General features: G+C 35.2%; 1 protein-coding gene across 3 annotated transcripts; it reads right to left on the minus strand.

Moving 5' to 3' along the window:
• Positions 1–2,982: 2,982 nt before the first annotated feature.
• On the minus strand, positions 2,983–52,658 carry LOC134695289 (uncharacterized). 3 transcript variants are annotated; one of them, XM_063556510.1, is made up of 7 exons: positions 52,267–52,656; positions 46,078–46,263; positions 33,869–34,111; positions 15,799–16,040; positions 14,748–15,336; positions 12,924–12,983; positions 2,983–10,924 (listed from the first exon to the last, which is right to left on the minus strand). In XM_063556510.1, the coding sequence occupies exons 3-7, from the start codon at positions 34,089–34,091 to the stop codon at positions 7,386–7,388; spliced, it is 4,653 nt and encodes a 1,550-aa protein (XP_063412580.1). In that variant the 5' UTR covers positions 34,092–34,111; positions 46,078–46,263; positions 52,267–52,656; the 3' UTR covers positions 2,983–7,385. The 3 variants fall into 3 exon arrangements, with proteins under 3 accessions (XP_063412580.1, XP_063412579.1, XP_063412581.1); XM_063556509.1 differs by having other exon boundaries at positions 52,231–52,655; XM_063556511.1 differs by lacking the exon at positions 46,078–46,263 and having other exon boundaries at positions 52,231–52,658.
• Positions 52,659–64,583: the final 11,925 nt, after the last annotated feature.

The raw sequence follows: 64,583 nt of genomic DNA on the forward strand, positions 1-64,583 counted from the left end.
CGCAGAGATTTAACATCTGATCTTCAGAAAATTGGGAAAACATGGGGTGAAGCAAAGAAACTAGCAAAGGACAGGAAAAGATGGAAAGCTACAGTGGTCGCCCTATGTCCCCCATGGGACGAAGTGGATTAAGTCAAGTAAGTAAGTCATGATGGTGCAGTACATCAGTTACAAATTCAAACTTATAATAGCTTAAGTTTTTCAATCACGCATACATGTATATGTAGTTGCCTACTTAATTATGTATGATGATAACATTTATTATTTCATTACAACATGAAGTTCTATGAATCATTTGTACTTACAAAATTACACATACTGATTATCCCATATTATTGAGCCAAAATGCTTCTGGTCTTGCAAGTTTGCGGCAAACAATTCAGTTTCATAAGGGTCACCAGATCTGTCAATATTTTCTCTAATAATTTGCTGGGGATCGGTCGTTCTTCTGTATTTAATTTCATGTTTTCTTGCAGAATATTTAATTGTCTTTCATATTTGCTTGCATTGGTAAATGTCGGGTCAGGGAACAAAAGGGTTGTCTCGAGTAGTTCACAGCAATAGTTGTTAAACATTCAAATACATTGATTGTCCAAAAAAAAAGGGGGGGGGGGGTCCAATTATAGTATTATCAATTCTGCAATCAAGTTATGGTATCATGAGTAAGAAAGTTCAACGCAGCGCTTTACTCTTTTTAAGTTTTCAAAGCACGTGATAATAATCATACTAAACTAAAAGAGGCAGACACTTTGATTTATAACACATTATAAAAAAAAATAACATATACGCCAATGTCCTCATTAAGGTAGCACAATACAAAGATTTTTCATCCCTAATCAGACATCTTTAAACTGATGTAATTCCACTCATCTTTCGTTAAATTTTATAAATGAGGTACCAAAAGAAAGAAGAAGGATTAAACTTTCAAATTGTGATAATTTCATTATGACATAATAATTACATATTAATTAATTGTTATGTAATTAGTTGCCATATTGTGATGTCCATACTTGAATGAATTTAGCTTCTTTATTATTCATAGCATTCCAAAATACTTTATAGATTTTTGCACAACACAGTTATAAAGAAGTTTAAAATATAAAGAAGGATAAAATGAATTACATTATGTCTGATTTTGAGTGAAACAATCTTTGTATTGTGCTACCTTAAATTCAAGTATCTAAGATACAATAATTTAAAATATGCGAGCCCGACACTCTCTCCGCATCGTTGATGAAACGAAGAATCCTTAAATTGAAAAACATAATGTGTGTATTAATGTTCTACCTAAATCCATATTCTGAGTCAAAGTAGCTGTGGAATGTCTGAAAAATTATATGTTGTTGTTCCTCTGCAAAGCCTCAAACAATATCATATGTGTAGGTAATTCCTATTATTACGAGTTTGTTATCAAACAATTAGGCATAAATGAAAACTCTGGTAATTCTACGTAAAAAAACCGTAAACTTCGAAACAGATGGGATAGTGTCATACATTGTACCACAAGTCCTCTATAGTGCCTTATTGAATATTTCAATAAACAACACATCTGAAGCATCGGAACTAAACACATTTTTCTAAAAAACAGTTGTTGGCATGACACGGGTTATGTTCTTCTGATATATGTTATGATGGTATGATACTAAACTCCTAACGGGAAGGATTGTGCCTGATATTCATAATTTTATGATGAAGACATAATCTTTCAATCAGTTTAATTGAAGTTTGGAGCTGGCATGTCAGTTAACTGCTAGTAGTCTGTTGTTATTTATGTATAATTTTCATTTTGTTCATTTTCTTTGGTTATATCTTCTGACATCAGACTCCTCTTGAACTGAATTTTAATGTGCGTTTTGTTATGCGTTTACCTTTCAACATTGGCTAGAGGTATAGAGGGAGGGTTGAGATCTCATGACCATGTTTAACCCCGCCGCATTTTAGCGCCTGTCCCAAGTTAGGAGCCTCCGCACTCTTGCCTTTGTTAGTCTTGTATTATTTTTAATTTTAGTTTCTTGTGTACAATTTGGAGTTTAGTATGACGTTCATTATCACTGAACTAGTATATAATTATTTGTTAAGAGGCCAGCTGAAGGACGCTTCCGGGTGCTTGAATTTCTAGCTGCATTGAGGACCTGTTGGTGACCAACTGCTGTTGTCTGTTCTATGGTCGGGTTGTTGTCTCTTTGACACATTCCCCATTTCAAATCTCAATATTATAACCTTGTTTTTATTGGATACCTAAACTCTACAGGACTTCGTAAAGAATTAGTGGACAGATTGAAATCTTAGTATTTTTCTGAAATACATTTAATCAAGACCATCGATTTTCTCTTCTTTACACCACCGTATCACAAGCAAAATAAACATTCATCGTCTTAAAATCACCTTCCATGCCTTTATCCATAAAAATAGAACCATACGATTCACATTTACATTTTTGAGATATAATAATATTGTTTTGGTTAAGATCCAATTTAATATACATATCAAGTATAAACTTTGAAATCATAATGGTTTCTCAAGATATAGAGCGGACACGATCTGTCCCATAGATCATGGAGTTGTTAACTGAAGCCTGCATACCCTGAACTTTGACCTAGGAAATTTTACAAACATGATGACACACCCTCTGACGTTGGTTAATATGCATGTCAAGTATACAGTATGATATTATATTGGTCCTCTTGATATAGAACGGAATCAATTTGTTGCTGACTGATCATTATTGGCCTTTCACATGGCCCATAATGATGTAGAATACTTCAGAAGCCTGTATTGGGCATTTTACTAATGTTTCTTTCTAGATGATGGTGATTTCTACTAGTCTATCCATATGATGGTCGAATATTTATGGAAACTGCAAAGAGTCATTTTAAAACGTGTCTTGGGAAATAGTCGGGTTGCTGTCTTATTGATGTAATCTACCTTCAGTTTTTCATATAAACTTTTCATTATATACTAATAATAACAATACAAAGAAAGTTCAAGTGTACTTAAATGTATTTATTCAATTTTCTATTTCATAATCTGTGTTAGTATGAATTTCAAAAAATGACGGATCTACACATATAAATCAGGGGGATGTTATTTATTAAACACGAATATAAGTACTGATATAATTTGGTTTTCAACCATGGGCATATCCACAACTTTTACGACTAATTTTATCATCAGTATGTGATATAATTCATAATAAACAATAATTGGATTCCAAAAAGAAACAGATATATAAGAAACTTTAAATTTACCAATAAATGAGATTAAAAAAGAACAGTTACATAATTTATTTAAAATTTAACAACCCACATGTAATTGTGTGTATTTAAAAATATTAGAAAAGAGGGGCGAAAGATACAAGAGGGACAGTCAAACTCAAAGATCGAAAATAAACTGACCAAAAACATGAAAAAAACAACATTGTGAATCAAACAGAGATAGAATACTTGGCTGATGTATGGATTAGCAGACCAGGAAAACAATCTCTGTCTTTCTCTTAGTTGAGGTGTAGATTGTACGTGACATTTAAACATAGTGGTTTTTTTCTAGCAGTAAATGCAAGACATGTTTTAGTGAACTGACTAAACAAACAGCTATGGTACATACTTATATTTTAAGAAAAATAACAAAAAAGAAAAAGTAATATACATTTATATAAAATCTTTGTCGGAGAATACAGTTGTATTTAACTAACCATATTTTACAGATGTAATAGAACATTGTATGGATATAAAACAACTATCAATGCAAATACAGAAAACACAACCAAAAACACAAACAATTAAAAACGTCCGCTAAAATGCCACGCACTGCTCTTAACAGGATTTCTACACGGCAGAAACTATACAAAGCATCTTAGTCGGTAATACAGAAGTCTTATAGTAATCGTCCATTAATATTTGACTTTATAATAAAAATACTCATTAAACTTTTATTTTAATTTCATCTTTTCCCCTGAGAAAACAGAACAACATGTTTAGTTTCTTAATCGAATACGATTTTTTTTCAAATTTAGCTTTTATAAATGTCGATCTTATGACTCATCGCTCTTGTTTTTTTATGAAACCCCAATTGTCGCTAGTGAAACTAAAAAAGTATGTTCGAAACGTGCATTAATTTGAAGGTAATCGTAAATAATTCTAAAGTTTTTATAATTTTTCTAGCAAAAGCGGAAATCTGAAAACAATAACATGTATAAAACATTAAAAGAAGTGGTTTGTTATTTGTGTTATTGAGGATATAAACAAAAACATATGAAAAAACAACAAACAAAATAAAAAAACTGAGCACTATGAATCAAAAAAATTATCAGAAAACTATTGATATCAATAATTTTAAAACAAAAAGTAAATTCCATAATATGGTCATCAATAAATTTAACACAATATATTAGTAAAAATTATTGAGGTTAACATTAACTAAATAAAGTTACAATCGTCATCCGCTGAGTGAATATATTATTACTTAATATTAACAACATAATTAATGTCCTAAGGTGTATTTGTTGTTTGGCAGGAAAGCTGTTTAACACCTCTTCATATGTCTGTGCCGTTCTCTGCTGTTAAACCATCATTTAGATGATTGTAGTTAACAAGTTATTATTTTCTCACCGTCATGGCAGATATGGAGGATTTCGTATGTTTAGGTGTTGCCAGTTGCATAATTCATCCCATAGCTTCCTGCACGTGTGGCATTATGACTATATTCAACAACATATCACGTTAATTTAAGTCAAATTGAAATGAATATTGATTCAAAGAAATATTGATTAAATACATGATACTTGTATTAATAGGAAGCAAACATTTATGAAGAGTACCATGGCTTATAAAACTGATTTTTACATACATACTAAACAAACAATTACATTAGTAGTTCTTTTTATAATGTGAATTATTTACTAGACAATACATGGTCAAACAAGGAAGTAAAATATACCGAGAATAAGACATGCAAGAGGTTCTTATTTTACGAATAAAGACAATTACCTTTGTTCATGTTATTTCTTATATACTTAAACATAAAGTTGAATTAAAACAAAATTTTATTGCGTAGAGCAAGTTGTAGAATTCAATTACAGTAGAACCTGTTCCTAAAAAAAACATAAACTGCTCAAAATATAATTATTTCAGACTATGTGTTATTTTACAGGATTTACGTCAAATGCACACAAAAAAAAAACGGCAATGTCGTAGTATTTCATACAATTTAATTAATGTGTATATTACAACGCACATATATCATTTATTACAATACATCTATATGAGTGTTTATAACAATACAAAGATATGAGTTTTTGTTACAAAATCAAATAAGCGTGCATATTAAAGATCATAATGTATTCCATAACAGTAAGCGTGCATTAAAAAACAACAGGATAAGATAGTATATCACAATAAACCTACAGAAGGTCGATTAGAAGAAAACAATATGCAAACAAAATAATTGTTATTAAAAGTAAAATAAGAAAAATTCACAACAGAAAGTCCCTTATCAAATGGCAAAATCAAAACATCTAATGCATTAAACGAATGGATAACAACTGTCATACACCTTACTTTGTACAGCCGTTTTCTTAAGTAGAAAATGGTGGATTGAACCTTGTTTAAAGCTAGCTAGCACACTTTCCATACATATACTGTAAATACTGACCAACAATATGCACTTCATTAATATACTGACAATTGCCATATAATCTTTACTATTAATGACAAGTTAAATGCAGAAAACTAACCAATAGACCACTTTCGAGTTTGTCCATCATTTGAAAAAAACGCGCGCATTTATGACGTCATTCACTAAATAGAGGGGATCGTCTGTATCTCTTCACTTTAAACGTTCAGGAAGCGTCTTAGTGATCATCACTGCGAAGGATAAAATAGTTATAATTTTTGTTCTGTATGTACTTTAATCACAATTCCTTAATCACAGCAGTGCTGATTGTCAATTTTGAGAATTCAATTTGCCAATAATTCTTGCAATACAATAGCATCAAAGCTTTCCAACAACTCTCTTAACATGGGAACAGAAGTAACGATGCCCTTAAATGCACAAATGATGTTCATTTAAACCATAGTTTTTGACGGAGATGCATGGAGCTCGATAGTTTTCTATTGCATATACCATATATACATTGACCTATGACATAAACTCCATAAATAAACCAAACAATCACATACCTTCCATTGCGATAATACAATTTCACACACTACATGGATATAATGACTAATTAAATACACTCCATGCATTAACAGGTTGAAAATATACATAATAAACATGCCATGACCAATGACGTAAACTTCATAATAAACCAAATAATAACATTGTATTTCATACATATACTTACCAAATACATACACTTCATACAAACACATACCAATTACATAGACTTATACATATACTGATCAATTACATAAACTGTCAAATAACATATGTTTCATACATGCACTGCCCAATAACATGCATTGAACACATGAACAGGCTAAAAAGAGGGTTTGGATGGGGTTCAATGATTAAAGAATAAGATTAGAGAATAACGGGCAAAAAAAAAATGAAGATTAGAGAAAAAAGGGGTAAATTGTTTGAAGATTAGAGAAAAAAGGGTAAAATTAAATGTTTACAAAATGACAGACCCCCCAATCTAGACCTTCTATATATATGCACTCCTTACATGCATCGCCACATTGCATACACTCAATACATATACTAACAAATTGCATACGCTCCATACATACACGGACAAGTTACACACACTCCATATATAAACTAACGTTCTGTGCATATATAAATCAAATAAATACACTAAAAAAATAAACATAAACTCTATACATATATTGACCAATTAAATACACGCCATGCAATAATGGCCTGAGTTAATTTCTTTGTGAATTGATTATATAATTATATAATAATGAATTAATTTACCTTTATCATGCACACTATTGTTGTGTATTGTTTGTGTATTATGTAAATATTGTATTCCTCTTATTGAAAGTATGTAGTGATCAATAAAATAAAGTTCAAAGTTCAAAATAAACTTTACAAGTTGTGTTGAAATAATAATGCTCTTTTATATATCACTTATTTGAGTCATGTTATTATATAATTTGCAAAATTAAAAAAAATCGATGTCATAAGAGAATGTAGAAATTATTTAATATTGTCAAGGCATTTATTGTACATATTGTAATCTCCGATACATCTTGTTAGTTATTTCTGTTATATATTCCTTTAAGTTACCTACATAGCTTATCAAAAATAATGTCTGGTTTAAGTAACACCTGGATTATATGTGCATACATTGACTTCCTTTATAGTGATACAATTATTATAATGTAACAATATGTCTTCGTTGTAAAATTCAAACTCAAAATCATAAAATGTTTACTTTAATTGAGATTCTTTAGTTGAAGAGTTTCCTCCAAAAGATTTAACAGTTCCTTACATTGTGATGCACGGGCACTATCAAGTGGTGTCTGACCATTCTTATTACGCAATGTGACATCTGCTTTCCATGTAAGTAATGCTTTTACAGTTTTAATGCATCTCTTTGAATAATTTGTAATAAAATATTCCAAATTGGGATCAAATGAACAAACCGCATGTAGAGGAGAATCTCCCTTTGTATTACACTGCGAGACATCAGCCTTTCTCTGCAATAACAGTTCTACTGTATCTTTATATCCTCCTTTACAGGCCACGAACAATGGAGATTGTCCATTCTCATTACACTTCGAGACATCAGCATTGTTCTGAAGTAACAGTTTTACTGTATCTCTGTATCCTACTTTACTGGCAACATACAATGGAGACTCTCCATTAATGGCACACTGATTGACATTTGCATTTCTCTGAAGTAACAGTTCTACTGTATCTTTACGTCCACCTGCACAGGCCTTACACAACGGAGATATTCCATCCTCATTACACTGATTGACATCAGCATTGTTCTGAAGTAAAAGTTCTACTGTATCTTTATGTCCTCCTGCACAGGCCTTATACAACGGAGATATTCCAACCTCATTACACTGATTGACATCAGCATTGTTCTGAAGTAACAGTTCTACTGTATCTTTATGTCCTCCTGCACAGGCCTTATACAATGGAGATATTCCAACCTTATTACACTGATTGACATCAGCATTGTTCTGAAGTAACAGTTCTACTGTATCTCTAAGTCCTCCTGCACAGGCCACATACAACGAAGATGTTCCATCCTTACCACATTGATTGACATCAGCATTGTTCTGAAGTAACAGTTCTACTGTATCTTTATGTCCTCCTGCACAGGCCTTATACAACGGAGATATTCCAACCTTATTACACTGATTGACATCAGCATTGTTCTGAAGTAACAGTTCTACTGTATCTTTATGTCTCATTGCACAGGCCACATACAATGGAGATATTCCATCCTCATCACACTGATTGACATCAGCATTGTTCTGAAGTAACAGTTCTACTGTATCTTTATGTCCTCCTGCACAGGCCTCATACAACAGAGCTATTCCAACCTTATTACACTGATTGACATCAGCATTGTTCTGAAGTAACAGTTCTACTATATCTTTATGTCCTCCTGTACAGGCCTTATACAACGGAGATATTCCATACTTATTACACTGATTGACATCAGCATTGTTCTGAAGTAACAGTTCTACTGTATCTTTATGTCCTCCTGTACAGGCCATATACAACGGAGGTGTTCCATCCTTACCACATTGATTGACATCAGCATTGTTCTGAAGTAACAGTTCTACTGTATCTTTATGTCCTCCTTCACAGGCCACATACAATGGCGACTCTCCATACCGATCACACTGATTGACATCAGCATTGTTCTGAAGTAACAGTTCTACTGTATCTTTATGTCCTCCTTCACAGGCCACATACAACGGAGATATTCCATCCTCATCACACTGATTGACATCAGCATTGTTCTGCAGTAACAGTTCTACTATATCTTTATGTCCTTCTTCACAGGCCTTATACAACGGAGATGTTCCATACATACCACACTGATTGACATCAGCATTGTTCTGAAGTAACAGTTCTACTGTATCTCTATGTCCCCATGCACAGGCCATATACAACGGAGGTGTTCCATCCTTACCACACTGATTGACATCAGCACTGTTCTGAAGTAACAGTTCTACTGTATCTTTATGTCTCATTGCACAGGCCATATACAACGGAGGTGTTCCATCCTTACCACACTGATTGACATCAGCATTGTTCTGAAGTAACAGTTCTACTGTATCTCTATGTCCACATGCACAGGCCATATACAACGGAGGTGTTCCATCCTTACCACACTGATTGACATCAGCACTGTTCTGAAGTAACAGTTCTACTGTATCTTTATATCCTCCTTTACAGGCTACATACAATGGTGAATTTTTATCATTGTTACATTGAGATACATCAGCATTATTCTCTAATAATAGTTTAGCTACAGCTGTATGTCCTCTTTCAGATGCCTTATGTAAAGGAGAATTGCCTCTTTTGTCTGTTTTATTCACATCACATTTAACATTAACAATCAGAAATTCAACAATATCAATGTATCCTGTAGTTGCTGATTCTAATAAAGGTGTTGTATAATTTGAATTACCATATTTGAATGTTTCGCAACCTTCTATATCAAGCTTTGTTAATACTGTGTTTGCATCATTTTTCCCCTTTAAAAAGCTTATAAACTTATGTCTAAATGTCTCATAAATCAACTGGTAATTATTGAATGTACTTATAATTACATGCTTTTTTAAGTCACATAACAGTCGTTCAAAATACTCTTCTTCTTGGTCTTTAAATAATACAATTAAATCACAATCTCCATGTACTTCCGTTATAGATTCAAAGATGAAATTATCCCGAATAAAAACAGAGGGAGCATATTTGATGAAACATTCTGTAAGGTGTTGTCCACAGATTACAGCTGCCATTTTATATATTTTGTCATGTATCATTCTATACTCTGTTCCTCTCAGTTTTAAGTAGGTGCCATTTAATGTTGAAAAGCCAGCTTTTAAAGAATTTCTATGCATCTCTTTGCTTAAGTCTATGTCAAATTCTTTAACAATGTACTCAAGTTTGTCCGTTTTCATGTTCTTCTGTTCTGAAACTGATCCTAATTTGAGCCAATCTGTATCAAATCCATCATGAAAAATGATACACAAAACAAGAGCACAGAATTGTTTTTTGTTTTCATGAATAATGTTGTTTATGTTCTGTTTAATACTGATTAAAGGAGCTGCAAACAGTTTCTTCACTTCCTCAGATGTTTTGTCTTTTGACAATTTACAAAGCAAGGGAAAGTAATCAACATTCTCCTTGACTTGTTTTATATTGTCAATTATGTCATCCGGAAGATACTTATGCAGCATATGCTTTCTTTCAGCTTCCAGCAGACATAACTCAGGTGATAATAAATTGCATTCTTTTTTTGTGAATAATGAAATACGTTGAAACTGAGCTTCTTTATATATATGCAGTCTACAAGACAGCAGTAGTTTTGGACTTGATACTTCTAAAACCGTTTCATCATTTTTACCTGCAACATCTTTGTCTGCAACTTTAATTATTTTCTCAATTTTTTCTGAATAATCTCTCCACGTCTGTAATGTTTGTGTGTTTATTGTTTCCTTCCCACAGATGTCATCTACAACAAACACTTGTTTTTTGTTTTCATTATGATAGTTCATAATGTCTGATGGTCCTGTTAACACTGGTATTATCTCATATCCAAAACTGTCACGTAAGTGTAAGGCAGCTTGATGTATGTTTGAAGATTTACCGCAGCCCGAGCTTCCTGTCACAACAATACAGTTATTTGAGGGTAGAGACTCAAGTATGAGACGTGTTGCTCTGGTTTCCAAAAAGGTAGTTTGGTCTTGCTCCCATTCTCCTATTTCTTGTTCATGGTGAGCTGCAAAGAAAAGAAATTGTACAAGCTGATGTCTGATTTGTAAATTTAATTTTGACCATGAACTGAAGATATAGGCCTGGATATTCATTTACAAATCTCCATGCCCCTTCCTCAGTCCTAATATTAAATTATCGTCCCTGATTTACCTGTTACTAAAACCAACCAGCTAGGTAACAGATCAATATAATCTATGCTATTTGTGTCAATGGATTGCTGACTAATTTGTGTATAAACAATATTTTTGGGGTTCTTACTTAAGGTGATTTGATAGAACCTTTTGCTTGATTGACTTTTGATAAACACCACATCACCAAATGATGCAATACCCTTTCAAGCTATAGATAACTTGTTATAAAATAGAAACTACTGCATGACCTTATCACATAAACATTGATAAAAGAACAATGAAAAAAAATAGAGCATGTAGAGTTCCAATGTTCTCCTTAAAAAATGGCTTGTTTCTGGCCCCTAATTACTAAACTGTACCATAACCTCCATAATCAATTCCAACCTTTTTCTTGTGGTATTAAACCTTCTGGTAAAATTTGAAAGAGACCCATTCACTTTAACAACAGTTATTGTCTGGAAACCAAATGTCTTCGGACGACGACAGCGACATCATAGCATTATACAACAGAATTTTTTTTTTGCAGATATATAAAAACAGATTCTGTGAAAATAAGTAAAGAATGTTCAACCCTGCAGCATTTTGCACCTGTCCCAAGTCAGGACCCTCTTGCCTCTGTTGGTCTTGTATAATTTGCAATTTTAGTTTCTTTTATATATTTAGGAGTGGAGTTTTAGTATGACGTCCATCATCACTGAACTTGTACATGTAGTATACTTTTTTGTTTAGGGGCCTTCTGAAGCACGCCTTCCGGATGCGGGATTTTCTTGCTGTATTGAAGACCCATTGGTGGCCTTTGGCTGTTTTCTGTTTCTTTGACACATTCCCCGTTTCCATTCTCAATTTTACTTAATATTGGTTTATTCGCAGCCTACAAACTGTATCGAAACACAATCTCAAAATGTCTTTAAAAATTGTTATGATATCTGAAATAGGAGTAACAAAACATTGTTCCGAATTGTTTGCTAATACATGGTAATGTCGTATGAACGTTGAGAACCCCTTTGTTTGTATGTCAATGAAAAACAAGTTGACTGAGGTATTATTTCCTCACACATCTGCTTCAAATCAAGGAATTTGCAACAAAAGCTGATCATCTTACATTTCCAAAGAAAAGAAGCTGGATTATGTATTTTTTTTTAGCTTTCTGAGTGCTGCAGTAGACTTCTAATACTTTAAATTTCCTGTGAACACTGTGTAGTGTAGTGGTAAGATGAACTAAATGACAGCAAAAAAGTACTTGTTTAAGCCTAGGAGGTTGACAAAAATAAAATCCTGTAATAACTTCAATTTAATTCAATTTAAAAAAAAGCAGCTAAATACATGCAAAAGTCAAGTTCAGGGGAGTTGGTCTTTAATTATCAAATATATATATCTAACACGTAAAGCTCTGATACCATGTCCAGATTTTGCTAATGTAAGGTTCTGTATCTGGTGTAGTAAAATTTGTATTTTATAAACTGTTTGGTTTTTTTTCGATTACAGAATTGTATATTATAGCATATACAGTAGGTTACTTCAAAAAAGTGAAACGGATACAGCAGAAAACCTTCATCAATAATATACAAGTTGCAAGAAAGATAAGGGCTATTGTTCTCATAAACTGTTTCGGTCTGTATACATGTTATACATCTTTGGCTTTGAGTGTTCCTTACACATGTTACAAGGGTAAATCCAGAAAGGAGCTACAAATGCATGAAATTATTAAAAGTGCTGTTTTCAATATGTTCTACCCCATTATCTATGTACCAGTTTATATCTATGTAGAGCACTAGCTATCTGTTATAAATTTTATACAAACATATATAACAACTGATGTGCTAGTGTGATTTTTGAGAATAGAGACTTAAAGTAAACTACAATTATGCATACCTTGAAAATGTGGTGGAATATGATCTTCAACTTGTTTTTTTATTTCTTCTTTCAAGGTATCTGAAAAATAATTCAGTTATTCAAGTTGACATAGATCACACTGTTTATGTTTATTCTATCTTTTCTGTCTTTAGTTCTAATTAAGCACTAGTTTTAAATAAGATTACCTCTGGGTGCGGGAATTTCTCGCTACATTGAAGACCTGTTGGTGACCTTCTGCTTTTGGTTTTTTTCTATGGTCAGGTTGTTGTCTCTTTGGCACATTCCCCATTTCCATTCTCAATTTTATTTGTTGTAGAGATAAGAAGTTCTGTCAATGTACTATATTGATCTCCCTCTTCTTCAGTGTTATCGTTATGTCTTTGTTTGTTTGTTATGTTTTATATCTAGTGTTTTATTTATATAAATTGTTTTGTCAAAGATGAGGTCATTAGTTTTTTCAGTTGAATTTTTCTTCCAACCTTTTTTAGCTGACTATAGGGTGTGGATTTCCTAATTGTGGAATGTCATACAGTGACCTAATTATATTTGCTAAATTATAATTATTTTGACTCAGTTGGTAGTTGTTGCCAATCATACCTCATCTTCTTATTGTATTCCTAAATTGAAAAACTGAAATTAATTGGTTTACAGTTAACGAATTTCATTTTCAACTTAAGATCAATAAAATCTTACAATAACAAATGTTTTACACAATATTTTTTTAACTGAATTATTACAACAAATGAGTAAGATCAATGAGGCTCTTTTATGTCCAATATTTCTTGACCAAAATTTCTATGAATCAAAGTTAAAAAAATGACCTCACAAAAACACACGTTTTGATTGTCAAGTTCAAGAATACACATTGACTATCAGAATAAATTAGAAATAACAAAATATGTCTTTATTATCAAGTTTCAATACAATCTTAATTCACAGAAATATTTCTTAAGTTGAATGTGTAACACTCTTCATTGTTTACTCTACAAGAACTTTGAGGACTCCTTCATTACAACCAACTGCCCCAACACAGTTTATGGATATAGACTTCTTAAATCGACACTTTATCCCGAATTGATTGACGATATAACGTGCCTGTGTCATAAGGTGGTACATAACTATACAGAGAGACAACTCTGTAAATCAGCTGAACGTTTCAATTACGAATTTTTGTTGAGGAAATATAATTAAAGCTTCAAAATTAGTGTTTGTCAAACTGCTACATATCCAATCATTTTTTTCTTATCTTTAATTTGCTGATGTTTCTTTTTTAGACATTTGGTATTATATTTACAAATATTATTCAAATGATAATATGGTCTTAAAATAAAACGTCACATGAAATTAATGTAAAATTTTGACACAAATTTGGCCTTTTAAAATTTTGTTCTTCTTCGATCTTACTCGAAATCAACTATTAGAAACACTTCAGTACTTGATGATTCATAAACAAAAAATATAACAGGATATGTGAAGACAAAAGCATTATGATTTCACATTGACTGTTGGTAAGTTTTAGAGTTTTAGCTCTGTTGTGTCTTATTCAAAAGTGTGCATGTATACGAATATATCTCGTTGAATTTATGAATAAACTCATCATAGATACCTGGATACCAGACGCGCGTTTCGTCTACAAAAGACTCATCAGTGACGCTCAACTATAAACAATATTAAAAAGACCAAATGAAGTACGAAGTTGAAGATCATTGAGGACTAAACATTCCTAAAACTTTTGTGAAATACAGCTAAGGTCATCTATTCCTGAGGTAAAAAAGCCTTAGTATTTAAAAAATTCAAAGTTTTGTTAACAGTTAATTTATAATTATGAACATATAAAGATACCTAATTTCCTTTTCAGGCTGTCAACGTCTCTCTGTATTTCCTGAAGAGTTCCAGAACTGTTCTCAAGTGCTGCTATTCTTTCTTCGTATTTGCTTATATCAACTTGAATAAGACTGCACAATGACTGCACATCCTTTACAAAGTCTTCTTTTTCTTTCTTACTTTCTATGGCAATGGTTTTGATTCGAGTGAATTGTAAATCTAGAGATTGTTGTAATTTCTGTAATTCCTCTAAATATTTTTCAATACTTTCAACTCTTTCATACATTTGTACTTCACTAGTATCCAGTCGTTCGGATAACCTATCTACGTTTTCTTTACATTTTTTAAATTCCATTTCAAAACTATCTTCTTTAATTTTCATTTTTTCATCAAGAGTTTCTGTTATCTGTTTTAGTTGCTTCTTTTCTTGTACATCTTTGTCAATATGTGAAGAAATGTGTTTCAACTCCTTTTCAAAATTAGAAACTTTCGTGACAAGTTGCATTTGTGTTGACAACATTTGTACCATCGAGTTATCCAGCATCTTCGTTTTTGCATCTTTCAAACTCGCAGCAGTAGAAAGTGAATTGTCAAGACCCGTAATGGCCTGAAAAAAAGAATGATTTACAACTAAATTGTATCATGATATACACATATATCGATATTGAGTTCAATGCTTCAAACATATAATAATAGGTCTAACAATTTTTATTCAAGGGCAATAATCCCTGTCAGTGTCATCAAATTGTTTTGATCCCATTACAAATTATGCGGATTCTAAATTGCTGATCGCTTTTGGTTCTTAAAATTTTTAACCTATCTAAAATATTTTTTAAGATTATCATGACTACAGGCAAACACATCGTCAGGAATATGACAGTTGAAAAGTTCTTAACTTATCAGAAGGATACAAATCACAAATACATCGATCAAAACACGACCTTTTGCAATACAGTTATCGACATATTATAAAGCCATGCATGTGCATATGTATATAAAATAACCCTGCTTCTCGAGTGCCAAAGATGCTCTTAGTTTTATTTGTTTTACAGTAGTCAGATATAAATACCTGTTCTAATTCACTCCATATTCTCATAAAGTCTGCATTAGGTAATGTACCATCCTTTGAATGTGAAACAAGAAAGTTTTTATAATATTTCAAGCGTGCAATGTTTGCTCCGTCGCTTTTGTCATAAGGAGGAGGTAAATTATCAAATCCAGTTGGAGGTTCTGTCACCAATGGAGGTATGTTACGTAGTAGACAAACGATTAATGTCAAGTCTAAATCTGCTGAAGTAACTGTTGTTGGTCCTGTAAAAGAAATGCATAACAGTTTAAAGCATCACTGAAGAGACATGTATTGTCGAAATGCGCATCTGGTGCAACAAAATTGGTACCGTTGATTTTATTTAAACAATAGCTATATTTGATTTATGCATGAGCAATATTCAGGAAGAAGCATCCTTTTCGATTCTACATGTGCCGAGGTAACTGTCAGTGAGACTGTAATACAAAAATATATGTAAATGACTATGGACAGATGTATGTTAGTGTTTTGTAACTGTTGTTTGTCTTTTCGATTTTTACATGGCGTTGCCAGTTTGTTTTGTGACATAATAGTTTCTTAAGTATCTTCGTCCCTTTTTACGATGCAATCACTTCATTGGATATCTCTTATTCATCCATCAACAGTAAGTACTGTAATTACATCTGTAGCCTTTTTTAAGGTCTTTTTTTTTATATTTGCAGTTGACTGATGATGAAAAATAAATCGTAACTTATTGGCTATTATGTATACATGAGTCCAAAGGGATTAGAACTAATGTACAATAAACGAACAATACATGTATGCAATGCAAATACATTTAAATACACATTTAATCATGTTTAATAAGTTGTTCTGTCTTTTAAGTCAAGTTTAAATGCTAAACCGTATGTTTTTTATAGTGCGAGAACAATTTTGTGCTGTACCTTTCAAGGTATTTGTTCTTTGAACGACTCGTCACTAAAATTAGTTACTTTTCTTGTCAACTAATAAATAACAAAACACGGAAATTAGATTGATGCGCCAAATGCATCCTTGGAAATCATCATTAGCTCCGTTTTTAACAATGACTTATGAAGTAGAAACAGAATGGTGTAAATTTCAATAATTCAACAAAGTCATAAAACGGATTAATCTGATCAATTTGCTCAATTTGTAATCGAACGCCATACTTAATTTACACTGAATAAGGAACATGTCATGGGGCGGTAACTTAATATCAAAAGGTAAAAATCAATATGCACTTTTATACCCAAAAATGCAACGGCCAAATAACAAATTATAAATAACAGACAATTACAAGATTTTTAACTGCTTTTTTCATGATGGTTAAGTAACAACAGTTAATATTTTGTCAGTAATCTGAAGTTGGACATTAACAGGAAATATATCATCCATCACTGAAGTTTTACGTTAATTTTTCTCAGAAACATTTGTTTAAACAGTTAATGATTTTTTTTGTAACAACATTTTAGAGAAATATTCAACTTTTTCACTTAACTTCTGAAATCTAAAAAAAATTGTAATGTAGAATTTGAATCAGACATTTCTAAAATAAAAATCATAGCCCTCTAAAACAAGATGATCAATTAGACATATCATATTCAAATACTTTATGTCGCTGCAAAAATCAAAGAAACAAACTTAGACCTTTGGTGTGTACGTTGAAACAACAACACCTAGAATAATGATTACATCAGTCCAGCATACTTAAAATCTCTATACCCTTTACATGCTTAAGTCTTGGTAAATTGCGTTTTATTGAACATTCAGCCTTTTGTTTATCTTGTAACTGGAAAATAGAAATGTTCATTCCCTGCTTGAAACCAAGTGATTGAAAACTTTTAGGAACTTGTCTGGTGGAGAAAACAAAATATGTCATTGTCTTTGATTATGAATTCGTTATCTTTTAGGAATTGGCATGATGTAGGCTACATAATAGACATTAATTGATTACTCGTTTTCTCCTAGAAACTAACCTGGCAGAGGATACAGAGTATCCCATTGTCTTCGATAGAGAACTCGTTTTCTCCTAGAAACTAACCTGGAGGAGGATACAGAGTATCCCATTGTACTCGATAAAGAACTCGTTTCTTCCTAGGAACTAACCTGGAGGAGGATACAGAGTATCCCATTGTCTTCGATAGAGAACATTCCTAGAAACTAACCTGGAGGAGGATACAGAGTATCCCATTGTCCTCGATAGAGAACTCGTTTTCTCCTAGAAACTAACCTGGAGGAGGATACAGAGTATCCCATTGTCCTCGATAGAGAACTCGTTTCTTCCTAGGAACTAACCTGGAGGAGGATACAGAGTATCCCATTGTACTTGATAAAGAACTCGTTTATTCCTAGAAACTAACTTGGAGGAGGATACAGAGTATCCCATTGTCCTCGATAAAGAACTTGTTTCTTCCTAGGAACTAACCTGGAGGAGGATACAGAGTATCCCATTGTCCTCGATAGAGAACTCTTTTCTTCCTAGGAACTAACCTGGAGGAGGATACAGAGTATCCCATTGTCCTCGATAGAGAACTCTTTTTCTCCTAAAAACTAACCTGGAGGAGGATACAGAGTATCCCATTGTACTTGATAAAGAACTCGTTTATTCCTAGAAACTAACCTGGAGGAGGATACAGAGTATCCCATTGTACTCGATAAAGAACTCGTTTCCTTCCTAGGAACTAACCTGGAGGAGGATACAGAGTATCCCATTGTCCTCGATAGAGAACTCGTTTCTTCCTAGGAACTAACCTGGTGGAGGATACAGAGTATCCCATTGTCCTCGATAGAGAACTCTTTTTCTCCTAAAAACTAACCTGGAGGAGGATACAGAGTATCACATTGTCCTCGATAGAGAACTCGTTTCTTCCTAGGAACTAACCTGGAGGAGGATACAGAGTATCCCATTGTACTCGATAAAGAACTCGTTTCTTCCTAGGAACTAACCTGGAGGAGGATACAGAGTATCCCATTGTCCTCGATAGAGAACTCGTTTCTTCCTAGGAACTAACCTGGAGGAGGATACAGAGTATCCCATTGTCCTCGATAGAGAACTCTTTTTCTCCTAAAAACTAACCTGGAGGAGGATACAGAGTATCACATTGTCCTCGATAGAGAACTCGTTTCTTCCTAGGAACTAACCTGGAGGAGGATACAGAGTATCCCATTGTCCTCGATAAAGAACTCGTTTCTTCCTAGGAGCTAACCTGGAGGAGGATACAGAGTATCCCATTGTCCTCTATAAAGAACTCTTTTTCTCCTAGAAACTAACCTGGTGGAGGATACAGAGTATCCCATTGTCCTCGATAGAGAACTCTTTTTCTCCTAGAAACTAACCTGGAGGAGGATACAGAGTATCCCATTGTCCTCGATAAAGAACTCGTTTCTTCCTAGGAACTAACCTGGAGGAGGATACAGAGTATCCCATTGTCCTCGATAGGAACTCGTTTCTTCCTAGGAACTAACCTGGAGGAGGATACAGAGTACCCCATTGTCCTCGATAGAGAACTCGTTTCTTCCTAGGAACTAACCTGGAGGAGGATACAGAGTATCCCATTGTCCTCGATAGAGAACTCTTTTTCTCCTAGAAACTAACCTGGAGGAGGATACAGAATATCCCATTGTCCTCGATAGAGAACTCGTTTCTTCCTTGGAACTAACCTGGAGGAGGATACAGAGTATCCCATTGTTCTTGATAAAGAACTCGTTTATTCCTAGAAACTAACCTGGAGGAGGATACAGAGTATCCCATTGTACTTGATAAAGAACTCGTTTATTCCTAGGAACTAACCTGGAGGAGGATACAGAGTATCCCATTGTCCTCGATAAAGAACTCGTTTCTTCCTAGGAACTAACCTGGAGGAGGATACAGAGTATCCCATTGTCCTTGATAGAGAACTCGTTTCTTCCTAGGAACTAACTTGGAGGAGGATACAGAGTATCCCATTGTCCTGGAAAGAAAACTCTTTTTCTCCTTGGAACTAACCTGGAGGAGGATACAGAGTATCCCATTGTCCTCGATAGAGAACTCGTGTCTTCCTAGGAACTAACCTGGAGGAGGATACAGAGTATCCCATTGTACTTGATAAAGAACTCGTTTCTTCCTAGGAACTAACCTTGAGGAGGATACAGAGTATCCCATTGTCTTCGATAGAGAACTCGTTTCTTCCTAGGAACTAACCTGGAGGAGGATACAGAGTATCCCATTGTCTTCAATAGAGAACTCGTTTCTTCCTTGAAAGTAACCTGGAGGAGGATACAGAGTATCCCATTGTCTTCGAAAGAGAACTCGTTTATTCCTAGAAACTAACCTGGAGGAGGATACAGAGTATCCCATTGTCTTCGATAGAGAACTCGTTTTCTCCTAGAAACTAACCTGGAGGAGGATACAGAGTATCCCATTGTCCTCGATAAAGAACTCGTTTCTTCCTAGGAACTAACCTGGAGGAGGATACAGAGTATCCCATTGTCCTCGATAAAGAACTAGTTTCTTCCTAGGAACTAACCTGGAGGAGGATACAGAGTATCCCATTGTCCTTGATAGAGAACTCTTTTACTCCTAGAAACTAACCTGGAGGAGGATACAGAGTATCCCATTGTCCTCGATAGAGAACTCGTTTCTTCCTAGGAACTAACCTGGAGGAGGATACAGAGTATCCCATTGTACTTGATAAAGAACTCGTTTATTCCTAGAAACTAACCTGGAGGAGGATACAGAGTATCCCATTGTCCTCGATAAAGAACTCGTTTCTTCCTAGGAACTAACCTGGAGGAGGATACAGAGTATCCCATTGTCCTCGATAGAGAACTCTTTTCTTCCTAGGAACTAACCTGGAGGAGGATACAGAGTATCCCATTGTCCTCGATAGAGAACTAGTTTCTTCCTAGGAACTAACCTGGAGGAGGATACAGAGTATCCCATTGTCCTTGATAGAGAACTCTTTTTCTCCTAGAAACTAACCTGGAGGAGGATACAGAGTATCCCATTGTCCTCGATAGAGAACTCGTTTCTTCCTAGGAACTAACCTGGAGGAGGATACAGAGTATCCCATTGTACTTGATAAAAAACTCGTTTATTCCTAGAAACTAACCTGGAGGAGGATACAGAGTATCCCATTGTCCTCGATAAAGAACTCGTTTCTTCCTAGGAACTAACCTGGAGGAGGATACAGAGTATCCCATTGTCCTCGATAGAGAACTCGTTTCTTCTTATGAACTAACCTGGAGGAGGATACAGAGTATCCCATAGTCCTCGATAGAAAACTCTTTTTCTCCTAGGAACTAACCTGGAGGAGGATACAAAGTATCCCATTGTACTTGATAAAGAACTCGTTTCTTCCTAGGAACTAACCTGGAGGAGGATACAGAGTATCCCATTGTCTTCAATAGAGAACTTGTTTTCTCCTAGAAAGTAACCTGGAGGAGGATACAGAGTATCCCATTGTCCTCGATAGAGAACTCTTTTTCTCCTAGAAACTAACCTGGAGGAGGATACAGAGTATCCCATTGTCCTCGATAAAGAACTCGTTTCTTCCTAGGAACTAACCTGGAGGAGGATACAGAGTATCCCATTGTCCTCGATAGAGAACTCGTTTCTTCCTAGGAACTAACCTGGAGGAGGATACAGAGTATCCCATTGTACTTGATAAAGAACTCGTTTATTCCTAGAAACTAACTTGGAGGAGGATACAGAGTATCCCATTGTCCTCGATAAAGAACTTGTTTCTTCCTAGGAACTAACCTGGAGGAGGATACAGAGTATCCCATTGTCCTCGATAGAGAACTCTTTTCTTCCTAGGAACTAACCTGGAGGAGGATACAGAGTATCCCATTGTCCTCGATAGAGAACTCTTTTTCTCCTAAAAACTAACCTGGAGGAGGATACAGAGTATCCCATTGTACTTGATAAGGACTCGTTTATTCCTAGAGACTAACCTGGAGGAGGATACAGAGTGTCCCATTGTCCTCGATAAAGAACTCGTTTATTCCTAGAAACTAACCTGGAGGAGGATACAGAGTATCCCATTGTACTCGATAAAGAACTCGTTTCCTTCCTAGGAACTAACCTGGAGGAGGATACAGAGTATCCCATTGTCCTCGATAGAGAACTCGTTTCTTCCTAGGAACTAACCTGGAGGAGGATACAGAGTATCCCATTGTCCTCGATAGAGAACTCTTTTTCTCCTAAAAACTAACCTGGAGGAGGATACAGAGTATCACATTGTCCTCGATAGAGAACTCGTTTCTTCCTAGGAACTAACCTGGAGGAGGATACAGAGTATCCCATTGTACTCGATAAAGAACTCGTTTCTTCCTAGGAACTAACCTGGAGGAGGATACAGAGTATCCCATTGTCTTCGATAGAGAACATTCCTAGAAACTAACCTGGAGGAGGATACAGAGTATCCCATTGTCCTCGATAGAGAACTCGTTTTCTCCTAGAAACTAACCTGGAGGAGGATACAGAGTATCCCATTGTCCTCGATAGAGAACTCGTTTCTTCCTCGGAACTAACCTGGAGGAGGATACAGAGTATCCCATTGTACTTGATAAAGAACTCGTTTATTCCTAGAAACTAACTTGGAGGAGGATACAGAGTATCCCATTGTCCTCGATAAAGAACTTGTTTCTTCCTAGGAACTAACCTGGAGGAGGATACAGAGTATCCCATTGTCCTCGATAGAGAACTCTTTTCTTCCTAGGAACTAACCTGGAGGAGGATACAGAGTATCCCATTGTCCTCGATAGAGAACTCTTTTTCTCCTAAAAACTAACCTGGAGGAGGATACAGAGTATCCCATTGTACTTGATAAAGAACTCGTTTATTCCTAGAAACTAACCTGGAGGAGGATACAGAGTATCCCATTGTACTCGATAAAGAACTCGTTTCCTTCCTAGGAACTAACCTGGAGGAGGATACAGAGTATCCCATTGTCCTCGATAGAGAACTCGTTTCTTCCTAGGAACTAACCTGGAGGAGGATACAGAGTATCCCATTGTCCTCGATAGAGAACTCTTTTTCTCCTAAAAACTAACCTGGAGGAGGATACACTACAAAAGTCAAAAAGTCTGAAAAGACCAGTTTTTGTCTTGATTTGCATGAACTTTTACTTGACATTCTCCAAAAGTATGACTCGTGTCTTAATTTTTCTTGACAAATTCTCATTTATATCAAATTTGTATGAAATTTACTCGACATATTCTTGACATTCTGATTATGGTCTTAAAATTTATTGACAAATTCTTGACATTTGAATACTGTCTTGAAATTTCTCGACATATTCTCGACATTCTTAATCTTTCTCAGTTTGGCTTGACATATTCTGAACATTTTGAATTGTGTCTTAAATTTACTTGACAATTCTGAGTTTTACAAATCATGACCAATATTCATAATATAACTTTAATCTTTATTTCTTTTTACATAATATGTTGTTGTTTTTAAGTTACATTTTTTACAACAAATATGAAAGTTGGGCATGTAAAACAATTGAAAATTTGGGTATTTAAATAGTTTCACAAATGCAAATATGGCCACGAAATCTAATGTATAAAATAATTTAAATGAGGGTGTGTTGATATAAAACAATCCAAATGTGTTTTTTTTGTAAAAAATTAAAAATTTTGATTCCTAAATCTTAATTTATTAATTAAATTATTAAACCAATCATATGGTAGACATATTTCACTCTACATTCATAATATCAAATGTTAATATGGTAAATAATTATTGTACAAAAATGTGGTTTATAGACATTTATACTGTTGAGATAGTGTCAAGACATATTTAATACTGTCAAGAATGTGTCAAGACATATTCAGACATTATTAAGAATGTCAAGAATATGTCAAGACAAATTCAGACATTATTAAGAATGTCAAGAATATGTCGAGACAGATCGAGAAAAATTTAAGACAGTCAATAATTGGTCGAGACTAATCCAGACTCTTATCAGATGATACAGGAAGTGTCGAGAAATTTTAAGACAATGTTAATACTGTCAAGACACTTGTCAAGAAAAATCAAGAACCTTTTTAGACAAACTAATACTATGTCAAGAATTTTCAAAAATTATGCAGACAAATTAAGAATGTCAAGTAAAAATTCATGCAAATTCAGACAAAAACTGGTCTTTTCAGACTTTTTGACTTTTGTAGTGATACAGAGTATCACATTGTCCTCGATAGAGAACTCGTTTCTTCCTAGGAACTAACCTGGAGGAGGATACAGAGTATCCCATTGTACTCGATAAAGAACTCGTTTCTTCCTAGGAACTAACCTGGAAGAGGATACAGAGTATCCCATTGTCCTCGATAGAGAACTCGTTTCTTCCTAGGAACTAACCTGGAGGAGGATACAGAGTATCCCATTGTCCTCGATAGAGAACTCTTTTTCTCCTAAAAACTAACCTGGAGGAGGATACAGAGTATCACATTGTCCTCGATAGAGAACTCGTTTCTTCCTAGGAACTAACCTGGAGGAGGATACAGAGTATCCCATTGTCCTCGATAAAGAACTCGTTTCTTCCTAGGAGCTAACCTGGAGGAGGATACAGAGTATCCCATTGTCCTCTATAAAGAACTCTTTTTCTCCTAGAAACTAACCTGGTGGAGGATACAGAGTATCCCATTGTCCTCGATAGAGAACTCTTTTTCTCCTAGAAACTAACCTGGAGGAGGATACAGAGTATCCCATTGTCCTCGATAAAGAACTCGTTTCTTCCTAGGAACTAACCTGGAGGAGGATACAGAGTATCCCATTGTCCTCGATAGGAACTCGTTTCTTCCTAGGAACTAACCTGGAGGAGGATACAGAGTACCCCATTGTCCTCGATAGAGAACTCGTTTCTTCCTAGGAACTAACCTGGAGGAGGATACAGAGTATCCCATTGTCCTCGATAGAGAACTCTTTTTCTCCTAGAAACTAACCTGGAGGAGGATACAGAATATCCCATTGTCCTCGATAGAGAACTCGTTTCTTCCTTGGAACTAACCTGGAGGAGGATACAGAGTATCCCATTGTTCTTGATAAAGAACTCGTTTATTCCTAGAAACTAACCTGGAGGAGGATACAGAGTATCCCATTGTACTTGATAAAGAACTCGTTTATTCCTAGGAACTAACCTGGAGGAGGATACAGAGTATCCCATTGTCCTCGATAAAGAACTCGTTTCTTCCTAGGAACTAACCTGGAGGAGGATACAGAGTATCCCATTGTCCTTGATAGAGAACTCGTTTCTTCCTAGGAACTAACTTGGAGGAGGATACAGAGTATCCCATTGTCCTGGAAAGAAAACTCTTTTTCTCCTTGGAACTAACCTGGAGGAGGATACAGAGTATCCCATTGTCCTCGATAGAGAACTCGTGTCTTCCTAGGAACTAACCTGGAGGAGGATACAGAGTATCCCATTGTACTTGATAAAGAACTCGTTTCTTCCTAGGAACTAACCTTGAGGAGGATACAGAGTATCCCATTGTCTTCGATAGAGAACTCGTTTCTTCCTAGGAACTAACCTGGAGGAGGATACAGAGTATCCCATTGTCTTCAATAGAGAACTCGTTTCTTCCTTGAAAGTAACCTGGAGGAGGATACAGAGTATCCCATTGTCTTCGAAAGAGAACTCGTTTATTCCTAGAAACTAACCTGGAGGAGGATACAGAGTATCCCATTGTCTTCGATAGAGAACTCGTTTTCTCCTAGAAACTAACCTGGAGGAGGATACAGAGTATCCCATTGTCCTCGATAAAGAACTCGTTTCTTCCTAGGAACTAACCTGGAGGAGGATACAGAGTATCCCATTGTCCTCGATAGAGAACTAGTTTCTTCCTAGGAACTAACCTGGAGGAGGATACAGAGTATCCCATTGTCCTTGATAGAGAACTCTTTTTCTCCTAGAAACTAACCTGGAGGAGGATACAGAGTATCCCATTGTCCTCGATAGAGAACTCGTTTCTTCCTAGGAACTAACCTGGAGGAGGATACAGAGTATCCCATTGTACTTGATAAAGAACTCGTTTATTCCTAGAAACTAACCTGGAGGAGGATACAGAGTATCCCATTGTCCTCGATAAAGAACTCGTTTTTTCCTAGGAACTAACCTGGAGGAGGATACAGAGTATCCCATTGTCCTCGATAGAGAACTCGTTTCTTCTTATGAACTAACCTGGAGGAGGATACAGAGTATCCCATTGTCCTCGATAGAAAACTCTTTTTCTCCTAGGAACTAACCTGGAGGAGGATACAAAGTATCCCATTGTACTTGATAAAGAACTCGTTTCTTCCTAGGAACTAACCTGGAGGAGGATACAGAGTATCCCATTGTCTTCAATAGAGAACTTGTTTTCTCCTAGAAAGTAACCTGGAGGAGGATACAGAGTATCCCATTGTCCTCGATATAGAACTCTTTTTCTCCTAGAAACTAACCTGGAGGAGGATACAGAGTATCCCATTGTCCTCGATAAAGAACTCGTTTCTTCCTAGGAACTAACCTGGAGGAGGATACAGAGTATCCCATTGTCCTCGATAGAGAACTCGTTTCTTCCTAGGAACTAACCTGGAGGAGGATACAGAGTATCCCATTGTACTTGATAAAGAACTCGTTTATTCCTAGAAACTAACTTGGAGGAGGATACAGAGTATCCCATTGTCCTCGATAAAGAACTTGTTTCTTCCTAGGAACTAACCTGGAGGAGGATACAGAGTATCCCATTGTCCTCGATAGAGAACTCTTTTCTTCCTAGGAACTAACCTGGAGGAGGATACAGAGTATCCCATTGTCCTCGATAGAGAACTAGTTTCTTCCTAGGAACTAACCTGGAGGAGGATACAGAGTATCCCATTGTCCTTGATAGAGAACTCTTTTTCTCCTAGAAACTAACCTGGAGGAGGATACAGAGTATCCCATTGTCCTCGATAGAGAACTCGTTTCTTCCTAGGAACTAACCTGGAGGAGGATACAGAGTATCCCATTGTACTTGATAAAGAACTCGTTTATTCCTAGAAACTAACCTGGAGGAGGATACAGAGTATCCCATTGTCCTCGATAAAGAACTCGTTTCTTCCTAGGAACTAACCTGGAGGAGGATACAGAGTATCTCATTGTCCTCGATAGAGAACTCGTTTCTTCTTATGAACTAACCTGGAGGAGGATACAGAGTATCCCATTGTCCTCGATAGAAAACTCTTTTTCTCCTAGGAACTAACCTGGAGGAGGATACAAAGTATCCCATTGTACTTGATAAAGAACTCGTTTCTTCCTAGGAACTAACCTGGAGGAGGATACAGAGTATCCCATTGTCTTCAATAGAGAACTTGTTTTCTCCTAGAAAGTAACCTGGAGGAGGATACAGAGTATCCCATTGTCCTCGATAGAGAACTCTTTTTCTCCTAGAAACTAACCTGGAGGAGGATACAGAGTATCCCATTGTCCTCGATAAAGAACTCGTTTCTTCCTAGGAACTAACCTGGAGGAGGATACAGAGTATCCCATTGTCCTCGATAGAGAACTCGTTTCTTCCTAGGAACTAACCTGGAGGAGGATACAGAGTATCCCATTGTACTTGATAAAGAACTCGTTTATTCCTAGAAACTAACTTGGAGGAGGATACAGAGTATCCCATTGTCCTCGATAAAGAACTTGTTTCTTCCTAGGAACTAACCTGGAGGAGGATACAGAGTATCCCATTGTCCTCGATAGAGAACTCTTTTCTTCCTAGGAACTAACCTGGAGGAGGATACAGAGTATCCCATTGTCCTCGATAGAGAACTCTTTTTCTCCTAAAAACTAACCTGGAGGAGGATACAGAGTATCCCATTGTACTTGATAAGGACTCGTTTATTCCTAGAGACTAACCTGGAGGAGGATACAGAGTATCCCATTGTCCTCGATAAAGAACTCGTTTATTCCTAGAAACTAACCTGGAGGAGGATACAGAGTATCCCATTGTACTCGATAAAGAACTCGTTTCCTTCCTAGGAACTAACCTGGAGGAGGATACAGAGTATCCCATTGTCCTCGATAGAGAACTCGTTTCTTCCTAGGAACTAACCTGGAGGAGGATACAGAGTATCCCATTGTCCTCGATAGAGAACTCTTTTTCTCCTAAAAACTAACCTGGAGGAGGATACAGAGTATCACATTGTCCTCGATAGAGAACTCGTTTCTTCCTAGGAACTAACCTGGAGGAGGATACAGAGTATCCCATTGTACTCGATAAAGAACTCGTTTCTTCCTAGGAACTAACCTGGAGGAGGATACAGAGTATCCCATTGTCCTCGATAGAGAACTCGTTTCTTCCTAGGAACTAACCTGGAGGAGGATACAGAGTATCCCATTGTCCTCGATAGAGAACTCTTTTTCTCCTAAAAACTAACCTGGAGGAGGATACAGAGTATCACATTGTCCTCGATAGAGAACTCGTTTCTTCCTAGGAACTAACCTGGAGGAGGATACAGAGTATCCCATTGTCCTCGATAAAGAACTCGTTTCTTCCTAGGAGCTAACCTGGAGGAGGATACAGAGTATCCCATTGTCCTCTATAAAGAACTCTTTTTCTCCAATAAACTAACCTGGTGGAGGATACAGAGTATCCCATTGTCCTCGATAGAGAACTCTTTTTCTCCTAGAAACTAACCTGGAGGAGGATACAGAGTATCCCATTGTCCTCGATAAAGAACTCGTTTCTTCCTAGGAACTAACCTGGAGGAGGATACAGAGTATCCCATTGTCCTCGATAGGAACTCGTTTCTTCCTAGGAACTAACCTGGAGGAGGATACAGAGTACCCCATTGTCCTCGATAGAGAACTCGTTTCTTCCTAGGAACTAACCTGGAGGAGGATACAGAGTATCCCATTGTCCTCGATAGAGAACTCTTTTTCTCCTAGAAACTAACCTGGAGGAGGATACAGAATATCCCATTGTCCTCGATAGAGAACTCGTTTCTTCCTAGGAACTAACCTGGAGGAGGATACAGAGTATCCCATTGTTCTTGATAAAGAACTCGTTTATTCCTAGAAACTAACCTGGAGGAGGATACAGAGTATCCCATTGTACTTGATAAAGAACTCGTTTATTCCTAGGAACTAACCTGGAGGAGGATACAGAGTATCCCATTGTCCTCGATAAAGAACTCGTTTCTTCCTAGGAACTAACCTGGAGGAGGATACAGAGTATCCCATTGTCCTTGATAGAGAACTCGTTTCTTCCTAGGAACTAACTTGGAGGAGGATACAGAGTATCCCATTGTCCTGGAAAGAAAACTCTTTTTCTCCTTGGAACTAACCTGGAGGAGGATACAGAGTATCCCATTGTCCTCGATAGAGAACTCGTGTCTTCCTAGGAACTAACCTGGAGGAGGATACAGAGTATCCCATTGTACTTGATAAAGAACTCGTTTCTTCCTAGGAACTAACCTTGAGGAGGATACAGAGTATCCCATTGTCTTCGATAGAGAACTCGTTTCTTCCTAGGAACTAACCTGGAGGAGGATACAGAGTATCCCATTGTCTTCGATAGAGAACTCGTTTCTTCCTTGAAAGTAACCTGGAGGAGGATACAGAGTATCCCATTGTCTTCGAAAGAGAACTCGTTTATTCCTAGAAACTAACCTGGAGGAGGATACAGAGTATCCCATTGTCTTCGATAGACAACTCGTTTTCTCCTAGAAACTAACCTGGAGGAGGATACAGAGTATCCCATTGTCCTCGATAAAGAACTCGTTTCTTCCTAGGAACTAACCTGGAGGAGGATACAGAGTATCCCATTGTCCTCGATAGAGAACTAGTTTCTTCCTAGGAACTAACCTGGAGGAGGATACAGAGTATCCCATTGTCCTTGATAGAGAACTCTTTTTCTCCTAGAAACTAACCTGGAGGAGGATACAGAGTATCCCATTGTCCTCGATAGAGAACTCGTTTCCTCCTAGGAACTAACCTGGAGGAGGATACAGAGTATCCCATTGTACTTGATAAAGAACTCGTTTATTCCTAGAAACTAACCTGGAGGAGGATACAGAGTATCCCATTGTCCTCGATAAAGAACTCGTTTCTTCCTAGGAACTAACCTGGAGGAGGATACAGAGTATCCCATTGTCCTCGATAGAGAACTCGTTTCTTCTTATGAACTAACCTGGAGGAGGATACAGAGTATCCCATTGTCCTCGATAGAAAACTCTTTTTCTCCTAGGAACTAACCTGGAGGAGGATACAAAGTATCCCATTGTACTTGATAAAGAACTCGTTTCTTCCTAGGAACTAACCTGGAGGAGGATACAGAGTATCCCATTGTCTTCAATAGAGAACTTGTTTTCTCCTAGAAAGTAACCTGGAGGAGGATACAGAGTATCCCATTGTCCTCGATAGAGAACTCTTTTTCTTCTAGAAACTAACCTGGAGGAGGATACAGAGTATCCCATTGTCCTCGATAAAGAACTCGTTTCTTCCTAGGAACTAACCTGGAGGAGGATACAGAGTATCCCATTGTCCTCGATAGGAACTCGTTTCTTCCTAAGAACTAACCTGGAGGAGGATACAGAGTATCCCATTGTACTTGATAAGGACTCGTTTATTCCTAGAGACTAACCTGGAGGAGGATACAGAGTATCCCATTGTCCTCGATAAAGAACTCGTTTCTTCCTAGGAACTAACCTGGAGGAGGATACAGAGTATCCCATTGTCCTCGATAGAGAACTCGTTTCTTCCTAGGAACTAACCTGGAGGAGGATACAGAGTATCCCATTGTACTCGATAAAGAACTCGTTTCTTCCTAGGAACTAACCTGGAGGAGGATACAGAGTATCCCATTGTCCTCGATAGAGAACTCGTTTCTTCCTAGGAACTAACCTGGAGGAGGATACAGAGTATCCCATTGTCCTCGATAAAGAACTCTTTTTCTCCTAAAAACTAACCTGGAGGAGGATACAGAGTATCACATTGTCCTCGATAGAGAACTCGCTTCTTCCTAGGAACTAACCTGGAGGAGGATACAGAGTATCCCATTGTCCTCGATAGAGAACTCGTTTCTTCCTAGGAGCTAACCTGGAGGAGGATACAGAGTATCCCATTGTCCTCTATAAAGAACTCTTTTTCTCCTAGAAACTAACCTGGTGGAGGATACAGAGTATCCCATTGTCCTCGATAGAGAACTCTTTTTCTCCTAGAAACTAACCTGGAGGAGGATACAGAGTATCCCATTGTCCTCGATAAAGAACTCGTTTCTTCCTAGGAACTAACCTGGAGGAGGATACAGAGTATCCCATTGTCCTCGATAGGAACTCGTTTCTTCCTAGGAACTAACCTGGAGGAGGATACAGAGTACCCCATTGTCCTCGATAGAGAACTCGTTTCTTCCTAGGAACTAACCTGGAGGAGGATACAGAGTATCCCATTGTCCTTGATAGAGAACTCGTTTCTTCCTAGGAACTAACTTGGAGGAGGATACAGAGTATCCCATTGTCCTGGAAAGAAAACTCTTTTTCTCCTTGGAACTAACCTGGAGGAGGATACAGAGTATCCCATTGTCCTCGATAGAGAACTCGTGTCTTCCTAGGAACTAACCTGGAGGAGGATACAGAGTATCCCATTGTACTTGATAAAGAACTCGTTTCTTCCTAGGAACTAACCTGGAGGAGGATACAGAGTATCCCATTGTCTTCGATAGAGAACTCGTTTCTTCCTAGGAACTAACCTGGAGGAGGATACAGAGTATCCCATTGTCTTCGATAGAGAACTCGTTTCTTCCTTGAAAGTAACCTGGAGGAGGATACAGAGTATCCCATTGTCTTCGAAAGAGAACTCGTTTATTCCTAGAAACTAACCTGGAGGAGGATACAGAGTATCCCATTGTCTTCGATAGAGAACTCGTTTTCTCCTAGAAACTAACCTGGAGGAGGATACAGAGTATCCCATTGTCTTCGATAGAGAACTCGTTTTCTCCTAGAAACTAACCTGGAGGAGGATATAGAGTATCCCATTGTCCTCGATAGAGAACTCGTTTTCTCCTAGGAACTAACCTGGAGGAGGATACAGAGTATCCCATTGTCCTTGATAGAGAACTCGTTTCTTCCTAGGAACTAACCTGGAGGAGGATACAGAGTATCCCATTGTCCTTGATAGAGAACTCGTTTCTTCCTAGGAACTAACCGGGAGGAGGATACAGAGTATCCCATTGTCCTCGATAGAGAACTCGTTTCTTCCTAGGAACTAACCTGGAGGAGGATACAGAGTATCCCATTGTACTTGATAAAGAACTCGTTTATTCCTAGAAACTAACATGGAGGAGGATACAGAGTATCCCATTGTCCTCGATAAAGAACTCGTTTCTTCCTAGGAACTAACCTGGAGGAGGATACAGAGTATCCCATTGTCCTCGATAGAGAACTCGTTTCTTCTTATGAACTAACCTGGAGGAGGATACAGAGTATCCCATTGTCCTCGATAGAAAACTCTTTTTCTCCTAGGAACTAACCTGGAGGAGGATACAAAGTATCCCATTGTACTTGATAAAGAACTCGTTTCTTCCTAGGAACTAACCTGGAGGAGGATACAGAGTATCCCATTGTCTTCAATAGAGAACTCGTTTTCTCCTAGAAAGTAACCTGGAGGAGGATACAGAGTATCCCATTGTCCTCGATAGAGAACTCTTTTTCTCCTAGAAACTAACCTGGAGGAGGATACAGAGTATCCCATTGTCCTCGATAAAGAACTCGTTTCTTCCTAGGAACTAACCTGGAGGAGGATACAGAGTATCCCATTGTCCTCGATAGGAACTCGTTTCTTCCTAGGAACTAACCTGGAGGAGGATACAGAGTATCCCATTGTACTTGATAAGGACTCGTTTATTCCTAGAGACTAACCTGGAGGAGGATACAGAGTATCCCATTGTCCTCGATAAAGAACTCGTTTCTTCCTAGGAACTAACCTGGAGGAGGATACAGAGTATCCCATTGTCCTCGATAGAGAACTCGTTTCTTCCTAGGAACTAACCTGGAGGAGGATACAGAGTATCCCATTGTCCTTGATAGAGAACTCTTTTTCTCCTAGGAACTAACCTGGAGGAGGATACAGAGTATCCCATTGTCCTCGATAGAGAACTCGTTTCTTCCTAGGAACTAACCTGGAGGAGGATACAGAGTATCCCATTGTACTTGATAAAGAACTCGTTTCTTCCTAGGAACTAACCTGGAGGAGGATACAGAGTATCCCATTGTCTTCGATAGAGAACTCGTTTTCTCCTAGAAAGTAACCTGGAGGAGGATACAGAGTATCCCATTGTCCTCGATAAAGAACTCTTTTTCTCCTAGAAACTAACCTGGAGGAGGATACAGAGTATCCCATTGTCCTCGATAAAGAACTCGTTTCTTCCTAGGAACTAACCTGGAGGAGGATACAGAGTATCCCATTGTCCTCGATAGGAACTCGTTTCTTCCTAGGAACTAACCTGGAGGAGGATACAGAGTATCCCATTGTACTTGATAAGGACTCGTTTATTCCTATTATTCCTAGAGACTAACCTGGAGGAGGATACAGAGTATCCCATTGTCCTCGATAAAGGACTCGTTTCTTCCTAGGAACTAACCTGGAGGAGGATACAGAGTATCCCATTGTCCTCGATAGAGAACTCGTTTCTTCCTAGGAACTAACCTGGAGGAGGATACAGAGTATCCCATTGTCCTCGATAGGAACTCGTTTCTTCCTAGGAACTAACCTGGAGGAGGATACAGAGTATCCCATTGTACTTGATAAGGACTCGTTTATTCCTAGAGACTAACCTGGAGGAGGATACAGAGTATCCCATTGTCTTCGATAGAGAACTCGTTTTCTCCTAGAAAGTAACCTGGAGGAGGATACAGAGTATCCCATTGTCCTCGATAAAGAACTCTTTTTCTCCTAGAAACTAACCTGGAGGAGGATACAGAGTATCCCATTGTCCTCGATAAAGAACTTTTTTCTCCTAGAAACTAACCTGGAGGAGGATACAGAGTATCCCATTGTACTCGAGAGAGAACTTGTTTCTTCCTAGAAACTTACCTGGAGGAGGATACAGAGTATCCCATTGTACTCGATAGAGAACTTGTTTTCTCCTAAAAACTAACCTGGAGGAGGATACAGAGTATCCCATTGTCCTCGATAGAGAACTCGTTTCTTCCTAGGAGGGGGAATATACAGATCTTGCAATATCGCCTTGTTTCCTGCTAAATTCAAATCAGCTGATAAACTTGGATGTAACTTATCAAAGAAATTTGTAAGTGCTCCGGCGGCTACTCTGTAGTGTAGATACACAATACGAAGAAAGTTGTCCTCCTCTTTTGACACCATGTTGTTCAATATTCAAAAATCTAAAATTACATAATACAAACAATTTCAAATACAGACAATGGAAAAAAACAAGTGAACAACGTACACTGAACAAAACAAAAGATCTATGGCACAGTGTTATAAAAAATTATAAAACAAGGGGGAGATGTAACATTGTAAAGCAATTCATCTTGAGTGAAAAAAGTAAACATTGCATTTTATTGCTGATTCATATTATTATGGAAAAGAGAAAACAATGACAACTTAAACGCATCCTTGGTACTTTTTTAAGTCAGGGAGTTGGTTACCATACATAGCTTAACACATTTACTTAATTCTTTCATAGATACAAATATCAGAAAGACAACCAAAACCTAGGACAAAATGCTACAAAAAGAAAATAACGTACGCAGGTAAATAAAAATAATTTTGTGTTAAGGTATACATATAGTGTTAGAAATCAACATCAAGTTTAGAAAACCTGCATTACATATATGTACTACTTGACTGTTTAATTTCATAATTTTTGTTCATCTTTTTTAATTTGATGTTACTGTCATTTTTTTCTTCTTAGTTGATTTTTTCATATTCAACCTATTTATTATAATTTTTAGATATATTGTGCAATATAACTTATCTTGAGAAATAAATTGCACACACTTGATAGTATGACTAAACTTTTCCATGTTATGTTTTATTAACATGAAAACTTATAGGAACTAAGCTTACTCCATGCATGCTTGGATGAAAGCATGCATGGAGACAATTACTATAGCGTTAACTTAGTCAGTGCTTGCATGGATTATTTCTGCTTGAAACATTGAATATTGTATTAGTCCATGCAAGCATGGACTAAGTTAACCTTAGTTGCCTTCGTCTATGCATGCATGGACTAAGGCTGTTTTGATAGTCCATGCAAGCATGTATTAATTTAACGTTAGTTGCCTAATTGTCCATGCATGCATGAACTCAGTCTGTTTTGTTAGTCCATGAAAACATGGATTTAGGTAACGTTAGTTGCCTTCGTCCATGCATGCATGGAGTAAGCTTAGTTCCCAAGTTTTCATGTTTACATAATATGCAAGGGTTTACCGGTAGTCATAGTGTTTGAAATTTATTTTTTAAGGTAAGTTATAATGTACAATATGTCTTTAAATAATAATAAATAGGTTAAATATGAAAAAATCGACTACAAAGAAAAAAAATAAAAAAATTCAAAAATAATTGAACTAACATCATAAAATTAGGCGGTAAAATGAAATGGAGGTTTCCTAAACTTGATGTTGATATCCAGTTTTATTTAATACCTTGTTTAAAACAAATCCTAAGAATTTATTGTTTTAACATCATGGGCACTCAAAGAAGACACTACTTGTGCAATGCCAAAATAGTATTGACATGCAGTAGGAGAGTTTAATGAATATGTACAATGTTATATATAGATAGAGTAATCTGTGTTATATAGAAAAAATTGTAAGGGTTCCGCGTTACCCAGTGTCTCGCCTACTTTTGCTGTAAATTCCAGGCTCAACAAAATCGAGGGAAAAAATCAATAAAAATATTCTGCCTGATACTATCTTTTGATTGTAAGAAGAATCTGTCCAAGTTTGGTAAAATCCCAGAATAGTTTATGAATCTAATAAATATTTTAAAAACTTTAACTGCAGACTGGATGTAATGTTAACTGGAAGAAAAACTAAGTCCATTTATAAGTAAAATACAGATACACAGGTACAAAATATAAACAAAATTTCTTTCTAGATACTAGCTTTTGATCAGAAACAAGCTTCTGTCCAACTTTGGTACAAATTAAAAATAGTATACCCACAGAGTTAATATTGCAGGCAGAAAATCTAAGTCTATTTAAAGTAGAATACGGAAAAAATGGATTTATCGTTTTACAAAATTAACTTCTGAATACTATCTTATGATCATAAACAAGCTTCTGTCCAAGTTTGGTACAAACCAAGAATAGTTTAAGAAAGTTATTAAAATTTTAAAAACTTTAACCACAGAGTGAATGTTATGTTTTCCCGCAGAAAAACTAAGTCCATTTATAAGTAAAATACGAAAAAAACAGAATTTCATTTTTACAAAATTTACTTCTGGATACTATCTAATGATCATAAACAAGCTTCTGTCCAAGTTTGGCAGAAATCCAGGATAGTTTAAGAAAGATATTAAAATTTCAAAAACTTTAACCACAGAGTGAATGTAATGTTTTTCCCGCAGAAAAACTAAGTCCATTTATAAGTAAAATACGGAAAAAATGGAATTTCATTTTCACAAAATTTACTTCTGGATACTATCTTATGATCATAAACAAGCTTCTGTACAAGTTTGGTACAAATCAAGTATGGTTTAAGAAAGTTATTAAAATTTCAAAAACTTTAACCACAGAGTGAATATTTGTGGACACCGCCGCCGACGACGATGGAATGTAGGATCGCTTAGTCTCGCTTTTTCGACTAAAGTCGAAGGCTCGACAAAAATGAACGTGGATGTGTATTGTAAAGAATACAAAAATGCTGAAGACAAAACAAAAGGCTTCGTCAATGTAAATTTTATTCAAACAATGGTGTGATATTACCTTTACTAATAAGTATTTAAAGGTTGCATGGTTGAGTTTAAACGGATCACATTGCTTTTTTCGCGCTATTAGTACATTATTACTATAACCATAACATTGAGGATGTGAAATACCGCCAACTTTACTAACCAAATGTTTGTATCTCTAAAAGAATTAATTAATATATTTAGCTATATATTATGATAACCAACTCCCTGACTTAATAATTTACCAGTGTCAGTGTTTTTGCTTTTTCTAGAATAATATGAATCAGCATAAAGATGCGATCTTTTTTTTAACTCACGTTTATTGTTTTACACTGCATTTGTGTATTAACTCTAAGATTTTTTTTTTATATTTATTGTTTAAATTACAATCATAATTAGATTCTTAAAATTTAAGAGGAAATGATTAAGTTCAATAAATTTAAAATCAACCATATACTTTTGTGGAGAGTTGTCTCAGTGGCAATTATACCACATTTTCTTTTGTATACATAAATGCGTAATGAAATGCCATCCAAGATAGCAACAAAACGTTGTTTAAGGGTTGTAGTGAACAAAATAATGCTTTGTTGCATCTAATTATGATTTAAGGAGGCTCACGGGTTTAAGATTTTCAGAAAAAAATCAAACATTTATTTTTCTTTGCAAATTTTATTAATTACCTTTAGTAGTTGTTACTTTATCTTATGGTACAAGAATTTTTCCAAAAAATCAATACAAGTTGGCCCCAGGTGACTTTTAGAATTAAGATATCATTGAAAAAGCTCCAAATTATCTCCCTTTGGTGCAAAAATGCCATTTTTTGGCTCTAAAAATGAAATATCTTTTATAACTCATCGGTGACCTATATTTTTTATTGTTGTTTTCGAATAGGCTGTTCATAAACTGAATAATTGTAAATTTTAACCAATTTCTGTAATTTAGTTCTTTTTTTATTTCGATATTACCAAAATTTCTCCTATTAGTTCAACAGAAAAAAAGGACATTAACAAAAATGTATGCTTTTTTCGAAGGCAGATTGTGAGCGTAAATGCACGGTGACCCCATTTTTTTATTTCATTTTTCCATTAGGTATAAGGTAAAGTTAATTTATAGAAAAATATAGAGAAATCCTATATTAAATAAAAAAAAAAATTTAGACCCGCAAGCCCCCTTAACTGCATAAAGCAATGTAAAATTTAACTAAACTGGACACAATGCTATCATTTCAGTCACCAAATATGTTATTGGTTCCTATGGAACATATCAAATCTCAAACTTAACCTTCACCGATGAACCATAAAAACGAGGTCAAGGTTATATGAACCCTGTTAGATAGATACCTATACTTTGCAAAAATTTTATTCACACAATTTTACATATCTTATATGTTCAGTATGTGATAAACTGACAAAATTATGAAAAACTTATTGACCAATGAACCGCAAAATGTGGACAATGTCATTAGCACTCTACAAGACAGACATTTACACCCTACCATTGTTCTATACACAAAATATAAATTGCTTACAATATCTTAGAAATAGACTACCTGACAAGAATGTGATATTGTCGAATGAACAAAGAAAATGAGATGAAGGTCAGATGACACCTGCCACTTGGACAAAGGATGATTTGGATGGAGGGATGGTACCAAGGCCAATATCACCAAATTTTTATCACATTTACAAATTTAATTTTTGTCATTTACTACAAAAACATTTATTGTAACATTGCCACGTATTTTAGAATAAGGAAATACACAAACGCTAGAATTTGGCATAACTGGGGCTAAATCGATAACAGTTGATTGTGTATTATTACTTGTGGCCATCTTTGGAAAGTTCAGCAATGAAGAATCTTGCCAGATACATATTCATTTCCTATATTGAGATATCCTCTGGATGACGGAGTTCTCCAGTACTTTGTAACCACTCCTTTAGAATTTGAATGTCACTTTCAGTTTGTTTTCGTGTTAGCGTTTTCCATTTGCTCTCCAAAGTCTGCCGTATCGCATCCTTCATGGCAATGAAACGAGCACCGCCATTTTTCGCCTTTTTCATTAAGAATGCAATGATGGCACGTCATTTGGAATCAGGGCACAATAACCAAAGACATTTTATTTGTTCAGGACAGCAATATAAGTAGGACGCTTCAGAGTAAATTGTACATGTCTGTCTGGCAGGGTTCATATAACCTTGTTTTGTTAAATTTTACATTGCTACATGTAATTAAATCATAACCTGATGCACAAATAAATTATTTTGTTCATTATTTTAAAATTCCAACATTTAAACAAGGTATGCAACCCTCAACAATGCAGGCCTTTTAGACGTCACTTACTAGATAGAGGGCATTGCCTGTATCCAAGCGTTATAAAGCTTGTAAGTGATAATCATTGTGCAAGATAAACTAGAAATAATAGATATAGGAAGATGTGGTGTGAGTGCCAATGAGACAACTCTCCATCCAAATAACAATTTATAAAAGTAAACCATTAAAGGTCAATGTACGCCCTTCAACACGGACCTTGGCTCACACCGAACAGCTAGCTAGAAAGAGCCCCAAACTTACTAGTGTAAAACCATTCAAACTGGAAAACCAACGGTCTAATCTATAGAGCCTGTGTCGCTCACCTTGGTCTATGTGAATATTAAACAAAGGAAGCAGATGGATTCATGACAAAATTGTGTTTTGGTGATGGTGATGTGTTTGTACATCTTACTTTACTGAACATTCTTGCTGCTTACAATTATCTCTATCTACAATGAACTTGGCCCAGTAGTTTCAGTGGAAAATGTTAGTTAAAATTTACAAATTTTATGAAAATTGTTCAAAATTGACTATAAAGGACAATAACTCCTTAGGGGTCAATTGACCATTTCCGTCATGTTGACTTATTTGTAAATCTTACTTTGCTTAACATTATTGATGTTTACAGTTTATCTGTATCTATAATAATATTCAAGATAATAACCAAAAACAGCAAAATTTCCTTAAAATTACCAATTCAGGGAGAGCAACCCAACGAGTTGTCAAATTCATCTGAAAATGTCAGGGCAGATAGTTCTTGACCTGGTGAACAAATTTACCCCATGTCAGATTTGCTCTAAAGGCTGCGGTTTCAGAGTTATAAGCCAAAATCTACATTTCACCCCTATGTTCTATTTTTAGTCATGGCAGCCACCTTGGTTGGTTGGCCTGGTCACCGGACACAACTTTTAAACTAGATACCCCAATGATGATTGTGGCCAAGTTTGGTTTAATTTGGCCCAGTAGTTTTAGAGGAGAAGATTTTTGTAAAAGATAACTAAGATTTACGAAAAATGGTTAAAAATTGACTATAAAGGGCAATAACTCCTAAAGGGATCAACAGACCATTTTGGTTATGTTGACTTATTTGTAGATCTTACATTTTTGCTGTTACAGTTTATCTCTATCTATAATAATATTCAAGATAATAACCAAAAACAGCAAAATTTCCTTAAAATTACCAATTCAGGGGCAGCAACCTATCAACGGGTTGTCCAATTTGAGGACAGATAGATCTTGACCTGATAAACAATTTTACTCTGTCAGATTTGCTCTAAATGCTTTGGTTTTTGAGTGATAAGCCAAAAACTGCATTTTACCCCCATGTTCTATTTTTAGCCATAGCGGCCATCTTGGTTGGTTAGCCGGGTCACCAGACACAATTTTCAAACTATATACCCTAGTGATGTTGTGGCCAAGTTTGGTTTAATTTGGCCCAGTAGTTTCAGAGGAGAAGATTTTTATAAAAGATGACTAAGATTTACGAAAAATGGTTAAAAATTGACTATAAAGGGCAATAACTCCTAAAGGGGTCAACATACCATTTTGGTCCTGTTGACTTATTTGTAGATCTTACTTTACTGAATATTTTTGCTGTTTACAGTTTATCTCTTTCTATGATAATATTCAAGATAATAACCAACTAGAGGCTCTAAAGAGCCTGTGTCGCTCACCTTGGTCTATGTGAATATTAAACAAAGGAAGCAGATGGATTCATGACAAAATTGTGTTTTGGTGATGGTGATGTGTTTGTACGTCTTACTTTACCGAACATTCTTGCTGCTTACAGTTATCTCTATCTAAAATGAACTTTGTCCAGTAGTTTCAGTGGAAAATGTTAGTAAAAATTTACAAATTTTATAAAAATAGTTAAAAATTGACTATAAAGGACAATAACTCCTTAGGTCAATTGAACATTTCAGTCATGTTGACTTATTTGTAAATCTTACTTTGCTGTACATTATTGCTGTTTAAAGTTTATCTCTATCTATAATTATATTCAAGATAATAAACAAAAACAGTAAAATTTCCTTAAAATTACAAATTTAGGGGCAGCAACCTATCAACGGGTTGTCCAATTTGAGGACAGATAGATCTTGACCTGATAAACAATTTTACTCTGACAGATTTGCTCTAAATGCTTTGGTTTTTGAGTGATAAGCCAAAAACTGCATTTTACCCCCATGTTCTATTTTTAGCCATAGCGGCCATCTTGGTTGGTTAGCCGGGTCACCAGACACAATTTTCAAACTATATACCCTAGTGATGTTGTGGCCAAGTTTGGTTTAATTTGGCCCAGAAGTTTCAGAGGAGAAGATTTTTATAAAAGATGACCCTTCGAGCCAGGTGAGCTAAATATAGCAAAATGGCTGCTGCTGCTGCATTTTTTTGTGTGTTCATTCATACACCTTATCCCTCATCCCGGCTGACCCTGCCGCTTCAACTTTTGACGCATACAACAATTATCAATCAATTGTGGCGTCAGATATTTTGTTTTATGACGTCAAATTTTTACCGAACCTGTGTGATATCCAGTAATGGCGGACAAATAGCGATAAGGTGTATTAGAACAGTATATTTCTTTTCAGACTGCTGTATCTTTTTTATTATAAGAGAAAGTTATTGCATGAAAAATGCTCAGGAGAGTAAGAAATTATGTTTCTGTTTCGATTTTATTACAAAATAACTTTCACTCTCAAGTTTTTTTAACATATATATTGATTCAAATTCAGTAATACTGTATAATTTTATTCTTTTAAATTGTAAAATTGAGAATGGAAATGGGGAATGTGTCAAAGAGACAACAACCCGACCAAAATAAAAAAAACACAACAGCAGAAGGTCACCAACAGGTCTTCAATGTAGCGAGAAATTCCCGCACAAGGAGGCGTCCTTCAGCTGGCCCCTAAACAAATATATACTAGTTCAGTGATAATGAACGCCATACTAATTTCCAAATTGTACACAAGAAACTAAAATTTAAATAATACAAGACTAACAAAGGCCAGAGGCTCCTGACTTGGGACAAGCGCAAAAATGCGGCGGGGTTAAACATGTTTGTGAGATCTCAACCCTCCCCCTATACCTCTAACCAGTATAGAAAAGTAAAAGCATAACAATACGCACATTAAAATTCAGTTCAAGAGAAGTCCGAGTCTGATGTCAGAAGATGTAACCAAAGAAAATAAACAAAATGACAATTATACATAAATAACAACAGACTACTAGCAGTTAACTGACATGCCAGCTCCAGACTTCAATTAAACTGACTGAAAGATTATGATTTCATCATTTGAACATCAGGCACAATCCTTCCCGTAAGGGGTTTAGTATCATACCATCATAACATATATGAGAAGAACATAACCCGTGTCATGCCAACAACTGTTTTTAGAATAAATGTGTTTAGTTCCGACGCAAAGACCTTATCAGTGACTCAATATTAACTCCAAAATATGCAATCTTTAATGACTTGACAACAGTATCGTAATTATATCCCTTCTTAATAAGTCTATTCAAAGGTTTTGTAAGTTTATGAGGTGAATTATACGTTTAATTTCTATTTTTCTAACTAATACCAGGGATGATTGCACTATATAGTTAAGGGTCGCTTAGCGGCCCTTAAATCTGCCAGCGGCCCCAAAAAAATGTTTGTGAATATAAATTCCCAATTCAGGAAAATAAAATAAAAATCGGTATTACCCGAAAAGTTTCCCTCACCGATTACGGCAACTATAATTTTTCATAGTTTGTTGTCAAAACGTAGTAAAATCTGGATAAGAATGCTGACTATGATTGCATTTTATTAACAACGATTTAACATGTCAACATGAGGTAAACAATGTTAGCAGCTGGATTCAATTGATTAAAATGTTATGGCAGTATTTGATCACGACAGTCATAAAAGTAGATCACTCAGCAGGTTGATCAAAACATGCTTTTTGTCAAAGCAGACCTCTGCAAAGAGCAAATTCAAATTTTGATATAATTGATGTATAATTTTTATTGGGCCGCGATCTCGTAAAAGTAGATCGCCCAGCAGAGCCGGTTAAGTAATTTGATTAAAACTTGTTTTGTAAAAGAAATTATTTTATATTTTGCTCTATTTCCTCAAAAGACAAAAGTTTGAGCGTTTTTGAAAATAATGATAGACATTCATGAAATGAGACCCAGGGCCAGATCCAGCCATTTTAAAAAGGGGGGTCCTAACCCAGGACAAAAGGGGGGGGGGACAATTTGAAATCCATTTGAATCAAGGTAAGTTTATTAAGATGATCTGTTGAAAAAAATACCCAATGGATGATATTTTTCAGTGGTTGATATGGCAAGCTGTTTTGATATTTAATCTAACTGTCTTTAAGATACATCATAAACTTTATAAGATATCTTATATTATAGTACATAAGTTATATCTTATATAGTTTGTAAGATATCTTATAAAGTTTATAACATATCATCTATAGTTCATGGGATATCCTATATAATTTATGAGACATCTTATACAGTTTATAAGATATATCGCATACAATTTTCTTTATCAGATATCTTGTAGATTATATAAGATATCTTATAAACTATATAAGATATAATCTTAAGTAAAGTTTATTTATAAGATATCTTATAAACTATGTAAGCTATCTTAAGCTTATGAATAAGATTATTTAAGATATCTTATGAATAAGATTATTTAAGATATCTTATGAATAAGATTATTTAAGATATCTTATGAATAAGATTATTTAAGATATCTTATATGTTATATAAGATATTATTAGAGATATCATATATAAATTATAAGATATTCCATATAATTTATAAGATATCTTATATAATTTTCTTAATATGATATATATCCAATAAACTATATATATAAGATATCTTATACAAAAATATTTATAAGATATTTCATATACTTTATGAGATATCTTACAAACTTTAGAAGATATCTTATAAAGTATATAAGATATAAGAAGACATTTTGGTGACTTTCTGTTGTTGTCTGTTGTATGGTCGGGTTGTTGTCTCTTTGACACATTCTCAATTTTAAGATATCTAAGTATAAAGTATATAAGATATTTTATAAAGTTTTTTTAACTTTATGACATATCTTATTAAATATAAGATAACTCATATAATATATAAGGGGACGACCATTTGATATTCTTTTTTTTTTTTTTGGGGGGGGGGGGGATTTTTCATTCCTGATCACATGACAGTTTATTATAAAATCAGTTGCAGGTACATGTAGCGTACAAAGGCCAATGACTATATTATTAAAAGCACCATGGTTCAATCATCAGGTTTTGATTGGTTTAAAGCTGTCATGTGGTGACCCCCTATGGATGCTTAGGGGTTAGTAAATTTCAATTTGGGTTTATGACGTCATGTCTACTGTTAATGGTGACGTCATGTATTAAAGTCAAAATAAACGAGTGACCGGTGAAAAATAATTTTTGAGCCAATGCATACCATGCATACCAACAAGATAAACTTAGTCTTCTGTGCAAGATTTTGTCAGCAATAAACCAGGTGCTCCGCATGGCGCAATTTTATACGACCCCAGTGGTTGAACCCTGAACAGTTGCGGCAAATTTGGTCACAATATTCAAGCTTGATTCTGTCTGAATTTGGATTGTGATCAAATTTTTGACATAATATAGGTTTTTGTCACAAAATTAATGTGGTCAAAGATCAACAAATCTATTGCACAATACTGTGCTATTAAAGAATTCTTCTTGAAACTTTTCAAAATTCGAAATTTGAAAAATTTTGAAAAAAAAGGAAGCTCTTCAAAAAATGGTAAACGAAAAATCCCCCCCCCCAAAAAAAACTTTTTGAAACCCTTCTTTTTGGCCTTTTTGTTTGGCTCCTAATTCCTACATATTTTGGGCAACTAACCCAAAACTTAATCCCAGCCTCCCCTTTGTTATATGGTACATTGTGGTACAATTTCAGAGAGATCCATACAATTACACATATTAAGTTATTGTCTGAAACTAGAAAAATGCTTGTTTTGACCCATTTTTGGCCCTTAATTCCTAAACTTTGGCCCCATAACCCCTAATATGAATCCAAACCTTCTACTTGTGGTTTTAAAAATTGCGGTATGATTTCAGAGCAATTGAAATACTTCTACAAAAGTTATTGTCCTGAAACTAGAAAAATGCTTGTTTTGGGCTCCTTTCGAGTCCCTAATTCCTAATGGGTTGGGACCATCATCCGCAAAATCAATCCCAACCTTCCTTTTGTGGTATTGAACCTTCTGAAAAAAATATCATGAAGATCTATTTACTTAAACTCAAGTTATTAACCGGAAACCAATGTGTCTTCGGAGGACGAAGCTGCAGACGACGACATCATATCATTATATGATCCCAAAAATTTTTGGGGTCGTATAAAAAAACGCATGGATATTGAGCACATGTTTAACATGTACAATCAGATAATAGTTTATTTTAAGGACATCCATGCGTATTGCAATCACAGGATTTTTACGAGATGGGTAACACGGAGGTCACTAATTGCATACGGAAAATATATCGGGGAATTGTTTCCTGGAAGGAATCAATTAAAATAAAGTAAATTTTTTCTTAATATGATCAAATTAAAGAATTTTCTTCAGAAAAAAGTATATGTACATAAGTTTTATAATGAAAACTATCCATTGAGTTATAAAAAACATATGCATTATATTTTTAATTTGAGGTTTCTTAGGACTTTAATGTTATTGTGTTTCATTGTTTATTTTCCCACAAAAAGCAGCAGAAAAGGTCAAGCGTGCGATAAATTCGTTATACAGTTTATTAATGACCCCCTACGGACCATAGAGGGTAAATAAAATCAATAGGTAATTTGTGCTCTGGCCTCACACCTATGAATTTTACTTTCCTTTTTCTTTTAATTTGGATCAGTAGGGGGTCAGTAGCAAACCATTTAACTTATAATAACAATACATCTGACATTTTGGTTAGAATCTTAATCAGAGCTATTTCAGAAACATGGTAAACATGATAATAAATCAGAATAAAATGGCCTGTGTTCCGTCGGTTCAGTCATTTTTTTATTCTTATTCTGACCTACATTAACTTGTGCATTTTACCATGATTAATTTATTAGATAACATTAAATATGTTTTGTATACCTGTAGTTCTTGGTATTTTTTTCTATATGTCTTCTACTTGTGTCTGTAAATCAGGAGATATAGACCATTTCAGTGGTCTCTCTACTGTAGGTTCAGTCATTCTTTCATATGAAATCTACTCTTCACTTCTTGTAATATAAACAGTCAACTCTTCACTTCTCCTTATTTAAACAGTCAATCTTAATACTGTAAAAATATAAGTAAAAACAATATATATATAAGTCATTCCAAAATAGTCGTCATCAAAATATATCTAATTTATCGCAAATGAAATAAACCATGTTAAAAATGTGTGTTGAGGTTTGTACCTAACCAATGTACGTGTTGTAACCAACAATTGATTTACTAAAAAAAATCTACCCATAAACCAAGTGGAAAAACTCTTTTTTTACGTATTTGTTTTTCGTTCATTTTTTTAATTTTTTTTACATAAATAAGGCCGTTAGTTTTCTCGTTTGAATTGTTTTACATTGTCTTATCAGAGCCTTTTATAGCTGACTATGCGGTATGGGCTTTGCTCATTGTTGAAATCCGTACGGTGACCTATAGTGGCTAATTTCTGTGTCATTTTGGTCTTTTGTGGATAGTTGTCTCATTGGCAATCATACCACATCTTCTTTTTTATATTTACAATTTTACAGCAATACCATAAATACCTAAAATGATGTAACTTATATTCAATATGCATGAGCTTTTAATTTTGCCATTTGATAAATAGGGACTTTCAGTATTTTTGTAAATTTACTTTTTCCTTACCTGGCAAATTGAACGATACAATTTTCTCGGTATACATGGTATACGCCAACACACATGTCAAGATATTTGATATGATTTGATTTTCATGTTTGTATTTGTCATGTGTCTAGTCAAATAAAAGAGAATTAAAGGAGAAGGTCCAGTAAGACCCCTTTTTGGCCACAAAATATAGCAGTGTACAAAATTGTTAAAATGTAAAGTTTTAGTTATTTATTGGAAAGAAGAATGATATTATATGTTATTCAGGTCTCAGACAGGGTATATACTGTGACATTCCAGGCTTAAGAGTTTTTATCCCCTGAGTCGAAGGTGAAGGGGATATAAGTCCTAAGCCGGAAATGTCACAGTATATATATCCTTTCTGAGACCTGAATTACACATATATTACGGATTACCCCTGACTTAATGTTATTTTCCAGTGCAGGTATTTGTTGCAGCACATATATAATGAACAAGAGTGCACACGCTGAAATGTCTCGCCTTCTTTATTAATCATTGATATTATGTTGATAGTCCTAAGTATAAAGCTTTATTACAACTGTCACATAAACTAAACATTGACCAAGATAACTAAATAAAGACCAATGAACCATGATAATGAGGTCAAGGTCAGATGAACCATGCCAGGCAGACATATACAGCTAACAATGTTTCCATACAACAATTATAGTTGACCTATTACTTATAGTTTAAGAAAAATAGACCAAAACACAAATACTTAACACTGATCAATGAACCGTGAAAAGGAGGTCAAGGTCAAATAAAACCTGCGCCACTGACATATAGATCATAAAATATTTCTATACACCAAATATATTTGACCTATGGCTTATAAATAGTATTAGATAAAGAGACCAAAACTAAAAAACTTAACTTTGACCACTGAACCATGAAAATGAGGTCAAGGTCAGATGACCTTGGCCTGCTAGACATGTACATTGTACACCTTACAATCATTCCATACAACAAATATAGTAGACCTATTGCATAAAGTATGAGAAAAACAGACCAAAACACAAAAACTTAACTATAAACACTGAACCATGAAAATGAGGTCAAGGTCAGATGACACCTGCCAGTTGGACATGTACACCTTACAGTCCTTCCATACACCGAATATACCAGCCCTATTGCTTATAGTATCTGAGATATGGACTTGACCACCAAAACTTAACCTTGTTTACTGATCCATGAAATGAGGTTGAGGTCAAGTGAAAACTGTCTGACAATCATGAGGACCTTGCAAGGTACGCACATACCAAATATAATTATCTTATTACTTATAATAAGAGAGAATTCAACATTACAAAAAATCTGAACTTTTTTTCAAGTTGTCACTGAACCATGAAAATGAGGTCAAGGACATTGGACATGTGACTGACGTGTGATTGTAGTTCATGCATGTTCATAGTTGTTTTTTCAATGGAATTCTGGTCTTTTTACCAGTAAAAAAATCAAGCTTGGGGGAAAAATATCCAAAAAATGTTATAAACACTTATTGAAGTGATTAAATTTTAACTTCTCAAATTACTTGTTTCAGTGATTTTGAAAAGTATGTGCAAAAATTGTAAATATGTCACAGCCAAAATCACTCAAAGAAGTGATTTTGAAATTACTTGTTTAAGTACCACCCCTGACTGTTTAACATTGAATTTAAGTATTAAAAGTGTAAATTGCGTGATTTTGAATCAAAAATGTATTATTGACTGAAGCACGTCATTATTTTCCCTCTGTGAGCCTCTGACAGTCTGATAGCTTTTGACTATGTCACATAGTAACCGGTGTTATGATGATGTTTTGGTGATTAAAACGTCGTATATACCCCGGCAGTTTCCTGAATATATACTGACATCTCTGTCTTGTTATCCAATCACAAACCTCGAAACATTTGTAATCCGTAATATAACTCTATAGGGCTATTACAGAAAATAACTTGCAGTGTTACAAGCTTGGTGTGTTATTACAGATACTTTCATGAGTTGTCTCCTCTTGATTCCTTAAATTTTCTAAATCTGTAATAACATATGTTTGTTATTTGCATACATGTGAACCTCCCGACGGGAGTACAAAACTGCCGTTTTCAGGGGTCTCCTCCCGTCCTCCCGTTCAGGAGAAAAAACTCCTGTGTATGAAATTTTTCATGAATGAAAATTTTTAGCCGCCATATTTGATCATTTCTAACTACTGTACGGGTGTAATTGACACCTGTGTTAAATTTTACCTGTACATCAAAGAAGATGTATAATTAATTGGCTTCACTTGACAGCTGGGGTGTCAAACATATTGGTAATCAACAATGTTTACCTCTGGCTAACTGCCGTTGTGTTATAAAAACGATGTGTATTGGGAATATTGAAATACATTTTTGTTACTTCCCTTTGTTTTATCCTGTTTTCAGTTATTTTGCTTTTAAAAATGTAAATTGTAAAAAGACTATTAATGATTAATATTTTAATCTAATAATCATAAACGGATGTTGATTAAATGAATTTAAATGTTTTGGGACAAATAAAAATATATAAATTTATAAATTATTTTAGCAATCTAGACCTCCTTTCAAGGATTAAATTGAAGTTTATATTGTAAATCTGTTTATCAATTATGTGATTGGAACATACAATATGTACATTTAGACTAATAAATTTCTAGTTAGTTTAATTGGGATTATAAAACCTTGGGTTTGAGAATTGTAGATGTTACAATTTATAAGATTTTATTGTGTAAGCTAGGAATAGCAAAACATTTTACAATGTTAAAGTCTTTTTAAGTTTTCTACAAATAAGACTTTCATAATGCTTTTAAAAAAGCCATGCAGTACTACTGTTAGTGTTTGTTATTTTTTTAATTAATTTATGATGTTGCAAACAAACATGTAGCTATTTCTCTCTTATTTGTCTATACATTTACCAATGATAAGGAGATGGAGACATGAATAAAAATCTATACAGATAAGATAGATACATGTAAATATAATGATTTATTTGCAAGCAGTGAAATATAGATTCTTACACTGCAACAAGTGTATTACGATATTTCTCCACTCAAGATAGTTAAATTTTATTATTTAAAGCGCGAGGCTTGCCGAGCCCTTTAAATAATAAAATTTAACTGTCGAGAGTGGAGAAATATCGTAATACACGAGTTATAGTGTCGGAATCTGTTTCTCTAATGCTTTTTATCGTTCTTTTTCAAAGATTTTCAGAAAATTGTGCTCTTTTTATGCGACGTCATCAGGCAAGGTCGCCTTTTTTCATGACGTCACAATAGGAAAATTGAGAAGAAAACAAAACATTTTGACGTCATAATCAAATTTCGACTAATCATTTGCCGAGAACAGATTTTTCACTAGTGAGGAGAAATATTTTTCTCACACCGGTCAGGAAATGTGAAAATAGCACAAAAATTAGAGAACAATCATTTATCAAAAAACAAAACAAAACAAAACTAAACAGGAAACAGATTCTTCTTAATATTTTATTTTATTCAAATAGAAAGGCAATAAGGGTTCTTTAAACATATTACAATTTGTAGAAAAAACACAATTTCTACTTTATATGGTTACATTTACGACAAAATTTATGTCGATAAAAAACCTCCTGATCTGAGTCCTAATCTCCTGACCAAAATTTCCAAATCTCCTGATCTGAGTTTCACAGTCCATCACATGTATGTATTTGTAAAAATATTTTAATCTATAGTAGGCTGTATGGAACTCTTGAGACTTTGCAAATAAACTAAACATTTGCTACGAGAACATATGAAGCTTTGCTTTAGACAATTTTGAAACAAACTTAACTATTCACATTCATTTAGGGGGTCAACTAAGCTGAGGAAGTTCCCTGCGTATTGTGAAACTTTTATGATATCTGAAATTCGTTACCGGCTGAATCAGCTGTCGGATCGTTCTGTTAATGTCTTCGGATCGTACGAGAACATTATGGTCAATGCCTTAGTAGGTAAACACTCCCATTTGTTGTAGCAGGGACTTTCTATACTAAATATATACTTAGAATAGAAAGTTCCTGGTTGTAGTTATATATACAGGTCTGTTCAGCTTACAACGATATTGAAATTCAAGGTCCTTGATAAAAAAAAAATATCTTGCGTTCTACAGTCAGCATGGTCAGGGGACTTACTGAAATAAGTGATTTTTAAATCACTTATTTGAGTAGCAAATTCGAGGTTTTGTCACAAATTGGGATTTTGTAGTTTTTTCTAAATTTTAAACACATAGGTTTAAATAACATCTTTTAATTAGTAAAATTAAAAAATATGAACTTTTTGCTTCTTTTAAGTAGCAAGGTTTATGCCTTTGATGCTATCATTTACCTGAAAATTCTATTTTAGTTGAAAAAATGCTATAATAATGGCTTTACATAATGAACTGATACTTTCTTCAAAGATTTTTCACAGCAGTGGGAGTATTTTTCCTGTGAAGTTCAAGGTTTCATCTTTCAGATTATGTAATAAAATTCTACTGTTCGCCATAAAAATTTCACTGTTCAGGGATGTTGAAATTAGTGGGGGTTATTAAAAGAATGATACTTAAAGAAGTGATTTTTGGGAAGGAAATTGAGGTCTGATACTTAAACAAGTGATTTTTATGTCATTATCCTAGATTCAGTACAAGGTCATCACCTGAAATGACCTGGTCATCCTAGCCAACACAGATGTTGGTTCTGATAAGTTTAGAAACATAATTAGTCCCTGGATCATTAGTATTCTATATTTAAAGCTACACTAATATTAAATCACTTCTTCTAGTGATTAATTTGTACTACTTAAATAGGTGATTATTAAAGAAAGACAACTCTAACTTCCAACCTTTATGGAAATAATGTTACTTGAATCAGTGATTTAGAAAATCACTTGTTTAAGTAAGTCCCCTGACTGTTCTAGGATCTTGCTTTATATGGTTTTTTTTAAAGCTTACCAGTTTGATTTCTAACAAAATTACTAGTCTTTACATACAGATAATAATTGTTTGCATAAAAATTGATTCCAGGATCCAGCAATACTGATGTGTTTCTTAACGTAAGACTGAGGAAACGGGTTCTTTTTAGACATTTTACTGAGAGAGAAAAAATCGGCGGTCACAAAGTATTTAATGTTAATAATCATAGGTCAAAGTACGGCAATCAAAACGGAGCATAAAAATTGCTTCCAGGTTAAAGCAATACTGATGTTTCTAAAAGTAAGGTAATCGAAGGAATATGGGTTATTTTTAGCCATTTTACGGAGTAAAAAAAATCTCTAAGGGGACTCAATCGGCGGCCCATATACCCCTGCCTCCCCTGAATTCGAACCCTAGTTACGGCCCTGTTTGAGGATGAGATAAATATTTGAGAATGTCATGTTTTGAAATTTTTAAAATTGTATACATGTATATAGTCTTACTATACACAAAAAAGTCACATTCTTGAATAAACCAACTTCTCTGGTAACATGTTTATGCCAATTTTTGATTTTTTTGTACTTTCGTTTTGGTAACTTGGAAATAAGCCTAATCATTAATGGAGGATAGAAACATAGGCTGGTCCTCTTCCTTGCAACATACGGGTATCACAGACCAGATAAAGGACAGAGAACCAGTCTAGATAGAAACAATATAAGTTCGGAACTCTCCGGATTCTTCTTTGGGAAGTAGGACAAATCGCCCCACACCAAATCGGCCCACTATTTTTACCAACTCTCTCCACTTTAAAAAAAAAAAAGGCAGTGGCTATTTTACCGGCACCGGCAAAATAGCAAATTTTCTATTTAGCCGGCGCCTTCAAAATAAAAAAATGATTTGCACATATTACTGCCACAAAATATCAAGAAACATGGACGGCTAAAAGGTTTGACCCAACTGTCATTGGTTTTCCAAAAAAGCGTAGCCTACCCGAAAGAGCAATTGTTTACCATTTCATAAGAAAAGTTCCAAAGAAATTGATTTTCTTCTATTAGAATGGACAGTTGGAAGCAATTTAGCAAAACATGCTGTTAATTTTTTTTTGATAACTGAGGAACAGGTTGAAACAAATTCAAATTCAAATATATTTTATTGCTAATCAAAGCGCCCACAAGGAGCAGAACAATCAACATTAATTACATACAAATGATTACAAGTGATTCAATATGATTAAGACACAATGTTATAAAAAAAATATTTATTGAGACAAGTAGAAGAATACAACAAGCATGTATAGTAGTGTTTAATAATATAACTAGGTAAAAAAAGGGGGGTGTCACTGGGCATTACTATATCTATATATCATTTAAGGGAACTTGGCTCAAGTAGGATATACAGTACTATAGTTCCGGCTTTCATAATAAATTTATACGTGTGTGTATTTGTCACGTACTCGGTGTAGTGACTTGTGGGTAACGTACCTACCTTTCCTATATGAGGATAAATTTTCCAATAATTCTCCGAGTTTCTGGAGTATGAAAATATCTTCAGAGGACATTAGCCAAATAAATTGTGATTTAATATCTAAATCACTAAAATTGTTAAATCGTTGTTTTAAATTAATTTAAAAAGTTGAAACGAATATTTGAAAGTTTGTGGCACTGAAGAAGAAAATGAATTTCATCCTCAACCTCAGTACCACACAATTTACAGATACGATCTGACACTGTCAGATTTTTGTACCTTCACCTCTCAATCTCTAAAACGTGAGCACTGATACGGAATTTCGATAAGTAATTTCTATATCTAAAATTTTCCTGCAAAAGGTAATTTTCTAAGCAAAATCTGCTTTTAAAAAGTCTATAAGTTCTAACAAAATTGAGAATGGAAATGGGGAATGTGCCAAAGAGACAACAACCCGACCATAGAGCAGACAACAGCAGAAGGTCACCAAACTGAGGTCTTAAATGCAACGGGAAATTCTCGCACCCGGAGGCGTCCTTCAGCTGGCCCCTAAACAAATATATACTGGTTCAGTGATAATGAACACCATACTAAACTCCAAATTGTACACAAGAAACTAAACGTTTAAGTAATACAAGACTAACAAAGGCCAGAGGCTCCTGACTTAGAACAGGCGTAAAAATGCTTGTTACCATATAGTTTATTGCCTCTGAAATCATTTTTAAGCTCAGTTTGCCATATTAAATCATATTTTGATTGCATCTTTTTGCATAAATAGTTTTTTAACTTCGTCTTTAAATTAAGTGCATAATTTTTATTGATGCTAAAGTATTTAAATAAAGTTTGAATACTGGTATACCAGCTCTTTTTCTGCTCATCATGTAGCCTGAGATTTTGAGAGGCTGAAAGCCTCTTTTAATAATAAATCTGTATATGACATAGAAATATACAATCAACGCATTTTGACTGCTCAAATAGAACGAATAGATCAGTATAAGATATAATTATCGTTAGATACCACCATAAGCCTCAGTCACAATCGGAGCCAAAACAAAATTGAAAAAAAACCTAACACATTGATTAGACAATTTGACAAAGACACAAGCATGACAAGAATGTCACAATTCAGTCACTGATTCGATATCAATTTTACTTATGGATATGTAGATAGAAGTTGCCGAAATGTTCATGTCCGTCATACTTGTTTTTCGTAATAATGAAAAGTGAGATTGGAAATGGGGAAGTTTCAAAGAGACAACCCGACCATAGAACAGACAACAGCGAAAGGTCACCAAAAGGTTTTCAATGCAACGAGAAACATGATACCGTATTCATAATTGGAATTGCTTATCTTTTCTGAACAAATGTTTCGTCATATTTGTCATGTATCTTATTTTAAAGGATCTGCCATGGGTATGTATTTGTGTCTTTGTTTTTCTCATTTTGACTGACACTAGAGGCCCCTCATGGGGGGTCCTAGTAATCACATAATCACCATTTTTTTGCCAATATAATCACATAATCATTAAATATTTGCTTATCTTTAGTAATCAAATAATCATAAACTAAAAATACAGTTCTAGGTAATCAAATAATCATGAAATATTTGGCTTAATAATTAAATAATCATTAAAAAAACGGCCAAGTAATCACATAATCAAAAACCCCATGAGGGCCCTCACACTACATCAGTCCCTTTGTTGCGACAAAATTAATTTAAATAACTCAGATGAGTGATACAAGTGATAGAAAGTGTTGCGACCAAAGAGGGCAGGTAGTGTTATCCAACACCGATATATTTATTTATGAAGTTAATAGTGGTGAAACCTCACTCCCCTGATACGCGAAAGGGGGAAACCGAATATCTAGTGAAAGAAGGTAGATCAAGACACAAAAACAGCGAACTAGTACAGCACAGATAGACTGACAGTGGACACACAAACGACGAAATATAAAGAAAAATAAAATACAAAGACACGTAATTAAAACGAAAGAGGGACGAGGGTAAGGACTGGGCAGTTGCAATAAGCAGGTGTATTAACTCCAATATACTGAGACAAATATCCCTCATGGAAAGAATAATTGGAATCAAAACGGACAACCACAAATATAGAGAACGGAGTTGGTCTTTTTAGAGAAAATTTACCCATACTCATAAGAAAAATGCATTGTCGCCGGAATAATGGGCTGTCGGAGTAATGTGTTGTCGGAATAATCATTATGGGTTGTCGGAGTAATGCCTATAAATGGGCTGTCGGAATAGTGGGCTGTCGGAGTAATGGACTGTCGGAATAATGGGATGTCACCAAAATATCATCCAAATATCTATACTTCTACTTCTATGTGGTTAATCTGCAGTCGGAAATTCCATAACGCAGATATACTGTTCGCGTGTGTCAATCAGTACACGCCAAGTTAAAAATAACAAACTTTGTGTATTTACAGGAAAAAAAACAATAAAATTATGTGATGTATTTGCAACAACTGTACAGGGTTAAAATCAGGTATCAATAGTTACGCCAGGAACTGCCACACACAGAACCGGACTGAGGCGATTGTTGTGGGAGCTTGGATGGCACATTCAGGTAGTTGGTTCCAGTCAACAATTGTTCTTGGGATGAAACTGTTTTTATTGGCATCCGTTGAAGTGCTGACTCTGGAAAACCTGTCTCTGTGGTATTGTCGGGTTGTTACAGTTGGTCTCCTGATGTAATCTGGAATAATGACTGATGCTTCTCCATGTAGGATCTTATAAAGGAGTATGAGCCTGGATTCTTGTCTGCGTGTTGCTAGTGTTGGCCAGCCAAGTGTCTGTAGGATGTTGCCTGTACGAACTGTGACGCCCGTATATGACACGGAAACCAGGCGTAAAAATCGTACTTTAACCTGGCGGCATTGCAGTGTTTACAAAATGCATATCCAGGCGTAAACCAGGCGTCAACCAGGCGTAAATTAGGCGTAACTAAGGCGTAAACCAGGCGTAAAATTAGGCGTAATATTTAAATGAGTACGCCTGGTTCACCAAAAAAATAGGCGTAATATGCAAATGAGTACGCCTGGTCAATAAATTAACCAGGCGTAATATCCTTACATAATACTACACTTATTTTATTCTAGTGTATTAACCTAGCTGTGTACTTTTGTGTAGTTGATACAAACTTCTGTACTTTTTTATTGTTTGACAAAAAACTTGAAATATTAACCATTGAAGAAGCTAATTTAGAAGTAAATACATTTTGTGAAGACAATGGCTCAAATAAGTTTAAGTCTAAATAAGAAATATTACAATTATTTTTTCTTGAAATAAAAGTAGCATTAAAACTAAGTTGTTTTTGAAAATTATTGTTTTTTGAACTAAAATATAAATGATAATACTACAGTTTAACTTAAAGTAAAAGAATTAATGTTATTATCCAAGGATTTAGGTTTTGGAATTTCAAATTTTTGATAGAACATAATACTTAATTATACTCTCATTATTATTATTTACCATGTATTACTACTTTCCTTATATTTCACAATTTTCATTAATTTATTTGATTCAGTATTTCCAATTTCAGATTCTTCCAAAAAGCACAAAACAAGCAAATTATCCCTGAATATATGAAGCTGCCATGTGTCCAACTCTTGCAAACTAAAATCAAAGATCCAAATTTTGAAAAAATATCCCATGATCCTTTGCACAAAGCATTATGGGTATTTCTATTTACGCCATACCAGCAGTTTTACGCCCGTAAGAAAATTTACGCCTTGCTTATTTCAATTTACGCCCGTAAGAAAACTTACGCCTTGATTATTTCAATTTACGCCAGGTTAACTTCTTTTTTCTACGCCCGTCAGGACTACAAATTTACGTTTCCTGTCCCCTTACGCTTGGATCTAGACACGTAACTACCACTTACGCCTGGTTTACGCCTTATTTCCAGGCGTAATACGCCTTATAATTTCGTACGGGTGGTGACAGTTCCTGGTCCCCGAGAATAGGTTGATGTTACAAATCGGGCAGCTCTTCGTTGTACCATCTCGATTTGGCTAATATGACACTTTTTATATGGGTCCCACACTGCAGATGCATACTCTAGGTGAGGTCGGACTAATGTTTTGTATGCACTCTTTTTATGTCTTGTGGGCACTTATTTAAGTTCCTTCTTAGAAATCCAAGTGTTCTGTTGGCTTTTGAAGTTGCTTTTGTTATATGGTGGTCCCAATTCATGTCCTCTGATAGTTCTAAGCCGAGGTATGGGTAGTGCTGAACAGTTTCCAGGTAATGTCCCATCATATGGTAGTTGTGAACAACAGGGTTGTGTTTTCTGGTTACCCTAAGGACGAAACATTTTGCTGGATGGAATGTCATCTGCCAGCGTCTTGCCCATTCTACCAGTAGCGTAAGGTCTTGTTGTAGTTGCTGGCATGTATCCGAGTTGTGGACGCTTCTGTACAAGAGGGAGTCGTCAGCAAACAGTCGTAGACTGGTACATGGCGATATAGAATCGCCTATGTCGTTGATGTACAGCAGGAAACATAAGGGTCCAAGTACCGTCCCCTGGGGTACACCGGAACGTACTGCTTTCATATCACTTATTTCACCATCTACACAAACTCGTTGATTTCGTTTGGTAAGCCATGCGCTTATCCAACCAAGAACATCTCCACGGATACCGTAGTAGCTCATTTTCTGCAATAGCCGCTGGTGTGGGACTGTGTCAAATGCCTTGGCAAAATCCAAGACAAGCATATCTATTTGTTCTCTCATATCCAGAGATCGTGCCACTGATTATATGGTGTTCGCCAGTTGAGTTTTACTAAAAATATTATTAAATTTGTTTATCAGATGTTGTTTCGATGGGTCTTTGCTGATTTATATATGTATACTATCTTTTAGGTCGCACTTTCAAATCGATTCGTAGTGATAGTTCGACGCTTCGATAGTCCGACAGTTTGATGGTCCGACAGTTCGATAGTCTGACGGTTTGATGGTCCGACGCTTCGATGTTCCGACAGTTCAATAGTCCGACAGTTTAGTGGTATTTCTTCTTCATTTGATATGAGTCGGAAGTTATGTGCCGGATTTAAGTACTGCGTATATATGATGAAAGCAGTGGCGGATTTAAAAAGAGGTGTGGGGTCCGGGGATGGAACCCCCTATTTTTGGACGATCAAGGCATTTCAATGAGGACACGAAGTTGACCCGCCCCCTTTTTGTCCTAGGTTAGGACCCTCTTTTAAAATGGCTGGATCCGCCTCTAATGAAAGTATCGTGAACTGATTTAAAAGTAAAAAGATCCTACCTACAAACTGGAGGAAAAGCTGAACATGGCTTCTCGTCAATTATGTGGGGTTTTTTTTTTTGGGGGGGGGGGGGGGGGCTCCACTAAGTCAGGTCGGGTCACATATGACTGTTTTCACGTATTCACAGTAATCATTTGACTGACTAGTGCTGCCGCCTGGCATACAAATGCTGCACTATTTAATTTTAATTTTTTTTTTTTTTTTAATGTTCAAGACAATATTTGTAAGCCAAAGTTAAAATTGACCCCTTGTTTCAAACAATAAAATATGTAAGTGGATTTTTTATAGGGTCCTATTTTTAACTACTAGTAAGTTCGGTTGTGGCGGCCATCTTGGTTGGAGTTTGGGGACGCTGACCATAACTTCCAAAAGAGACAACACAAGGACCATTGCTGCAAAGTTTGCTTCAAATTGACTTAATGGTTTCAGACAAGATGATTTTGAAGTGAACTTTCCATAGGACCCTTATGTTTAACTATGTTCAGCTATAGCGTCCATCTTGTACTACGTACGGGGCATCGGACACAATTATGAAAGAGGACCACATAAGGACCATTGCTGCCAAGTTTGGTTCAAATTGGCCCTGTGGTTTCAGAGGAGATAATTTTTAATTAGAATGTTGACAAACGGACGCCAAGTGATGGCAAAAGCTCACATGCTTTTTTTTTATGTCAGGTTAGCTAAAGCAAAAAAAAAGGGTCCCGTGTAAAATAATTCAGACGAGAAAACCTAAAACGGAAAACAAGTATAAAAAAAATTACAGCAAAAAACAAAAACCACAGCAAGGTTAAACGTTTTTTTTCTGGATCCAAGTTTTCCGAAGACAGTGGTGAAACAGCACGATAAAAATCAGTTGAAAACGACCAAAATCATCAATTTGATACTTGGCACAAAAAAATTAACAATTATAGTATATATCATATAATTTGTTAAGAGTTATACAATAATACATTAACGGGACCAATTTAGTCCGCTTTCTGGTGTACATGGTATTGCGTTACCGCAAGTTCTTTGCTTTTTTGTTTCTTTATTAGGGGGTTATATGTATTTAGTTCTTTTATTGTTATAAGTTTACATTGTGTAACAACGGATAATCCGTTAGTATTTTTTTCTTAGTTTGTTTTTAGTAATGCATTAATTTATCAAATACTTATATTTTCATACAAACCACTATGATCAAATTAAGAATTATTTAATTATGAAAAATATCGCAGGTTGACCCACTCGCACTATCATTTGCCATGTTCATTGGACCGTGAAATTGGGGTAAAAACTCTTATTTGGCATTAAAATTAGAAGATCATATCATAAGGAACATGTGTATTAAGTTTCAAGTTGATTGGACTTCAACTTCATCAAAAACTACCTTGACCAAAAACTTTAACCTGAAGCAGGATGAACGGACGAACAAACGCACGGACGTACGGACGGACAGACGAACGGACGTACAGACCAGAAAACACAATGCTCCTCTACTATCGTAGGTGGGGCATAAAAAATAACGGGGATTCAGTTTGGAAAAAATAGGTCTGTCGCGCTCGAAAGCCAGGTAAACATTCAAGTATTTCACGTGATAAGTGTGCAATTCTAAAGTAGTTTAAATAGATTAAGATATATAGGTTGAAATATGAAAGGGGGTTCGATTCTCTGAGAAATAAGTTAAAAACCAAAAACGGGGATTCAGTTTTGGAAAAGTTAGGTCTATCGCGTCTCGAAAGCCTGGTAGAACGTCTTGTCCATGTGATTAGTCTACATCATATCTGGTTGTAACTGTCGGACCGTCGGACTATAGAACCGTTGGAATATTAAACCGTCGGACCATTGAACCGTCGGACTATAGAACTGTCGGACTGTCGAGCGGACCCCCTTTGATTTAAAGATAAAGATAAAGATATTTTATTTCCTAATCATAGGGCTCATAACAAGCATGTAATCACATAAAGTAAAAATAAAAAGCCTTTTTCTCCCACTCGCATACACTCACACATACAACTATCGTTTAGCATGTTTAATTTAGTATAATTATGATAGTGATCGATATCTGAAACTGAAATAAATCAAACTTGAACTAATTGATACATCTGCAATCAAAATGAAAACTGTGTATCCCCCCTACCTCTATAAAAAAAAAAAAAAAAAAAAACAACACCCAAAAACTGACATAAATTTATGATATACTGTACAAGTATGTCACTAATACGTACAATGTAGTAACAGACAGATCTTTGAATATTTTCATTTTATTGCATCTATCATTTTTAAAACAGTTAAGGAAACTGTCCATTAGCCTTTATGATTGAAAAAAAGTCTATAACTTGGAAAATCTTGGCACCACGAAGCTATTTTTTCCCTGTTACTGCCTGTCCCGTGTTCATTACTGATCAATGTGTGGCGAGTGTGTGAATGAAGGGGCGAGAAGACAAGAGGATGAGATTGTATAAGGATCCAACTTCCGTCGAAAACTTTCTCACATAAAACTTTCAGAATAGAAATTCCCAAATTCGATGAAATACAGTAGCTGTAGTTAGATGTACAAAATTATACTGAATTTACATTTTATTGGCAAGTAGAATTACTAAAAGTATGGTATGTTAGTCTAGAGAAAAAGAACGACAAATTGTGATACAAGTAAACGTACATGAAACCACAAAGATTTTTCATTAATCTATTTTTAGAATTAGAGGATTTCCGATATAAATGCGGAGGATTTCCAGTTGAACTTGAACTTGTGATAGTATGAACACAGGAGTTTGAAATCCTATCAATGAGGGTCTATAAATATGTCAACTCGACTATCACAGTAGAGCTTCTCTCGTAGAGAGAAGCGACAGGAATGCAACGCGTTTTTCAATTTTTTTTAACTTTTTTGAATCTGGGACTTTTTGATCGGAATAAACGCTATGCGTCAACTAATAAACATATTGTTACTTCAATTAACCACTTAAACTACTTTGCAGGTCACTAATTATTAATTTACAGCTTCTTTTTACGTCCTGACAGAATCCTTGTCATTCGTTTTGGCCATGGCAGGAAGTCGAGGAAATTCCAATCAGCAGTGAATATATGTAAATGAGGTATAGTATTTAATGAATAAACATTAGAACATTGAACTTTTGAACTTTTGAACCATCATGAACTTCCGGTTTCTTTCCCGCAAAATTATTTCTTTCTACCAGAGCTGTCAAAATGGACAATAGACGAGAATTTTCGTTCGCCAAAGCAAGAGAGGGCCATAATTTGCTAATTACAGGCATGTGTGGAACAGGGAAGACAAGTATTGTAAAGTATGAGTATATTTCATCAGCAATTAGTAAAAATGCGTGATAAAAGTAAAACATAAAAGCTCTGAAAATTTGGCGCAAGTTATTTTTGGTCGTATGCCCTGTTTGCCTCGGGGTCCTTGAGGCATAAAGATTGTTCGAGAGATTGTTACTTCATCTCAACATGAAAAAGCATAAATAAAACAGAAAAAATATAATATCTCGAGTTTTATTCTATTTTATTCACGTATGAATTAAAATTATTGATAAAATTTGATGAAAAAAAATTGGCGCATTTTTCTGATAGTATGCCATGAATGAGGATTGGATGTATTCTTGGCATGGTGGTCCTCTTATTATAAAGATTGTGAATTAAATTAAGGCACTGATCATTCATCTTTTGAATGAAAGTTGGGTGTTTTTTTTTTTTTGAAAAAATGTTTGATTATTTCTGAAATTTGTTAAAAAAAAAAGTTTTACGGGAGGGGATATAAAAACTGAACATTAAACCCGGTACAAATTTATCAAGACATTGAACCCGTGCTAGGATACAATTTAAAAAAAGGCAGGACAGGATCAAAGTTTTGAGTGAAAAGCAGGAGGAGCAGCTGGACAAATCAATCCAGGATTAAGTTATAAAAAAGAGACAGGACCAAATATCACACATATAGTGAAAAAAAATTAAAAATGTTAGACAGAGATTGCAACTAGAAAAAGGCAGCCCAAAATATAGTCCCCCCCCCCTCCCCCCTACTAAAATTAAATCATAGCCTAATTCTAAACTATAAACAGCCATAACCAAAATACCAAACAAACTGTAACTTCTAAGTATGTGTGACTTGTCTTGTGTCTTGCAAGTCAAGAAAATGATTTGTTTCAATAAAAAAAATCTATGTCCCATGCATATTTTCATTGGTCTTATGCATTGAGAAATTTTGACCGGTCACTTAAACAGTTAGAAGTACAAAAAAAATACATTATGTTTCAGAAAAATATTTGTTGTTTCTGTATGCTATAAAACATTAGTTTGTTCCTTTAAAACATAAAAAAGTTTGTTCTGAGAAAATAAAGGTTTCCCACCCCTCTAAAGATGAATGGTTGGTGCCTTTTTAAAAACTTGATATCACACATATAATCACCCAATGCACCCTAAAAATTATAAATTTGTTTTACAAACTATATGATAGAAATGTGTCCTTTATATTGTGTTCAGTACCCAGCTTGGCTTTTATCTTTTATTATCCTTTTGCCTTGATCAGCAGAGTATACATGTGGCAAGTGGTCGTCAATCTCAACTTTACTCGAACACTGATAACCATTCAGAGCGGATATCTCATTTTTGATAGCATCCTGAAAAATAAAGTTCATTGAAGAATTTGTCACCATGACCCTGGTCACCCAACATTTCATTCACCTCCAAATCTATTAGCATAATCTTCAGTCATACATTGTATATTCAAGGCATCACACCCCGGGCTACTAAGTTACATGGGAAAGAATAATGAAATATCCACAATCTTACAGGAGCATAGTCAAAGGCATTTGTGGGTTCACACTTTTATTTTTATTTCTACATGAATAAGATCTGGTGTGTGTGTGTGCCAATGAGACAACTTTCCATCCAAATCACAATGTATTAAAAGTGAACAATTATAGGTCACAGTACAGCCTTCAACACAGAGCCTTACATAAGACAGAACAGCAAGCTATAAAGGGCCCCAAAATGACCAGTGTAACTCAATTCAAACAGGAAAATAAATTGTCTAAACTACATTGTATTTACAAAACTAGAAACAAGAAACACCTAACAAACTACCAATGACAAACACTGAACAACAGGTTCCTGGGTTATGACAGGTGCATATGATATGCAGTTGGTTTGAATATTTTACCAATTGCCAATACAGCAGTATAAAACTACAACACGAAAAGGCACACTGTAAAATGATAATTGAAAATGGCTTAACTTAAAATGGCAATTGAACAAAATACATAATAAAAAAGAAGATGTGGTGTAATTGCCAATGAGACAACTCTACACAAGAGACCAAAGGACACAGAAATTAACAACTATAGGTCACTGTACGGTCTTTAATATTGAGCAAAGCCCATACCGCATAGTCAGCTATAAAAGGCCCTGGAATGAAAAATGTAAAACAATTCTAACGAGAAAACTAACTGCCTTATTAATGTACAAATAAATGAAAGAAAAAAATATGTGACACAGTAACAAACGACAACCACTAAATTACAGGCTCCTGACTTGGGACAGGCACATACATAAATAATGTGGCGGGTTAAACATGTAAGCGGGATCCCAACACTGGGACAGTGGTGTAACAATACAACATATAAGAACGAACTATAAAAATCAGTTGAAAAAGGCTCAACTCATCAGATGGATAGAAATACATCTAACAAAAACAGAATGGCTCAATGTTTGTTAATTGAATGAACTGAAATATGCATATGAGGTCCCCTGATTTGAACAATTAAATGACAAAAATTTCACTTTACAAATTTGTGTTTTCTAGATATTTTTATTTTAGCCTTTTCAATTCTATGGCTGTCAGAATGTATTTTAATATAGTAAATATAATACAGTTTGTATACACCTGAAATTATGAATTCTCTATATATGCAATTTATAGCTAGTTTTGTTGGATTTTAAATAAAGTAATGATTATTAAATGACCAGGGCGATTCATTAATTTTAGCTGCATTGTATAAGTTTCATATTTGGTAAAAGAAAACTGAGGCCAGAGGAGCAACATATTTAGCAATTTTTTAATTGATAAGGCCACACTTAAAAATATTTTGGTTTGCCAAAGCCCTACCCAAAT

This window comes from Mytilus trossulus, chromosome 13, assembly GCF_036588685.1.
Source record: "Mytilus trossulus isolate FHL-02 chromosome 13, PNRI_Mtr1.1.1.hap1, whole genome shotgun sequence".
NCBI classification, from domain to species: domain Eukaryota; kingdom Metazoa; phylum Mollusca; class Bivalvia; order Mytilida; family Mytilidae; genus Mytilus; species Mytilus trossulus.

What these genes read in the sequence shown, in the direction of transcription:
- LOC134695289 (XM_063556511.1), bottom strand. Translation starts at nt 34,091, where the DNA reads ATGGTGTCAAAAGAGGAGGACAACTTTCTTCGTATTGTGTATCTACAC. An exon ending in TACTCTGTATCCTCCTCCAG is followed by an intron (nt 16,041 to 33,868) that starts GTTAGTTTTTAG and finishes TTTCTTTTACAG; the next exon opens with GACCAACAACAGTTACTTCA. An exon ending in TATTCCACCACATTTTCAAG is followed by an intron (nt 10,925 to 12,923) that starts GTATGCATAATT and finishes TTTTCTTTGCAG; the next exon opens with CTCACCATGAACAAGAAATA.